Source organism: Capsicum annuum, chromosome 1 (genome assembly GCF_002878395.1).
Source record: "Capsicum annuum cultivar UCD-10X-F1 chromosome 1, UCD10Xv1.1, whole genome shotgun sequence".
NCBI lineage: Eukaryota > Viridiplantae > Streptophyta > Magnoliopsida > Solanales > Solanaceae > Capsicum > Capsicum annuum.
In genome coordinates, this window is record NC_061111.1 from 67,551,250 (window position 1) to 67,623,338 (window position 72,089).

The following is a 72,089-nucleotide window of genomic DNA, read 5'->3' on the forward strand; positions in this document are numbered from 1 at the left end:
TTTATTTTTATTTTCTTTTTTGTACATATTTTCTTTATCATTTTTTTGTTCTATTTTATATTTTTTGTATTTTTAAAAAATATAACTACTCGAGCACAAGTCATTGATGATAACGTAATACCATAATTGTTTATCTATTTGTAGTAACGCCGTCCTTTATATTTTTGTATTCATTGATACAATTGTATTTGTATTTGTATCTTAAAGTTCACACTTATATTTGTATTTTGTAGTTCGTACTTATATTTATATTTGTTAGTTCGCACCATCATTTATATTTTATATAATTCACACTTGTATTTTAAAAAACTATTTTGTATTTGTATTTTATAATTGACTGTATATTATATTGGATTATATTTTTATTATGATTTTATTGTGTTTATATATTTAGATTATATTTGTATTTGTATTCTATTTTCTTCATTACCTTTTTATTTTTAAAAAATTATTTTGTATTTGTATTTGTAAGTTGATTGCATATTGTATTTAGTCGTGACTATGTACAATTATCATTTGTATTTGTATACAAACAAGTAAGTGCATCAATTGTATTTTCGTGATTCTAAAATATATAAATATGTAATGTATCATTTGATACAAATGTACCATTTTGTAATTGTATATCAAAATTATTATTTATATTTGTAAATAAATAAATATCACTTGATACAAATGCAATGACAAACAAATGAAACAAATGATTTTACAAATACAAATACAATATGTATTTGTATTTATTGTATTTGTATAAAAATTTTAGTTGTATCTATTTGTATAAATAAATAAAACTAGTATCAATAAATACAAACAAGTATTCCTAGAAAGAAAATCATTCGTTCCTTTTCAATAATTAAAAAATACAAATGATAGTTCACACTTGTATTTATATGTTATAGTTCGCATTTGTATTTGTATTTTGTAGTTCACACTTGTATTTATATGGTATAGTTTGCATTTGAATTTGTATTTTATAGTTCACACTTGTATTTGTATGTTATAGTTCGCATTTGTATTTAAATTTTATGGTTCGCACTTGTATTTGTGTTTGCTAGTTTGCACAAATGAAAAGGAGAGAAATTGAAAACAAAAAAAAAAAGAGGAGAAAAATGCGAGAAAAAAAAGGAGAAAAAAATGAAAAAGAAAAAGAAAAAGAAAAAATTACCCAAATTAGTCACTATTGGGCTTTTATTACCACTTAGAGCCTAATTTTGCCATAATTACATTTTGTAGCCAAAAATGTGAATAAGTTTTAAGATAATTACAGATCATGACACACGCTTGTTTTTAAAGCAATAAACCAATGATACTTTTTTCACTTTACTCAAACTCTCCTTTTACCCCCAAATCACTCTTTCTTTACCTCTAAATTCTCAAACTTAGAAGCGGTTTCTTCTTCAATCCATATCTCTCTCACGATAACAATCAATAAATCCTCATAATCTATCAATAGACATTCATATTTTAGGTTAGTTTTGACCTACTTGTGTGTATTTGATTAATTTATAATTTGAATAGCTAATTTTTTTTTTGCGCAGATTCTTTATTTTGATTTAGCAATGGTGGATAATACTCCAACGAAGATGGTTACTAGAAGTATATCGCGTAGTGACCGTGATGCACATACGGTTCCAGCATTTGACTTAGGAATTTCTTAATCCGAAGAAGAAGATGCATTGCCTTCGGAAGAAGCTATAGGTATTGGGCATGAAAGAAAAGTTAGAGATGATGTTTCGACTCCGGACAATGATGATGATGATGATGATGTTTTGGTGAAAAAGGTATTTTGTTTTTCAATTTTTTACTTTGTTTTTCAATCTCTTACTTTGTACTGAATGATTGTTATTTGTAGTGTATGCATGTATTTATGTATGTGTATTTGTACTATTAATGTGTATTGAATGAGGGTTATTTTTTGTATGCATATTTGGTACGGTATGCATGTATTTATGTATGTGTATTTGTCCCATTAATGTGTACTGAATGAGGGTTATTTGTTGTATGCATATTTGGTACTATATGAATGATTTATGTATGTGTATTGGTTTCATTAATGTGTTCTGAATGATGGTTATCTGTTGTATGCATATGTGGTATTGTATGCATGTATTTATGTATGTGTATTTGTTCCATTAATGTGTACTTAATGATGGTTATCTCTACTGTATGCATATTCCTTGTATTCATATACCGTATTTGTATTTATATTCATTGTATGATATCCATATGCTACTGTATGTTTATATATGCAGAATGTGCGATATTATGTTAAGGAACTTCCTTCAGAATCACCACATATGTGTTGTTATTCCAACAATAACGTAATAGTAGATTTGAAGGAAAAAAATTTTGTTATGCAGTTTCAGATGTTTACCAAGACTTGTTTTGGGGTGTATATGCAAATGCATGATTGTTCTGTTCAAGCATAGCTAGTTAGGTGCTTTATGTCTTTGGAGTTGGAAGAAAATTCAAAAGATGCTCTGGATATATGTAAATAGATCGACACTTCGATTTTCGCTTAGGGAATTTGTAATCATAACAGGATTAAATTGTGTTGCTAATGAAGATGATTTTGTGAATGAAAATAAAGAGCCTAATCGAATTATTTCCCAATATTTTGGAGGTCAAAGACAGTAAAAAAATTAGCTTTGATTAAATATTTTGAAAATCAAAAATGGGGTGAAGGTAATTATGATGATGTTGTTAAGATTGCTATATTGTATTTCATTAATATCTTCATTTTTTCTGGCGAGAAGCATTGTGTATCTGTCCCTAAGATTCACTTTCATTTGGTTGAGAATGGTAAATACAAAGATTATCCATGGGGTAAAAAAGCTTTTAAGGACTTAGTGAAATCTATTTTCAAAAATATGAATGCGCAGAAACAGTACTATAGAATTCATGGTATGCCACTTGCTATGCAAGTTTGGCTTTATGAGTGTTGCTCTGCTGTTGATCCAAAAAATGTTGTCAAACATGGTAGTAGAATTTTAAGATTACTTAATTGGGAGACCACTGATAGACGTCCTCATTTTGAGGCTTTCATTGAAGGAATGTTAGCTGATGTTAACAATCCGGTAACTATGACATTATGAATACATTATTATATTTAGAATTGAATTATTTACATGTATTCAAAATAGTACACTAATGTATCTATTAGTTACAGGTTGTATATAGAAATTTAACAGCTACTTCAAGAGAAATGGCAATTTTACAATTGCCTTGTGTAAATGCTGTAGAAGATACAACCTCAGATGATGTTTCTTCTGATGATAATTTTCAAGATGCTCCACCAGCTACTGAAAAAACAAAGGAAAAGAAAAAGTTGATACTGCATCTTCTCCACCACATAAGAAACAGAAACAACTGAAGTCAGTACCTTCATCTTCAAACATTCCTAGCAGATCATCCTTGAGGAATACAACAAGCCCTTCCATTTCTATTTCAAAAGTATCGAAGAGATCGTTGTCTCCTATTGCAAAACATCAGACAATGAAAGTTGTGACTCAAAAGACTGTTCCTCAAAGGACACTTCCTAAGCAGTTGTCTATCCTAGAGAAAAGAAAATTTGTTGTCAAGCCTCCAGTTAAACCCAAACCATCCAATGTTCCTACTAATGTACCTTCCAACGGCAAGTCAGATGAAGAATCCATTTTGGCTAAATAATTTGTCATTTTTCAGGAATCGATAAATACAATTTTAATTTTCTTGAAATCTTCTGTATTTTTTTCACAAGTTTCTTCTTGATTATTTTTTGTTAAAAGGTGAAGGCTGAGATTGGTGATCAGCGCAAGTTGATAACTGACAATTTCAAAAGTTTTATGGAAGCTATCAAATCAATCAAAATTGCTGAAAAAATAGTTATAATACTATTTACTTTCATCATTCTATATATGTAAATATAGTTCATACACTAATAGTATTAGAAATTTCATTTACAGGGTCCTAATGTTGAAGCTGCAGCTGACATACCTACTTTTCCTCAAGCGTCACCCCAACATATTAATGCTGCTTATTTCAGAGTTCCAAATAAGTCTGATACATCTACGGTTGAGCTACAACGGGTATCAAATTAATAAATTTAATAATTGTATATATATGCAATGTATTAATTTTTCAAGTACGTTTGCATTCATGTTTTCTTACAATATAGAAGTATATGACCAATATATTAGTACATCATATTTATTCATCTTTTATAGGGTGATAATGTTGAAGCTGTGAAAGATATACCTGTTGTTTCTCAACCGTCATCTCAGCATATTGGCACTGACCGTTCTAGTACTCCAAAGTAGGGTGATACTTGTAGCGTTGAGCTACAATAGGTAGGAATAGATAAATGTATGATTATATATGTATGATATGTATTAAGATTTATGTATCTAAGGAAATGCGTGACGCATATATTAGTCCATCATATTTTGTTGTTGAGTCGGATGATGACATACAATTTAATGAGGTGCCAAAGAAAAAAGAGGTACATTTATATTTGTGCATAACTTTTATAGATAAATTGTGTTTGTATTTTTATTTGATACGGTGTATTTTGTATTTTTAGATTCTTGAAGAAAATCCACATCAAATGCATACAAGTGATGACCAAGTGATTGAGGATGATGGTGTTGCTACATTATGGCCAGAGACTGAATCATAGTATGAGATCCCTGATGAGCTCCTTCCAAGCTTAAACTTGGTGAAAAGTATCATCATACATCCAACTAGACGTATAACTGATACAACGCCTGTACCGGAACAAAGGAACAAAAAACTTAATCGCTGGAACTTTTCTCATTTTACAACAAAGTTTGGATCATCATCTGGTACTCTATAATATTTGTCTCATTGTATTTGTATTCATTATTTATCACATTATAAATACATCTTAAATAATTATGTGTAAAACTTTCAGGTACTTCTGCGAGTGCATCATGTGATTCACCTATATTGAACAAAAAACATCCATTTACACTTTTTATTGATTGTCCATATGATTCGTCTATTGAGAACAAGTATTTGAAATGGATTAAAGAATGACTCTTTACTACACATGAGCAAAAGTACGTTACTTTTACTATGTTTCAACTGATTAGCTTTTTATCATATTGAATCCGTTTTCATAAGACTTATGGCAGGAAGGACAGTGAAGATCATTTCAGGAAGCATAAATCAGACATTTCGATTCTGTTGCAGTTTGGTGTAGAAGTTGTCAGTGATAAGAATTGGTTCAACAAACTATATTTTTCAGCTCAATTATTGAATGATGTGGTACATAATACATTAACTTTATTTTATTATGTATTCGATTTTATGTATTAACACACAATTTAATGTTTGCGGCATATTAATGTCATATTCTATTACTTGCGCAAAAAAGAAAAGTACAATCCTCCAAGTAACTACTCTTAAATAATTGTTGATTGTGTATTCAAGATTAAAGTAGCAGAATTATGGGAGAAGTATGTGGACCCACAAAGTTGTACATCTTCTGTGCGTGAAGAATATGTTGTATGTGAATACATGAATGGATATAGGTTGATGGCTGGTGTCCCATGGCATACAGTGGATCATGTTCTAATTCTTTTGCATGTGAAAGAACGACTCCACTGGGTACTTATTGTAGTGTCATTCTTAGATCGGTGTTTATATGTTTACGACTCGTACAACTCTGCAATTCATGATGTGTATGTCAAAACAGGGGTGCAAAAGTTTGCAGAGGTTATACCTTCTTCCCTTTTGAACATCGACTTCTATAAGAAGAAAATAGACATTGATTGGCAGTGTCACCCCAAGTACAGAAATAAAGATTAATCTGATCCATTTGAGGTGATTTTTTTCAATGATAGACCTCAACAAAAATCTGGCAGCATGTATGTATATAGTGCATCAATATTTTACTTGTAGTGATTATGTTGGTAAATATAGTAACGTACTTTTGTATTTATTTTTTTTAGAAATTATGGTATTTATGTTGTTGCTTATGCGAAGTTTCTCACTGGTGGTCAAGGTGTGCCAAATCAGGAATTTGATATTGCGCTACTCCGCACCCGATATGCTACTTTGCTTTGGGATTATGATCGGAAAAAAAGTGACGCTACGAGTGACGATGAGGCAGCTGCAAAGATACATAGACCCTTCGCTGATTGGGACAGTAGCAAGGATGTTACTATATTGTAATGCTAGTTTATTTTCTAGAAAGTTTCTGAGATTATGTAGTTTCGATAAACATAACAACAGTGTATGTGTTTTAAGTGATACTAGTTTCCTTTCTTTTGAACCGTACTCTGTGTTTATGTTTTGAATACACTTTATCTTTTGTGGTTTTGGATGAACAAATCTGTGTATATGGTTTATATGATAGCAATTTCATTGTATTTGAACTATAGTATATGTGGTTCTGTTTTGATATATTACATTTTATTCGCATTTGTTTTTCTCTCGATCTTTCGTGTGTATTAAATAGTCTCAATGTAAAGGTATTGATATGTTCCGTACATGATTTACAATGTCAATTGACATGTATTCTATCTCAACCTAATGGGATTACATGTATTTAGCAAATGAAAAATCATATATATTTGATAGATCATTCTACTGCAAATACATTTGCCAATACATTTATGCATATTGTTGATTACCTGATATATGAAAAATCCTAGAATATTAACTACAAAGATCAACAGCTATCACTACATTCATGAATACAATAGTTGTATTCAGCAAATTCATTATGATCATTAAATTTGTTCAAACAAGAATATAGTAAAGAAGACTTAGATTGCAGTAACTAAAGCAGTAACACAAGACTTAGATTTGTTCAAACTAAAGCAGATTTTAATGCAGCAACAACTAATGCAGTTTTTAAACTATCCCAAATTGATTGTATAAAAGAAATTTAACTAGGTATTTATTACAGCAGCCTTTAGCTAATCCCAACTTCAATGTATCTCCTCACGTGGTACATTACCACATGAACGCCTGTTATGACCACGGAATCCACATGTACTACAGATTTTTTTCTTCTTTTTATACAGCTCAGTGAATGACTTTTTCCTCTTTTTCTTCGGTCTTCCAGGAGGCCTTTTAAACTTTGGTGGTAGTACCACTTCTTTTGCAAATTCTTCAGGTATCTACCAGTCAATCACATCCGGAAAAGGATACAATGGAATCTCATACGTTTTCAACACAGTTTCTGACTTGTAATAATCTGAGCAATATGGACTTGATTTGAATTTTTTCTTATTTAAAACAGCCAAAGCATGCGAGCATGGTATTTCATCATATTGAAACTGTTCATAACTGTATTTTTTTATTTTCAAGGCAGATAATAAAGGTTTTTCCTTTGTTATTTACTGCATATAGGTAGTCTGTAGATGGTGTTACCTGCAATGAATACATAAATACAGCTCAAATCTAAATCTGAAATACTATAGATTAAATATATATGTATCCTAACATACTGTCATACATGTTGATAGGGTATCATTCATTGTAAGAATCTCCTGAAATTTCATGCCAAGTGTTGTGGATGTGAAGGAAGTTTTTTGCCTATTAGTGCAATTCCATCACCCAAACATCTTTCTCACTTCTTCAAGAAAATTATAAATTGGCTTCTCCCTTGCTATTACCAGTGCTGAATCAATAGACTCTGCAATATCTGATGTCATTGTCCATTCTCTGTGAACAGGCGCATACACCCTTGACCACTTGTCATATCTTGCCAACTCCAAATATTCCTTAACTCTCTCATCTACATTTTGAACTATTTCCATCAAGCTGTTAAAATCAGAATGTTTGTATGCTTTAGCCATGGTATATTACACCTCGCTTAACTGGTCATGTGACTTCCTGTATCTTTTGTGTACATTTTTCATAAGTGCCATATGCATGCATAATGCGTTACATCATGGTACACTTTGAAAACAGCTTTTATGATACTTTCATTTCTATCAAAAACAATGCACATTTCTGGCCTCTTACCATAATCTTCCTTAAATTGCTCAAAAAAATAAGTCCATGAAGCATCATTTTCTGAATCAACCACTCTGTATGCTAATGGTAATATGTTACCTGTACAAAATATAAATACAAATACATGATAGATTTTAAAATAATCTCTAAGTTTTTATTTAAATAATATAGTATACTTACCTGCACTATCTAAAGTACTAGCACAGACAAATGTTCCTATGTATGTTGATTTGAGTTGGCTTCCATCAACTACAACGATTGGTCCACAATGCTCAAATCCCTTGATAAAAGCATAAAGAGATATAAACAGATACAAAAATCGATTTTCAAGCATTTTCTTCATTCGAATATGTGATCCAGGATAAGTTTTTTCCATGTTATGCAAGTATGTAGGTAACTTCTGGTAAGATCAAGTCGGTTTTCCCATTATAGAATCTACTGCCTTCTCCTTAGCACGCCAAGCCACCATGTATGTCACATCCAATCTAATGTCTTCCTTTATATAATCTCTAATATCAGTTGGTGTGTATTTTCTTTTTAAATTGGCTATTTTTGGTTTAATAATCTCTGCTATCAATTTGCTAGTAGTATGAGATTCTTTTTAGATCTTGACCTTTAATGAACATGTATGTTCGCTTACAAAAGTCCGAACTACATACTGATTAGAATCATTCATGCTTGATGACTTGAAAAAACACTTGCATTCTTTAGATTTACATTTGAGCCAATAGCTGCACACAACATATATAGTGAATGCACAAGCCATTACAAAATTGTATACATTATGATAGTAATAACATTCAGTAAAATCAAATGTATAAAGAATAAACATACTTGCTGGCATTAGACCTAGGTACTTTTGTAGCAAATCGGTGATTAATCGAATAGTTATGCATTAGCCTGAAGTGTAGCCTGGTCTTTGTATCTCTGGCCAACAACCACTTCTTTTTATTAGTAACAAAAATAAAATTTTGCATGTCATAGTCTGGAATCATCATTTGAAGTGTATCAATTGAAGCTGTTGTATCAAGTTCACAATCATTTGCAGACATAATTTTATTTCCAATAAGATTTTCTGCTAATACATCCTTGTTGAACTCATTATCAGAAAAATTAACACACAGAGGATACTTCGCAAACACATTATTTAATTTCTTCAATTGAACATACACCTTGACTCTCATGTCGTTGTGTATCTCCATTGGTTTATTGACACCCTCAACATTGTATTTAATCTTCACAGTTTTTACTCTCAAGTCTATCATCAGCTGGCTACCAATTAACTCAACCAAGTCTCTGTGAGAAGCATATTCATTTAAGACTATTCCTTCAGTCTCATAATCATTGTATTTATTGTCTTCAGTCCATTTTTTTGAATGCAAAATCATGATAATTATGCTTTCCATTTTGTTTCTGTTAGCGTTGATGCAACTGTTAAAAGTCAGAAATACAGTAGCACAAAGTGAATACAGTAGTATATTACAAAGTGAATACAGTAGTATATTACAAAGTTAATTCGATAATTCAGACATACAAAGTGAATACAGTAGTATATTTCAAATTTAATTCGATAATTCAGACATACAAAGTGAATACAGTCATTGAAATTAAAGTATCGATCAATTGAAAACTCTGCAAACAGTACAAACAATTATACATACGACTATAATTCACTGAATCATATCATTTAATCTAGTGTATTTGTTTCAAAGTCGAGGAATGGATTAAGAACTACATTACGACTTACCATATTTGTTTCCAAGGATCAATAAAAATTTTCAATATTTTGATGATTTTGAATTATTCTGTATTTGTTTCAAGCTCATATAACAGTGAATAAAACTACATTACATTTTTTATTTGCTTCGAAGGAGGATGAACCAGAATTTTGGGGATTTTGATGATTTTGAATTCTTCAGTATTTGTTTCAAACTCAAAGTACAGAACAGTGAAAAAACAACATTACGACATACAATACTTGTTCTAAAGAAGAAGGATGAATCAAAGTTTCAAAAATTTTGATGATTTTGAATTTCTCAGTATTTGTTTCAAACTCAAAATACAAAACAGTGAAAAATTACATTACGACATACAATATTTGTTTCGAAGAAGAAGGATCAATCAAAATTTTGAAAATTTTGAATTTCTCATTATTTATTTCAAATTCGAAGTACAAAACAGTAAAAAATTACATTATAACATACATTGCTTTGAAGAAGAAGGATCAATCAAAATTTTGGGGATTTTGATGATTTTGAATTCTTCGGTATGTGTTTCAAATTGAAAAAATAGAGAAAAAATAGATTATGACATACCTGTATACGTTTAGAAGAAGAAGGATCAATCAATTTTTTTTGAATTTGTTTTTTGTTTAGCTATGAATTTAGCTCTATTTATTCATAAAAATGGAGAATTGCTTTTGAGAGGTGTTTAGCTCTATTTGTTGATAAAATTGGAGAACTACCTTTGAGAGATTCGTATTTAATTAGGCAAGAGATAGTCAGTTAACGAAAAAAGTGTGATTGAAATTTTTTCTTTTTTGAAAAAATTTACTTCCATTTTTGGCGCGACTGTATTCATATTTTATATGAATAAATAGTATCGGTAAAACTGAATATAGAGGGTGTAAATCGAATACAACGGATATAAATGGTAATTATGTAAAATGTGGCTATGGAAGATGAATTTTATAGCAAAATAATGCTATTTTTGAAAGTTCCCAAAGAAAAAATACAGAAAAAGAAGAAGAAAAAAAGGAGAAAAAGGAAAAGGAAAAAAAGAAAAAAAATGAATAAAAAATAAAAAGAAAAAGGTGGAAAAAGAAAAAATAAAGAGAAAGCAACAAAAAAGGAAAAGAAAAATTGAAGAAGAAAATACTGAAAAAGAAAAAATAGAAGAGAATAATAGAAAATAGAAAAAGAGAGAAAATACATTAGAAAGACTATGAATTGTAATTAGGAATAATTAATAGGTAGGGAGGCTATGAATTGTAATTAATTGAAAATTAGGCTTTAAGTGGTAATAAAAGCTCAATAGTGACTAATCCGGGTAATTTTTCCTTTAAAAAATTATATCACATATATAGCGGAACGAAATTCTTTAATTACCTTGTCATTCACAATGTACGAAATCTTTCTCATTTTCATTCACACCAGTACAACGATATGATGGAACCCCTTGACGATTTTTCAATACATCTGATAGTAATACGACATGTGTCTGGGTGAGCTCGTCCTATATAATATTCTAAATTGAGAGAATTACGTTGGCTATCAGTCTATCACAATCATTTATTTTTATTTGAGTTTGAGATCGACAATATACACATATATATATATTATAAACAAGTTTACTAATGCAGAATTAAGAAAAAAGTTGTATAAAATTCGGAAACATTATAGTAGTATACATGATTTATTAAAGTTATCTTCACTGTTGATCTTTGATTTCGTAGAAAGGAGTAATTATTTTTATGAGATAATAGCCATTTTGATCCCTAAGTTATTAATAAATTCTATTTTTAGTACAAATACTTGTGATATATGATTCATTATTTTTTAAATTTAAGTAATTGAAATGTGTATTCTTGGTTCTTCACGTAAAAAAATATGTTATATTTTACTATTTATAGAACAATATATGTTACCACTAAATATGCAGTAATTGTACAAATTTAACATATGACGTGTAATTAAGTGGTGGAACTGATTACAATTAGGATAAATTTGTAAATATTCACATGCAAAGAGATTAAAAATGAATAATTCAATTGATTGAAGGTTCAATATGCCTAGTCAAATATTATAGGAATTTATTGAATTAGGAAATTATATGAAAATTTGGAAAATAGAAATATTATGCCAATGAGAGATCTTCACTTACTACTTATTTTCCTTCTATTTTGCGTGATGAGAATCACTTTGCTTTAACGATAGCATAGTATCCTTGTAGTATCTCTTTCCGTTTGAAATGATCTATGGTGATTTTTAAAATTAGTTACATTTCAAATATTTTTATTTTTAGTAGTAATTATTCTTGAAAATTATAAACACATCAATAAAAGAAAATATTTAATAAAGAGATATTAAAGAGAAACATAACAGATAGTTTAAGACAAATGAAAAAACTTCCTTTGTTCATTTTTACTTGTCACGATTTTGCTTCTCGAGGTCAGTTTGTATAAATTTTAATCAATATTTTAATATGTATTGTTGTTTCATCAAATTAATATGAGAAGGATTATAACTTATAGCATTTTTCGTATAATTTTTAATCATTTAAATATTAAATTATATATTTTAATGTTGATAAATTTCATGCAAATTGACCTCAATATGCTAAATAATGATAAGTAAAACCAAAGGAGAAAGTAAAAAAAAATGTAGTGAAAAAACGAGACCGTAGGTTATGGAAATGGAGCATAACTGCATAAGATTCCGTCAGTTGTGTCAATTTATATGCTCCAGCTTTGATTGCACAAACTCACCAACTCAATTAAAATTGTCTTGGTCTGTGATTCCCCACTTGCACTCAAGACTAGAAAATGCATAATTAGATTATCCACTCTCCGTTATATTTTACTTGATCTTTATAATAAAATAATTGATTCTATTTATTTGTTTATTTTGACAAATTAAGAGAATTTTATAGCTTTTTTCTATATTAATAATTAAGAACTACATTAATATGTATAGTAGTGTCAAATTTAGAATTCCATAACATTATTAATAAAGTTAGTTTAATAAAATTAAAATATAATTTTAATTAAATTTTTCTTAAGAGATGTGTCAAGTTTATAGGTATCAAGTAAAATAAAATGAAGGAGTATTAGTGATCCTATTACCTTCCCGACAGAGCTGCCATTTCGCTTACACATTCATAAACTTTAGCGCAAATTTTATAGTAATCTATAATCTATAATATATTAAAAGTGTGAAGACCTTAGAAAAGTGATTTGAACTTTTTGCTATTCATCAAAAGTCTTTACTTTAGACAAAATCGTCTTTGTCCTAATTTTTTTTAATGGATAAAACTTAAAATTCATTAAAATTTGATTATCAAACCTTTCCTTATTTGAATTATATACCTTAAATAAATCTAAAAAAAATATTAATTGAAAGTTTTTTTGACGTTAGTACTTCGAAAGTACTATAAATGTTATATTTACTTTTGAATTGATTTCTTATGAAAATTGTTAAGTAACATCCAATTGCATTCTTAATAGACAAATTATTTTTCAAAAAAAAAAATGATTTTAACTTTTTAAAAATTCAATGTTACATATACTTAATATTTTCTCAAATTAATATTTAATTATCTTTATAATATTTAAAATTATGAAATTCTAAAATATATAGTAAAAGACAAAATATATATATAATTTTTTTAGAAGAACTATAATTAATGATCCCTAAAAAATGTAGTAAGAAAAAAATATTTTAAAACTTAAGAAATTCTAAATTTATGGTAAGATTTCTAAGTTTTCTCCGTAAGAAAGACATTAATGGAGGAGATATTAATATTTATTTAATGCCAACCATAGGAAGAGTGATAAACCAAATACAATGGTACCCAATTTTCAATTATGAGGTTAGTACGTGATACATCAAAATTCAAAAGATAATATATGTGTAATTAATGAATTTATGGTTATAAAATTTGATTTAGAATTCCTCAACTTTTTAATTTTTTTTTCTAAGTTTAGAAGTCTTTTATTCTAAGATTTCTAGCGTAATTAGAATTCAAGCAACATAAAATTAATATTTCATGTTTAACTTAAGGTTGCATTATTAAACCTATTCTCCATCCATAAGAATACTTGGAACTATATATATTCATTATATAATGGTTGCGTGCTTACATATATCTTAGTTATTTTGATCACAAAGCACTCATTCAGAATCCCCCTTTCCAAGTCATAAATCTACAATTATTCCATGTTATATGTCGTCTTTACATTTAATTTATGCACCTAATCTTTATTTCTTTACTTTTTACTGCTGAAATTTTATTTTTTTTTGCATGTGATTGGATTTTGTTTTGTAATGTATTTTTTTTTTTCATTTTGTTTGAATGGTTGTTACATATTGTTTCATAATGCAATGTATTGTATCTTATTATAGTGTATCATATTGTATTGTTTTAATAAATACAATATTTGTATAGATTATATCATTTTCTGTTATGACTAATGTCATACATTAACAATTTTTGAAAGCAATTGGAAGCAACTCAAGCTTTCAATGCAGAGATGAAAGCAGGACTAAGAAAGTTAAAGATTCAATACGACCAATTGAAAGCACGACTAGCTCACCTTATTTTGAAGACATGAATGATGATTTTATGAGTACGAAAGATCCAGATGTGCTTACAATAATTGCAAGATCATACATTATGGTTATATATCAAAGGGTGAGAGGTATCTTAACAAATAATTTTAAGTTGGAGTAGAGCTAATCAAATCTGTCTCACTTCAGTGTCTTGAGATTATACAATAATTGACTTTATCTCTCCTTTTTTTTCTCATTGTTTAATGATAACTTAGTTTTGATTAGGTTATTTAACTATATACACTAAGTTTTCTCTTTTTGATAATTTCTTGTGTATTTCTTTTAATTGATAACATGGATGAAGTAAGCTTGTTGCCACCGAATGAAGTAGCCAGAAAAATCAAAGGTTTTATCTCTTTCATTCTTTTTTCTTATTTTAATTATGTTATTTATCTATGTATATTTTAGTATATTATCCGTTAGTATTATAGTTGAATTTTTAATTCAACTTATTTGGTGAATTTGAAATATAACGATTTAGTTTAGCTTTGAATCTTGATATGTAGAGTTTTTATTTAGATGATGAAGTTTAGAGTTATAATCGACTCTTTTAATTTGGGACTTACTAATTTATTGGGTACGTTATTTATGTAATATGCTTAGCAATTGATTAAAGGGAAAATTTATCATTTCCACCTTAAACTATATTTAAAAAGTCAAAGACACACTTAAACTATTGGAGTGGCCTAATACACACCTATAATATTTAAAAGTGAATTTATTTACCCCTTGAAATGTCATAACCAGATTTTATCTTGAATGTGTATACACGCGGTGACACGTGTCGAACATATATTTTTTTCACCTTTTTTTTTTCCCTAAATTAAGCACCAGCACACACCCCATTTCCATCTCCACCCCCTCTATCCATCAACATATATATATATGTAACTCCAAAATATCATCTCCTTCGATCCTTCTTCTTTTAGTTAAAATCTGGGCAAAGTCCGTTTACTGATAAACAAACGGATTCAATCGGATCAAAGAAATTCGAATCTGACAAACAAAATCACTTCAATCCTTTCACTGTTTCACAATCTTCCGCCATTTTTTGTGAAATTCTAGAAACCCACAACCCAATTCGATAAAATTTGAGCAAATCATAACCCAGACCGTAAAATGCAAACACAGAACTCAATTCTTGAAAATTCAAGAAACCCACAACTCAGTTCAATAAAATTCAACTAATTTACTATTCAATTCGTAAATGCAAGAAACGCATAACTGAACTTCATAAAATTCGATAATTTAGAATTCAATTTGCAAAATTCGAGAAACCCACAACACAATTCAGTAAAATGCAAGAAACACAGAATCCAACTCGTGAGATTCAAGATACCCACATTTCAATTTTGTAAAATCCGAACAACCCACAATCCAACTCATGAAATTCAAGATATCCATAATCCAATTTTGTAAAATTCAAAAAACCCACAATCTAATTAAATTAAAATTGAGTAAATTTCGTCTAAATAATACCCAGATTCACAGAAAAATATCAAGTATAAATTGGACAGAACACATCAATATCAAATTATATTCATACTATTTTTCTAACAAAATCAAAAGGGCATAACAATAATAACAAAGTTTTTCCTACTTGTAATAATAAAGAACAAAAATAAAAGGGTAAGTGTATTTGTGAATTCATTGATAAATTAACGGAGGTTGGGAGGAGGTAACGAATAAGAAATAGAGTTAAGGAAGAAATGAGAAAACATGAAAGAAGACAGAGATAAAAGAGAAAAAAAAAAAAGGAAAAACAAATTAAAAGGGAAAGAAAGAAAATAAAATTATAAATATAAATCAAAAACTAATTAAATGTAATTGCTTGATAAAATGCAATTGAATAATGACACGTGTATGTTTTAATAAGATTTTAATTTCTTTTTCTGCTTTTCACGCGCGTGTGGGAATGTGATATCACATTCCTTGCCAGATCAGTTTGGAGGGGTAAATAAATTCACTTTTAAATAGTATAGGTGTGTATTAGGTCACTCCAATAGTTTAGGTGTGTCTTCAACTTTTCGAGTATTAGTTTAAGGTGAAAATGATGACTTTTCCCATTGATTAAACTTATTTATTTTGTAACTCAAATATATTTCTTAGCAATATTTACATTTTTTTTTTAAGTTATGTACTCAATGATATAAATCACATATGTAATAATTTTCTCATTTTATATATATAATTTTATTATTAACGTGGCATACACGCGTAACGCGCATATTTTAAACTAGTATTAAAAAATATATTTAACTAAATATTTTTTTTAAGGAAATAAGTGTCAAGTGGATAAGGAAGGAAGGTTGGCCCAAGTGAGTTGGTCATATGCTTTGGATTTTTTGGTAATATTCTTGGTATTTGGAACTAGGTTCTTTGGTTTTATGTCTATATTCTGTTTTTATTTTTTTATTTTGAAGTTTCACTATAATTTGATTTGCCACTCCAATAAAATATCTGCTATTTTCAAGTTCCTAGAATTGAATTATCGTAGTGCTAGCTTGTCATCCCAAAGAGAGCCAGTAGTTGGATTGCTTATTGCAATATGACCAAAAAAATATCAAATACTCTCTTAGATTTATTTTATTTATCATAGTTATTAAAAATAAATATTTTCAATTTTGAGAAAAAAATTATTGTCAGTTTTTACTTTTCTTTTTAGACAATTTTAAGCAAATAGAATATATATTTCATTCATTTCTTGACAACTCTTCAATTTGAAGTTTTCACAAAACATATTTAAAACTACAAGAAATATACTCTTCTACAGTATATTGTTGATTTCGTTTGAATGTGTAATTACTAATCAGCTAGTACTAAAAGTGTTGAAGGAGCTAGGGATGGAGAATCAGCTCCTTTTTATAGTGAGATTTTTTTTTCTTATTTTACACTTTGAACATTTCATTTGTTGCATGAAATTCTGTTCTTCTTATGATGGAATATTACTTTCTTTAAAATAAATTCTGGGTCTGACTAACCTTGTCATTGTCCATTAATCATCTACGTCTCTCCGTCCATTTTTACTTATTCATATTTTTATTTTAAGATATTTAATAATACTTGTCTAGTTTTTAAAATCACTGAATAATTTTCTATTTTTATCCATTTTGCCCTTGGTATTAGATACAATAGATTATTCGTTGCATTTTTCAAAGCAAAAGATATATTATATTCAAAAAGTGATATAGTGAAATCACTCTCTATTTATTGTCTCTTAAAGTATATGTCAAACTAAATGCAATAAGTATTTATGGACGGAAGGAGTAATTATATTAACATACAAAAAGGAAAGGGACATTGACTGAACCTCCAAGACATCACAATGACTGTTACATACAGTCTACAATAAGCTATAAGGATATACAGGGTGAGCAAAAGTCCTTCGTAGCATTGAATCTAAAACCTCTGATTAAAATGGAGGAATAATTACGACTACTGCACAACTTTTGGTGGTAATGTTTCTCTTCTTGTGATATGCACATGAGCTTTGTCTATTATTAAAAGTCTACAAGTACCTCATTTTGTCAAAGAAGGTGAACTACTAGTGTTTCACGTCTATTCTTTGATTAAAAGTCTTGAATTTGAGTCTTAGATATGAAAAATATCTTATTATAGAGGGTGTTTTTTCTCTTGCATGAGTCATATATATCAATTTAGGTTAGGGTTTTCGTTCTGATTTTCTTATCAAAATTAAGTCTTTTACTTTTCCTAAAAGAAAAATGTAAAAAAAATTTCATATTTGGCTAACCTCTTTCTTGGAGGAAAGGTTTTGAAAGTTTATAAATAAATAGAATACCCCTCTTCTTATATCATAACACAATAGCATCCACAATGTAGTCTTTATTTAAGGAAAATTTTCTCTCAATAGTTTTTAGATTTCTTTAATATTAGCTTCTTGTGTATGTCAGTTGGTCAAACTATATTCAATAATATGTTCTTTAGTATGTTTTTATTTGTCATTCTAATTATCACCGTCTTGATTTACAAACTTTAACCTTCCGCATGACGTCCTCTCAATTTCGAACCCAATAGTTTACATTAATCGAGACTCTAATATGAATATCAATTACTGAATGGATAAAAAAAACTTTTCACATGAAAAATTATTTCGAGACTAAATTTAAAGTTGATGTCCAATTCTGAACTTGTCCTTCCATATTCCCTATGCTAAAAGAGAAAATGTAATTTCCACACCAATTGAATCAATTCAACGTACATAGAACAGACGATAAGAAAATACATGTAAATATAATGTAATATAGATGACATCACATTGTAATAAAAAAGAAACATGTAGACAGTATTGCTACTGGATACATACATGGTTGCTAGTTGGAAAGTTATCCAATATCCTAAACCTTAGCTCTGACCAAACAATTCATATTAACATGACATGTTTTGACAACCAAAATATCTCAAAGATCTAGTGGATATATATTAACTCAGTATTTCAGTTCATCAAGAATTGGATTTGAATAGATGGTCGAGATCCTTTGAATTTAAATAAAAATTTGAATTTGAGCCATGAAAATAAAGAATTTTTCAATTAGGAGTATTTTACTTCTTTTAATTATTAAATTTATCTGTGACGAATCTAAGTTAATTGAATCAGTAAATTTTAAATATCTGCGGGTAATTAAAATGAAAATAAAAAAATTATTGTATCCATCTAAATTCTTTCTGCTATCTAGGAAATGTCTTGCGAAAGGAAAAATAAAACAGAATAAATAAATATATAAATAGCAATTCAATCTTCTTTTTGAATATAATCAACTAAATGATGACATACCTTTTTGTGTGACCATGTCATTAACCCTTTGAGGCCATGCATGTTACAATTGGCCTTCTAAATAATGTACCACTAAATATTGATTTTTTAGCTGTAATTATTTTGTTATTTTTATGAAAAAATTCATGTTCATAGATCCTCATGAAATGTACTGAGTTGTTGAATCAAAGGACGTTACATTTGTCCTTTTGGAGTTTGTGTAATGCAAATTAGAATGTGTGTGTTGTGTTTGTGAATCATAGAAAAAGTTAAAGATATATTATTACTCTCCAACAACACTTGCTTTTATTGATACTTTTAGAAGAGCTTTTGATTGATGCAACTAGTTAAGCAAATCGTATAAAATCATCTTTATTAGGAAGCACTTCATCTTTAATGTAAGATTTTTTGATGCAAACTTAAATTTAACTTGGCTCCAATATAAATGTTTGGATGGGAAACCAAAAGAATGTATGCAATTGTACCTAATATATTTTCTTAAGAATAAATGCAGAAGTTAAATGCTAAGGCAATATCAATGAGACATAAATTTTGTTTTTGTGGATGGAATCCCTTGAGAAGAATTAGAATGCAAGTTCTCTCCCCTTTAATGATACCAATAATGACTATTTAAATCAAGGTTTTAATCATAAAAGTTATATTAAATCGACCTAACCCTTGAAAATATAAATTATTTCACTAAACATCTAAATGAACTCCCCTGACTTTTTTTGATACATAAATAGAAATATCGACTAAAATATTTTGTCCAAGACAATGAAGTTATACTAAATACTATATAATCTAAGTGCCGAAAAGAGTAAAATACAAATATTTTGAAACAGAAGGAGTAATTTGGATTCACTGTAATCATCAAATTATCACCTTTGTTATTCTTATGCATAGATAAGGAGAACAATTTCTTTAGGCAATTATTAGAAAGAAAGTGAAGAAAAAAAATGTCAGAATATTTGAAGAAATCATATATATTCCTCTTTCCTTTTCTCCTTTGTACAAATAGTTATTACGAGAATGCATATAAGCCAGAAATAGGGAATTAGGTTCTAAGGCTACGTTTGCAAATTCATAATAGAGGACACGTTATTTATGAACATTATGGGCAACCTGAGCTTGAATTATAGGGCCTTAATTTGTCTTTTATTTGTCGTGTTTGAGTCGCGGAATCAAAAATTGTAATTGAAAAAAATAATATAACGTAATTCAGATTTGAACACAAAAAATATTTTATTTTACTTTACACGGTATAATTTTTAATGACGGAGATTTAATTAAACCCTACCTCTTAAGCATACGCAGACCAACATGTTACCTGATTGAATACTATAAATGGTATCGGACTTAGATGTTCTATTTCTGCAGTACCTCAATGTGATATGATTCTTAAAAGGGCTAAAATCACTTATTTTGACTTTTGTAAGGTAGATCTCGAAAGATATGAAAGATCTCCCTCCAAATAGTACATACGACTTTCATCTCATAAGACTATCCGTAGTATTCTATATGCATCTATGAGATCGAATATGAAATTCTGTTTACTCATGTTAAACTGTATTCGAAATATGTTTCTTATTATACAATTTAATTCATAAATTATGGTCAACAAACAACACGAGAAATCCAATAAATTGACCAAGGTTTTATGATTACCTATCCCACGCAAAATACCTTTGAAAAATTAATCACTTCAGAACGCTTTCGAGACAGAACAAAGACATGCTATAATAGTAGGGATGGCAATGGGGCAACAGGTGTGGGGCGATACGGATTTTAGGCTATGCAGGATGGTGCGAATTTTAGACTATGTAGGAGCGGGACGGATACGAAGCGGGTTGGAGTAAGTTTTTTCTTAAATGATGCAGGGCGGGACGGGTTGCGAGTATATGCGGGATTTAAATGAAAAAAAGCTAAAATTTAATATTATTATCGTGAATCTACCTAAAATTATATGTGTTCTTTACTTAATTTTATCATACTTAAAACAACATGTATAACACTAAAAGTAAACAATTTCATAATTTTCTTTTGAAACCGGTAAAATAATTTTATAACTCAAAATATCATACAAAAGTTTGAAGATTTTTCCGTGTTAAATCACTTTGTAGTGCATAGCTTATTTAATTTATATACAACAAGGAGTTAAATAATCAAATAAACTTATTGATCTCTAAATTTACTTTCTTGATTCATTTTATTAATAAAAATTTGATATTTGATCATTGTTTGTACACATGATACTTCTCTGACAATTTCTTAGTAAAAAATAATATAATAAAAGTAATTGTTACTACTACATTGAAAATATTACGATTTTCAATAAAGTTGCAAATTTTTCAAAAAAAAATGAAAATCATGGGGCTGTGATGGAGGTATGCGCGGATTGAGTATGAGGCAGGTTTATGCAGGTTTAAAGGTAATGGAGGGCGGAGCGATTATTAAATTCGCGAATTTAGAAAAAACCCGCATTACACCAGCACACACACACACACACACACACACACACCCCCCCCGATATAATAGCCCAAAACTTTGTTCAATCAAATACGAGAAAATTGAAAAAATATTTTCCTCAACACAATCTGAGCATCTAAATTCTGGAATTACTTTTCCTACCAAACAATGATAGCAACTGGAAAGAATATAAATTCTGGAATTACTTTTCCTACCAAACAATGATAGCAACTGGAAAGAATATTGCAGCTTAGAAGTGATCTTTAATGCAGGTTCCCACTCTAGCACAAAGTAATTCTGGTCCAAAGGAGCTGAATGCAACCAAAAATTCAAAAGTGATCTTTCATGAAAAGTGTAAATTTCCAAGTTTCTTCAAGGTAATACGTAACATGGAAAATAAAAGAGAAGAATCAGTCATTCCTTATTTTCTTGTCAGTGAAAACTTTTCTTCTTCAATATAGTAACATTGTACAAGAGTGTCATCACAAATTACACAAATTAACATCCTCTATGATACAAGAACTCCCACCAGAGATTCCAAGATTTTGTATAGGGGACCTCAAAAGTCCTATTTTATCATAAACAAAAATAATACACCAAAACAAGGAAAATATATTTATCAACAACGACGAAAAAGTACAATAAACAAAACAAAACCCAGCACTATGAACCCTTGATAACCAGGAAGACTCTAATTCCTTCTACCTGCCTGTGGCTTAATTTACAAAGGGCAACTCTAAACCCCGACAGCTTCCATCAAGCTATCCACGTGTGCTTGCAACCTGTTTAGTCCAATCTTGCTCTGTCTGAAGCCCGTCCATTCTGTCGAAGATCCCTAGGGCCTCAAAGCATCATCTCTACAAGAAGATATATTAACTGCCATTTTCCAAATGGCATCATACTGTACATACAACTGGAATTCTCAGACATTAGCATGAGGCTGAAGTGCAGGAAACAATCTTCACTACTATCTAAATCCAAGCAAGAGAACCTCTATCATTGGCAGCAGTTTGAGGACGACCTCTAGTTGGCGTAGGTGGTCTGTTAGCATTTAACTCCTACTCGAACAAATCAATGCAAGCAAGATTAACATAGATCAAAGTAAAAAGTAAATAGTTGACGTAAAACGTCGGGAAATATTAAACCTGCATCCAAGTGTCTTCCATACGCTCAGGTGAATTTTCTGGTGATGCAAGTGCTGGTGGCAATGGATGAATAAGTTTTGGAACCACTACAAGATCTCTACCCAACACCAAGATTGCACCAGCATTATTAGCAGTACCTACAACCAATAAAAAAATTATATGAGAAAAAACCAGAGAAATATTTGCATAAAAGATAAAATCGCTATCTAGAGTAGAATTCTTCCCAATTTTCAAATATCTAAAATTAGAACATACCACAATAATTGGTGGCTGAAAATAGTGTAATTAAATGTCCCTGAGCAAATCGCTCAAAGCCATCCATCACACATTCGTGCGCTCGCACTATCAGTTGAAGATCATTGTTGTTGCAAAATTCCATCACACGATCAGGCTGCATATTCACAAAGTCGTACATGAGGATACATGAAATGCTAGAGCAACAGCACTCAACTAAACACCTTTTAGAAACAAGATTTGAAGAAAAACCTACGGTTTTCCCAGACCAAAACGAGAATTGAGCAGACAGCAAAATGATGTCCCTGATAATTACAAAAACCAAGGACACCCAATTGACTGAAGTCTGAACCAAATAACCATTAAAGGACTCTGAAGTGCAAATATCTAGAAAGAGAGAAATTGCACAAAGAAAATTAAAATTGCCCAAGTCATTGTAGTTAAAACGTAGAATTACTGCAAATGTCAGGACTACAGCTGATTCCAAAAAGGTTGTACTGAAAATTTGGAAAAAGCCATAGCCTATAAATGAAAAGTAGAGTAATAGAGCGCATTTGGAGGCTGACATTTTGGGCTCAAATGCCAGTTCCTCCTATAATGGGACCTTTGTAAGTAAATACAATTGATACAACTGAGAAAGAATGTGGCAGCGACCAAAGAGTTAGTCTAAAAGCACTCAAGTGAAAATCAATTTCATCACCCTGAAAGAAGAGACTGAGAATTACTCACCCCAAAAGTAACCAACCCTGGACCTCTTGCATTTGGTCTTAACCCTTCAACGCTATCATTTTCCGTTGGGTCAGACCTAGATGCAGAGAGTAATGTGAGAAAGTGGGAGATCATTAAAAATAATGGCATAACAAAAAGACAAGACAGACACTAACCATAACAAATCCATCAGAATAATCGACCCTGCTTCCATGGTGATAGGACGCTGGATATTCTCTATCTGTTCCACATGATTAATCGACCTTCCAATGCCACCGTGCATACAGATTATTTTTTTCTCGATTAATGCTGCGAGAGGAAGCCAGTTGAACAACCTATTAATCCGATGCCAAGCCCAGATTCCATCTCTTTCCCCCTGTTCCAGATATGAACATCAGTAGCTATTTTGGAAACTGAAGTTCTTTTCCAGTAAATGATATCATACCATGCGCTCAATGCACTCGATTCGAAAACCAAAAAGTGCATTAATATCTGCCGCTTCATGATTCCCTCGAATTAAATGAACGTTGTGGGGATACTCCACCTAAATCAACCATTTTATTGGCATTAAAAATAATTCATTTACTGCAAAAAGTAAAAGCAGAACTAACATCAAGACAAAACAAGTACCTTTAAAGCAAGGAGAAGTGTCATGGTTTCCAAGCTGTGCTGGCCCCTATCGACATAATCTCCTAAGAAGAGATAATCGATGTATCTGATGATGATGCACAACGAAAAAATTTGTAAGAATCATTGAGACAATCTGTGAATGGCAATTAAAGGATCACCTAATGTGCGCTTAAACCCTAAAGCTTTGTTTAGCCTGGTTTATTCGCTTCGCCTGGTTTAGTTGGTGCTCTAGAGTCTAGTGTAGGCATAAAGGCAAAAAGGCGCGCAATTTTTTTTATTAGTTATATCGCTAAGAGAACCGTGCTTGACAATATGTATTGTTGAGATGGATACATTAGTAGTTCAGAAGCCGTCATAACTAAATCTTTCAGTTACTACTATAAGAAACTAGAAATTTAGTATAAGAAAATTAGCCAGTTAAAAGATTAAAATACATCATCTCATCTAATTCAGAAATTTAAATGATTTTTAATTTGACGACATGATTTTAACTAAATAAGTATATATATACACATATACACACACAGACACATAGACACACAGACACAGAGACACACACACATCGTGATCGAGAGAGAGAGAGAGCTTAACTAAATCTTTTCCATTCGTCTGTCTGAATAATTATTTTCATCTTTTATATAATGGAAAGTCCTGGGGATTGGGGGCGCACGGTTCAAAACTCAGATAATGGACAAGCCCTCTACTTTTCTCCACTTAAATAACCAAGTTTTTGATTTCGGCAAGTCTCAACCCCTCGACGTGCGTGTAACCCACATATCACTCGCTACACTACTACCACTAGACCAAAGCCCTGGTGGGGCATCCAAATAATTATTTATAGTGTTTATAGTAGCATTTTCTAGCATAACATTTCTATTTCTTTATTTCTCGTTATTGGTTCTTTTCTTGCTAAAACCCACACTTGAATTGTGTTAACGCTCAGCAGACTTCGGCTCTTTTTTGCACTTTTCGCCTTTTGACTACTTTGGAGGGCAGGGGTACCTGAGACCTAATACTTGCGAGATTAAAAAAGAAAAATTGAATGATCAAATTGTTTGCCCAAAATCTGAAATGAGGTTTGTATATATTGATATGTTTAAAAGAAGTGGGCCATTAATGAATGTATCAACCAATAAAAGTTCAAAAAAGATGAGCAAACCTTATGAGATAAACAATTTGATCATTTAATTTACAGATGGTAAACTTCATTGCTTATACTTCAATTTGCTTCCTTCATATAACAAAACTATATTCCTGTATTTCATTGGATATGAATTTAAGCATATCACACTCATTCTAGTTATTCAAGTAATTTTTGGTTGATAAAAAAATAAAGAAATTTATATCATACAACACTAAAAAAATATAAAATAAAACAGAGACAAGCTTAAAGTGAGTAAAGAACTTTTAGAATTTATTATTTTTATTTTTATTTTTATTTTCTTAAACAAAACCACCTAACCATGTGTTGGGAGCAGGTGAAGTATTTTATTAACTATTGAAACATTACAAATAAGGGTCCAAGTCTCATATGCATACATATATAACATTCACTTTTGCTACTATAAAAATTAAAAAGAACAAAAATAAAAATAAAAAAGCAAATCCGATCATCCTTAACAATCATCACGAGGAATTCTCACCAAATCTATTTCAGAAAATATACATCTGAGCCTAGAAACTTTTATATCATTATATGAAGTGTTTTGTTCGGCATTAGCCATTTCGTCGACAACCATGTTCACTTTCTCACAGTAATGGAAGAAATCCAAATATATTTGCAGCTATGTCCAATTAATTATTTCATCATTTTTATGCAAGGATAAAACTTTAATAAATGAATGCCGTGAAAGTATCATATATTATTGCATCAAGTGATAAAAAGAAATGGTTAGTTATGTCACACAAATTGAATAAAGTAAAATTACCACCTTAGGGGGAAACTTGTCATGTTTTAGGCCACAAATAGTTTCATTACAACAAATATGTAAGAATAGGAGGGTTATGTGATATTTTAAACTACAAGGGAGGTATGTGTTAACAGTCCAAGCCTCAGGGAAGGTTTTGTGAACTTATCTCAAAGGAGAAATATTACTTCTAAGATCTCCAAGAAATAACCTAAGCTGGTTATCTCAAAAAAAAAAAAGACAAAGAAATAACCTAAGTTGAACGAGGATGATATAACTACAAGAATTAGCACCTCCGCTAGTTTCTTCTTTTTTGCAACTACAGATTATGGCAGATGGAAAGCTCGTGTACGTGCAAAAAGTGGCTAAGCACATTTGCTAACCATATCCTTTTAGCTATTTCCTTGACCTCGAAACGTTCTTGTTTGATCTAGCGCATTTTTGTCCATAATGCTTTGCCAGATTATTTTAGACTAATTTTAAATGTACTTCAAATTCACTTACTTGATTATTTTTTTTGAAAAAAAAAAAGAGAGAGAGAGAGAGGGTGTGGTCTAATGGTCGATGAAGTGAGTAGAGATCCATAAAATCTCAGGTTCAAATTCCAGCAGAGGAAAAAATACTAGGTGATTCTTTCTCATTTGTCCAAGCCTTGATGAAAAACAGAGTTGCACAATACTTGTGTTGATGGGAGCTGGCAAGTACCCCGTAGAATTAGTAGAGGTGTGGATAGTGTACAAGTTATAAAAGAGTATACATCATTGGGTTTGTCACTCCTCATGACACTCTTCCCTTTTATCTGTGTGTTTGAGGGAGTTTCCATATATCTTTGGGTAGCTACTAGCAGGCGTTCTTCAATAAGGTATACAGTTTATTAATGCACAGGGAAATTCCTACATACAGATGTAGACATACAGATGTAGACAAAGAATAGGATCTCAGATTCTCTAGAAAGAGCAACCAACGCATGTGCTCACTAATTTCTATCAAGAGCTTTTACATGACGGTCTCATATATTTTAAATATCGAGTCAAGATATGATGAGACTTCTTAAGCAAGTACTTTATGAATATAAGAGTACAGAAAATTCACGGATACAGAACTGAGGCAACCTAAGCTGCCTAAAGGACACCGTTGGTTAGAACAAGAAACACGAAGGAAGATTTAATCCAGGCACTTACGCTATGTCCCCAGCAGTTGATGGGGAACCATACTCGTCAAAAAGACGCATGAGATCCCCAAATTGCCCATGCAAGTCACCAAATATCTTAATAGGAGCCCTTAGCTGTAAAACACTAGGTTCACTGGAAAATATTCTTTCTGCACTATCACAAAGATCAGCTATCTCATTACAATCCAAGAAAAATTGCCGTCTGACAGGCGGCTTCCAACCTCGAGGTTTCAGAAGATGCGCAATCACCTGAAACAGTAAGGGGGAAAAAGATAATAAAACCAAAAGCAGGTGTTTTATAATAGAAGATATATCAGCCAAAGCTAACAACAAATGCTCATTCTAACAAACGGGGTGTTTTCTTTCCCAGGAATGTAACAGTAAAACTAGCCAAATTACATTGTGGAACTAGGGTGATGAAAACTGGCGTGCATAAATTTGTCGGTCCGGCCCAGTAAAAGTGTCAAGTTAATGCCACAATTCTCATTGCTAATCAGTATTAGTCGACGCACATACACAAAGTTACCATACCTTTTTAGGAACACTGCTGACGGACATTTGTCTATCTAAAAGTTTTCTTGCTGCTGTTGCATTTTCTGGGGTTCCATAACTTACTCGCCTACCTTCATTTTCAAATTGATCAATTGAAAGTTGTCGCACCATGCCACCTAGGGCGCCCCCAGTCTCTGCAGCTATAACTACCTACAGATGCATCAAATATATTTAATCAGTTTATGTACAAATTTGATCTAATACAGAAACATATCATTAGGCATAGGACTAACAGCACGGTGATGCAGCCTAACTCCAGTTGGGGTAGAATTATTTGAATCAGGTTTGATCAAGATAGGTCGCTCTTCACCACTAGGTGTTGCCTCCGCTCCCCGATCCCTATCCGGAAGTTCAACTTCTCCATTACCTTGTTGTCGAGCTTTGGCAGCTGCTAGTGCAGCAGTAATGGCCTCTGCTTCTGCTGCAGAAGCCTCCACAAGGTATTCAACACCTTTGCCAAGTTTCCTGCAAACGAAACCATGAGAGAAGGAATTCAAAAGAAAAAAAAAAGATGCAATATATGAAAACCAGCAAATACTGTCATTCTTATGCAATTGCGAACTCACCGACATCCTTGAAGCACAGCATTTTCAGTGCTTATATCAGTAAACATATCACCATTTACAGGAGGGGCAACAGGACTTGCCAATATAACTGAACCATCATTTACTTCCTCTGGAACAGTTTGCCTTGTTCTTTCATCACCAAATCCATACCTTCCCGTCATCCTTCCGTCTTGTATATTAGATGCTGCAGCTGCAGCGGCTGCATGTGAAGCTGCACTAGTTGTTTCAGCAGCAGCCAAGTCCTCGGCGACAAGCAAGTCATCTAGCAGTACCCCTGCGGCAAAAATACCAACTTAGATACTGCCTTAGTATTACGAAAATATCACCTTCCTACAAATGGAGATTCCAAAACATCAGCCATTTCTCAACACCAGAAGTAAGATTGCAGCATAAACCAGGAAATTACCTGAATAACGGCAACCAGGAACATAATTCACTAGCATACTTTGTTATGAGATTATATTTTTTTCATAATAATAGTTTTAAATGAGTAGAGACAATCCTATTTGCAAGACTACGTTGCTCGGGCTTTTCAAAATTCTTGCCTCACCCGTGTTGACACGACATGGGTGGGTGTGGAATCCACGCCAAAATTTGGTCAACTTACTTGGGTGATTTGCCTAAATCTATGACCAAGACGAATAGATTGATTAGGAATTTGGTTTTTTAAATTAATCGAGATATATACTCTATATGTCAAAATACACATTTACTGGTAGTGACCCAGTACCCGTATCCACATTCAGATCCACACGCTGGAATCCCAAAGTATGTAATGATGAATCAAACCTTTAGATGTGCAATACCTGCACCCAATCCGAGCAACTTAGTCGAAAAATATAAGTAGATGCCACTACGTTACTCGAAAAGACGTAAGAGCTAGGAGATCTGCTAAGATTCACGCACCTGGCAGTATTTTATTACATATAGTTTTGGAAAGTCAATAATTACATAATTTGAACTGAGAAACTAACGATCTTAATCTGAGATCGGTTAATTTATTGCCTCAGCTTCAACAATTACATATCCAAGATTCCAATTCTCCATTTGAAATAAGTTCAATGAAGGTTTTGAAGGCATGAGTCCATAATAATTTCTCCTAGGCACATATTTTATGACAGAACTCTTTTACGCAGTTATATTCAATAATAATACTTTCATATAAGTAGATGTCATTACAGTACTGGGAAAGAGGTAAGATCTACGAGATCAACTTAGATTTAGGAATCTGGCAGTATTTTGGTACCTATGGTTTGGAAAACCAACCATTTCATGATTTAGAGAATTGCAGGAATCCGACAAAGACCTTCATCTGAGATCAGCTCATTATTATTTTAATTATTGATCGCAGCTTCTATTTCATTTGTAACACCTCTATTTGGAGGAAGTTCAATCAAATATTCAAAGGCTCCACTGAAGACCAAGAGTGGAGTTCGATCTCATTCTTATCATTGCGGGAGTTTCCAGGCAAGCTTGCACACACCTCGAATGTTCCACCGGCTAACGGCTACCTCCGATGAATTAATTCCCTATATTGTCACTCAAGAATTGAGAAGATCCCACTAAATCACTTTTGAATTTCTCTTCCCTATATAATCACTCAAGCATGAGAAGATCCCATTAAAGTCACTTTATGTATTTTTCTTCCCTCATATGGGTGTTCAAGTATTGAGAAGATTCCACTAAAGTCATTTTTGAATTTTTCTTCCCTATATGGTCATTTAAATATTGAGAAGATCCCAATAATATTATTTTAAGTAACGAGAAGATCCCAATAATATTATTTTGAATTTTTTTTTCCTATCAAGCCACCCAACTATAATTTTATATTCTAAAAACAAATCGTAATTGTCTCAATAGATTTCTTAGTTGGCATGCCATGTCATATTAGTTTCTTATTTTTCATGCAATGTAGGATAAAAAGTACACTAATTTTGGATACAAAAATATTGAATCTAGCAATTTATTTTTAAGCATATATCAATTTAAATCCTAAATCATTTTGAAATGAAGTCTAATTATCCTAACGAGAATGATTTCCTGTGCAATTACTAATTAATTTGAATATAGAAAATAAATGTCCGTGTCAATTTGAGAGTGGGCTTCTGTATCCCTAAAAGTCAAGTATTCATCTATTAGATACGTGAATAACAACTATCACAAATGAAATCATGTTTTTTTTTTAAAATAAATAATTAGCTGACAGGAATCCTTAAACCTCATATATATATACACAAAAATGTAAGTTACTTCTTTGTAAGAAAGGCAATCCAGTGTACTAAAGCTCCCGCTAGGCGAAGGGTTCGGGGAAGGGTCCCACCACAAGGGTGTATTGTATGCAGTCTTACCTTGCGTTTCTGTGAAAGGTTGTTTCCAAGGCTTGAACCTGTCACCTCCTAGAGCAACTTTACTAGTTACTCTATGGCTCCCCTTCTTTGTAGTACTTCAACATTTGGATCCACTTCATATTGGGTCGGAGTAATGAGTGAGTCAGGTATTTTTTTACAATTTAACATCTTCGATTGACACATTACATTAGATAGCTCAATTTTATTTTTGTAGTCAAATTAATTAGTAACTGAACCGGAAATCATCCTCGTTAGGATAATAAAATTTAATTTCAAAATGATTTAGGACTTAAATTGACATATTTAAAACTAAATGGCTAGATTTAATATTTTTGTATCCAAAATTAGTACAGGTTATCCTACCGGGCATGAAAAATAAGAAATTAATATAACAAGGCATACCATGTAAGAAATCTATTGAGAGAAATAAGATTTTTTTTAGAATATAAAATTATACTTTGGATAAATTTATAGAAAAAAAATTCAAAATGATTTTAGTGGAATCTTCTCAATACTTGAATAATCATATGGGGAAGTATAGAAAAATTCAAAAATGACTTCAATGGGATATTCTCAATACTTGGATAACCATATAAAGGGAAGAAGAATTCAAAAGTGACTTTAGTGGGATCTTTTCAATACTTGAGTGACAATATAGTAAAGAAAAATTCAAAAGTGACTTTAGCGGGATCTTCTCAATACTTAGTGACAAAATAAGGAATCAACTCACCTCCCAACAGCACGGGTACCGAGTACAGCTACCCAACAAGGCAGGTAGGGAATAGATTTTGCTATTTTTAACCAGGGAAGCCTTCAATAGCTTGCATATAGAGCAATCAGTTATCAATATAACCAGATTCATATTTGAGACAGTGTATGATGTGAACAAAAGGAGGTGCTCCAAATTGCAGCTCAATTTACTGCACAAACCTGCCTTTTTGAACCATTTCCAGCAGCATAGTTATGAACATACCTTGGTATGATTTATTCACATGGAATAAATAACAAGCAAAGTAGAAGACAAAGCATGTATTAAGAGGCACGTCTTTCGCTCCTGGTATGGAAAGGAAATACACTCGACTTCCTTGAGCAAAGTATCTATTGGAAACAGCCCCTCTACCTACTCGAGGTAGGTTAAGGTCAACGTACACCCTACCCTCTCTAGACCCCAGTTGTGGGATTACATTGGGTTTGTTGTTATTGTTGTCATTCACTAGGACAGATGAAGAGTCCATCCCATTTCTCTAAAACAATAAGAAGACTCTTTTTGGCTTACAGCACCAATTCAGAATCCCTCAATGGGGAGCTAACTACTAGGTGCAAAACAAATAGCATTTTGTTCAAGTTGCAACTTCACCAGGCAAAAGCTGGCCAACCAAGACCACACCTTTTACATTGACAAGAGACATACCTTCTTAATATTTCAGAACTTATAAGACAGGCAAGTTAAAACATTAGTATCCGTTGCAGATAATATATGAGACAGTCACACAATTCTATGTGGTATGATGTTCTGAGTAAGAACCTCATGGCTACACATCATCAAAGAGAATTTCAGAGTGCTTTGCCAAAGGAAAAGATTCACGCCATAGGCAGCAGCCGGCATACAAGGGGCGATATTGCAAACCAATATAAAACAATTTTTCCTCCTCTTTAACAGTTTAAGCTTTAGACAAGGTGGACACATGTTTCATCAGTATTCATCGTCAGCCTTTAGTATTAGTTATATAAGCATCACTTGGTGGAGTGAAAACACAAGGTTAGCTCTGGCTACAAGATCTTGAATCAGATTGAGCCCACAACTCAATTACTGGCCTTGGAAACATATCTGGAAAATCAAGATACCCTACAAAGTATCTTGTTCCACCTGGCTTCTTGCTAAAGAAGCAATCTTAACACATGAAAATCTGATAAAAAGGAGTATTGCTATTTGCTCTAGATGTTTCCACTGTGAGGAGTCAGAGACAGTTAACCATTTGTATCCTACACTGCAGCATAACAGACCAACTATGGAAGATTTTCATCAATCTCAGAGGCATAGCATGGACAATGCCAAGCAAGATTGCTGACACTCTTTTTAACTTTTAGCTAGGAGAAGGCAGGAAGTGATGCAGGGAATAGAGAGAGATGGAGGATTATTCCATCATGTATATGGTGGCCATGTGGAAGGAAAGAAATGATAGCTGCTTTGAAGATAGATGAAATTCAGTCTAAAATATTAAGCTTAACTGTATTTTGCTGTTCTGTTTTTGGTGAACAAAATTGTATACAGGTGACGCTGAATCAATCCTAGATGCCTTAAGAACCATTTAGGTTTGTTCTCTTTTGGTAGATTTTGTAACTATTTCCTTGTAAATATGGTTTTTCAGCACTACCTAAGTACTGGCTTCAATACAAATGTTTCCTTGTTCAAAAAAAAAGTTATATAAGCATCACTTAGACTTGCAGTCTAGGCACAACAACAAAATACAGAATGAACCTATGAAAGAAGAATCCACCTATTACAAAACCATAAAAAAAGTGTGCCCATGGATAACTAGTTATGTCTCGTTAGCATGTGTATCCGTTCATCAAGAAGATTTCTATTCATAAGGTATATAACTATTTCATTACCTCATCCAGCTACTCAATTCGTATTAGTGTAAAGTAGACACTTTTTACTAGTTTAACATAAGAAAAGTAGACAGTTACCTTATAAATGGTATCCATAATCAGTGGAACAGGAAAAATTTTAAAAAAATGTACCGAGAAATACACAAGAGACGTTGCTTACTCATTCCAAAAACTTCCATTTTTTTATCTTATATTAAACAAGCAACTAAGATCAGGATTTAGATGGGCTACTTATAAGACACATACATCAAACAGCACATGCTCAACAGCCCCAGGGATGAAGTAAGAATATAGAATTGAATATGTCCTCAGTTATCCTTTTTTTCAAAACTGGTAACCTATATGTCTTCAATTATAATTTATTTATTTTTTTTAAAGATACGTAATGTCTTCGGATCATTCTCAAAAAAGGTGAAAATAGTTGTCATCTAAATATCAAATTAGCAAGCAATCAAGATGTCCCTCTTCTAGCATTACCTCCACGCAAACCACCATAGATAAATACCAAGTCACCAACAGCGGCAGCCGCATGCCTACAACGCCTGGTCAATTCAACTGCGGCATCCCCCCCAGCTGCATCTGCACTGTATCTACCTGTCCTAGGACTGGTGACAACAGATTTTGTGTCACACCACACTCCAGCAGCAGTATCAAGAACTGTTACCAGACAAAAGTTAAAGGAAAGAAAGCAAAAAATATGCATATTTATTAGGGATTAACATTGAATAAACATAATAACAACAGATCAAAAACTCGAGCAAAATCAGTTGTGCGTAAGCAATTGATGAGAACAGCATCAAAAATTACCAGCTATACTGGAAGAGTCCTCTACCATGCGTCCACCACCAAGAGCCCCCCCAGAAACATGGAGCCGCGCATTAACAAAAACCTAAATACCAGAATACAACTGATAAATACCAGACAATTTGCAAGAATTAATTGAGTCATTAAAACCACTTACTGCCGCATGCTGATATCTCGGAGATGGTGACACACCAGGAGCAATGGCCCATTCCCAACGCCCATCTCTATGTTTGGCCAGTCCATATGCACTTGCTAGTGGCTGTAAATCACCAACATAAAAGAAAATGATGAGCACAACCAGCACACTAGAACCCATATACTTAAATCCAAGTCCCAACATCCACGATACAAATTAACTGCAAACAGATCCAAATCTCTCAAGAAGCTTCTTAATGTTTACGTTATGCTTAATCAAACTCAAACTTAGACAACAAATCTTTTATGATCTGGTGCTGCAAGTTGGTAAGACGGGCTTGGTGGTTATCAGGAGAGAGACGCTGGGAGAGTGAGAAGGCAAGACGAGGGAACACAAGGGATAAATGGAGATCAGACAAGAAAATAGAACATGAGAAAGTGTGGGCATTCGTAATTGTTGATGACCTACAACAATAAATAAAAGGCCCCTAAGCTTAAACTTCTCTGTAGTTTACACAATTGAAAATGTTATTAAAGCATGCAAGAGGTCCTGGTTTCAGGTCTGACTTCCAATCATTAACAGAAATATTTTTCACGAGCTTGACCCATGCAAAAAAAAAATCATACCTGCACGTGAATGAGTCGGAAAAACTTAACACATGCAATATATTGTCCACACATATGTAAAGGGAGAATACTTGAAAACTACAGTGCGTAAACAACTCCACTTCAGTATTTATCCATGACGGTGACTGGCAACAACTTACTAACTTAGCAACAAATGGGATTCATGTACCATCAAGCAAATGGGCCACATGTGTGCATGAAGGAAAAAAGAAAATCTTTATGAGAAATGACGAATATAGAAGAGGCAGCGGAGGTGGTGGAAGAAAGGCAAAGAGGAATTTTATTCCTTTTCAAGAAAAGGTGAACTTCATGGTAGCATAGCCTTCCAAAGTGAATGGCAGTTATAAGACATTAAGGAACAATTATCAACATAAGAAAAAAAAATGTTTACAGGAAAACGTTGATTCACTCACCACACTATTGGCATCTCTCCCTCCACAAAGCAGAAGAAGACCATCAGAGCGTGCACTTGCAGTTGCATACCTAGCCAATTAACACAAGCTGATAAGCATTTCCTTACGTTTTCCATTGGTTGGTGCAGATCAGGGTTGCAAATTTTCATTTTAGCAGCGATCTTATGGAAGGAGACTCGTGATAATCCACAAAGAAACTTCAAATGGAAATGCCAAACATTTTTAACCAAACACTCAAGGGTATTCCTCATTGAATGGCCACATATCTGGTAGTATGTCACCAGACCCTACTTGTTCATCAAAGCCCATTTTCCAAATAAGGAAAGAATTCATTTCCAATTTTTTCTATCCCGTCTAACATAACCCATCTTTAAACTGATCTCCAATTTTATCTCAATAACTAGCCCAATTCTAATACACTTTCCAAATTTACTTAAATTCGGTTTATTCTTCAAGATTTACATTGATTTTTTCTATGTATTCACTTTTCTTTACCATGTATAAGTTTGATTTGTACAGTTTTCAATGCATTAGATTAACAAACCACAGCAATAACAACATACCCAATGTATTCCCACAAAGTGGAGTCTCTGTGTGGGTGGGTGGGTTTGGGGTGTGGGGTGTGTAAAGTATACGCAATCCATACCACTACCTCAGTTGAAGTAGAGAGGTTGTTTCCGATAAACCCTCGGCTCAGGACAGATAACAATATAACAAACAAAAAAACATAAAAGCGAACAACAAAAAGGGATATCACACCACTTGATAATAGAGGAAACACGACACCCACAAGGAAATACTATAAACTAGCTATTCGAAATCATAAAAATCATTGAAACACCACGAACAAGAGAGTACAAGAAACTACAGGCACAGATACAAATAATGCACTCTTCCTTGATGCATTAGATTAACACGTTTGTCCAATAGTACAAACAATAACCATGATTTAATTAGACAATAACTTTTCAATACTTTCAAAAGCTTCTAAAAGAAAAAAAAAATTGAGTGAAACGTAGCGGAGGATAATTGGGTGGATGGAATAGCATCAAGGCTCTATTCACTGACATGTATAATCTAAGCCCAAAACAAAGGGCCACAGCCAGTTATGTATGGTTATGATCTGCTCAGGGTTGGAACCTAACCTTCAGAAGAACACTACAGGATTGGGAAATACCAAGGATAGTAGAGGTGCTAAAGCTTATGGAATAGTTCAGGGGGCTTCAAGAGGGACCTGGTAATCTTAGATGGGAAAAACAAGCCAGTGGGATGTTTCTATGTTTCTCCGTCAGATGACTGCATACAAAGATCTAAATCAAGAGAGATTTCAAGTAGGCCTTTGGCCTTGACAACAAGACTCCTTATAAAGTCAAGATTCCTAATAAAGTGGTGGTCACTTGGCTGGTATCCAGAGGAACTGTCCTGACTCAGGAAAACTTTAGAAAAAGGAAAATTCAACTATGCTCAAGATGTAATCTATGTGAAAAGGAGGAAGAGACAGTTAACCATCTGTTTTTACATTGTAAATTCACAAACCAGTTATGGGATATGGTCATAAATCTGAAGGGTATCAGGTGGGCAATGTCAAGCAACAACAAACTTGATCTTCTAGCAAGCTGGAATGAGAGAAACAATGACAGAGACAGATAGAAAAATGTTCCGGCAAGCATTTGGTGGACAATTTGGAAGGAGAGGAACTTTAGATGCTTCGAAGACACAAGCTGCTCTTTACAGAAGAACAAATCCAACTGTGTTCTTTTTTGGGTGTTGGTGCGAACCTGAACATAGATAGTCATGATGTAATTTTAGAAGTATTAGGATCCTTGAAAGAAAGAACAAAGATGTTGTAAATATCTTTTTGGATTCCAGCAATTTTATGCTGATGATTACTTATATATAAAAAAACATGTTACCTTGATCAAAAAAAAAATATAAGCGCATGCATAAATCTAGATCTCTTTCTGAAATATTTCGACTTGGAAATTCATGGTGCTAACATATTGATCAAGCGGATAGCTCCCGATTTTTATGCTGGAGCTTTGCCAAAATTAAGGACTAATCGAGACGATATGCTAATAACAAGAATATTAGTAACCCGAAAATATAGATGGGGTGTAACTTTAAATTGCTTCAAATAGATTTAGGTAAATTTTGACATTTTCTTGTGATAAAAGTACTCATATTTGTCATAATGCTTTATCTAACATGATATCATAAAAATTTAAGATGCAACAACAACATCATACCCAGTATATTCCCACCAAGTGGGGCTTGGGGAGCGTACGCGTACGCAATCCATACCACTACCTCAGAGATGAGATAGAGAGGTTGTTTCCGATAGACCCCCGGCTCAAGATAAGACAATCTAGACAAGGAATAGTAAAAGGACAAGACACAATATGTTAGAATGTGAGTAGGAATAGGAATAGCATATAGAATCCACCTTGAAAAAGGATTGTAATGTCGTGTCCTATTTGGAAAAGGATTGAAATGCAATGTCTATACATAGGGTCTCCGTATAATCATGCAACTACAACAATTCAATAATATTTTTGTCTTATATTTCTCACATGATATCAGAGCCTCTACGATCTTAGTAAAGAATCAAAGAGCTTTCGTTGTCGGCGAGCAGCTATAACCCATATATATGCCGCCCGTCTGGCCAATGATTATGTTAGCAAAAGTTGGTCACCGTGCTTCTTTCCAGTGGCTTCCTATATCCAATTTGTGTTGAACCGTGCATGATTCTAGTGACTACTTTTTCATATATATTTTCATAGCATTGTGCATCTTTTCGGTGACCACTTTCTCATATTTGATTTGTGTAGCACTGTGCATCTCTCCGGACTACTCATATGTAATTTGCGTAGTTCTGTGCATCTTTCTGGTGTCTCCTTAAATCTGATTTGCGTAGAGTCGTGCCATTATTCTAACCTTACCCATATGATTTCTATTTCTCGGTAAGGTTGTGCCATCATTTTGACCCTACATATAATTTCTCTTTTTCATTAGGATCGTGCCATCATTCCAAGCCTACCCATATAATTTCTATTTTTCAGTAGGGTTATGCCATCATTCCAACCCTACCTATATAATTTTTCTTTCTCAATAAGGTCGTGTCATCATTCCGGCCCTACCCATATAATTTTTCCTCAGATCGTGAACACTTTTCAGCCACCAAATCTAACAATTTGGCGCGTGAGCATGTTCCAGTTAGTTTTTTCGATGACTTTCTTGTCAAGATCTACTCAGCTCCTGATTTTAAGATGACTCATATATTTTATACCAGTTTCCGACAATTTTTCAACTATAGATCGATTTTTCCACGATTTTTACAACTTTTCAAACCACTTTATCATAAGTATCCCAGATGACCAGAGCAGTCCTTACCAATTTACCAATTTTTTTGCAGATATATTCACCAAGCCACAATGATCCTCGTATTAGTTACATCCATAACAAGCTTGATACATATGTCTTGTATGCACCAACTTGAGGGGGAGCGTTAGAATATGAGTAGGAATAGAAATAGCATATAGAATCCTACTTCAAAAAGGATTGTAATGTAGAGTGTCTTACTTGGAATAGGATTGGAATGTAGCGTCTATACATAGGGTCTCAATGTAATCATGTAGATACAATAATTCAATAATATTCTTCTCTTATATTTCTCACACAATAGAAATTACTACACCCAATAGTACCATAGACAAGATTCACCAAGTAATACAACAAACGATACAACTTTCTAAAATGACTAACACTATAGCAACTAACACGGATAACAAAGTCCTCCTACCTACTAGCACCGACGCACTCGTTCCTACTATCCTTCTACCCTAATCCGCCTCCCTCCACACCTTCCTTATCTAGAAGTGAAAAACATTTTTTAACTCGTGAATTCTTTTTAATTAGCTTTCAAACACCATTAAAAAGAATTGGATCAAGTTGGGCTGGTCATGAACCAACCCATTTTTCATCCATTTTGATACAAGCATAAAGAGCACAAAAGAGTACAAGGCATTATCAAAGGTTCAAGCTTCGGAATTGGCAAGTGTTTGGAGCCTTTTAAAGCCTTGTCAAGTTGAAGGAGAAGAAGGGAACCACTGCACTCAAGAAGCGCCTCAAGTGAAGGGTATTGAAGACATTTTACATCCCAAAGTGACATCTAAGAGGTGCCTACTTTCCCTTATTCATTAAGGGCAATTTTGACATTTGTTATGTAATAGCATAAATAGACACTTTAGTGGGTATTTTCAGGAGACTTTGATGAATATGGAGAGAATACTCTTTTAGATTATAACTTTAGTCTTCTTTAGCTTAGTATAGCAAAAATTTGAGGGATTAATACATTTGATGGATTTCACTTGTGTTGATCAATTGGCAAGAAAGGTGTGGTTGAGGAGTGTGAATTCCTTTGGTCCACCTAAGAGTGAGGTTTAATCTAATGTTGATGAGGTGTGTTTGAATGTTTGATACACATTCTTATGCTAATCATTGGTGTTAGTGAGGGTCTCATTACCTATCCTTTTCATTTCATGCATTTCTTCTTCATCTCCTTTCTTCTATGTGTTGTTTTCCTTATCTTGTTCAAGTTTAGTTGCTGATTTTTGCATTTCCTAGTTAGATTTCGTATCATTTGGTATCAAAGCCTTGTTTAGAGTTGTTCCTACAACCCTAAGTCTTGGTTTTAGTGTCTTTATCAAGAAAATCCCCACAAAAAGAGTCAAAATCCAAAGAAAAATCACAAAAAAATGATGTCTAGTAGTGTCTTGTTGTAAATCCGAAACTTAAACCCTAGATCTACACATTTTTGTTTTGTTTTGGAAGTTTCTTGTGCTAGAACCTTGCTCTCTAGCACCTAGGGAGTCTAGATCTACTCTTGGAACAAGATTTGGTAGAGTTTGAGCTAAGACCTCCATGGATATGGCATTTTGAAGCTTCTAAGCTCTAGATCCGTGTGGGTTTTGTATTTTGGACATTGGTTGAGCTTGGTTTGTTGATATTTGAGTTCATCTTGGCCTAAGGAACATAGATCTATAAAAAAAATTGAAGGTTAGGGTTCATTTGAGTGAAGGTCAAACTTTGGTCAACTCCTAAATATTCGTTTTGTTCTTCTACTTTCATCAAGTCTTGTTAAAGAAGAATATTCAAAGAGTGTGTTGATCCAAAAAGGGGTGGAAAGAGAGTGTACTTGGTGTTTATGAAAGAATATTCCTTGGCATATTCATTGTCATCCAAAAGAAAGAAGAGACAAAGGAATAATCAAAGTACAAAATCAAGTACAATCCAAGTACCGGGGGGGGGGGGGGGGGGGGGGGGGGGGGGTGTGACCATTTCTTTTTGAATTTAAATTGGAGCTTGAAAAGGGCTCTAGACTAAACTTGTTGCTTTTCCCTCCCAAAGCATTTTCTCTTCTTCCCTAAGGAGTTAGGCCAAGAGTGACATTTTTGGGATTAAAAAAATTTTGAAGCTCAACGTCCAATCCAATAGTGCCCACGTCATCAAGTGTAAACAGCCAAATCAAGTTCTAAGTAGATTTTCCTAGTTTCTAATTTTTTATTCCAGTTTCTTGTAAGTTAATTCTATCACTAATTAGCAAGCTAGTAAGTTCCTACTAGGTTGGCAATTAGTCTAGAGTTCGTTTATTTCGTGTCTTCGATTTTTGTGTGCTTTTCTCGTTTTTAATTTGTAGTAGTTTGTTGGTTCAAGTCCGTACATCGTTTTTATTTGAATCATATCAAACAAAAATCGATTCCGGGCCAAAGCATATTCACCACTCATTCACTTGCCAAGTATTGCCAAGTTTTCAACACTTGTGAGACCAAGTGTGAGGTGAGATCCGAGTGTGTGTAGTAAGGTTTATTGAACTAACGTGTTTGTTTGTTTTGTAGGTTTTTTTATTCTTTGTTAGGCACAAAGAGCATGGAACCCAAGAGTTCAAGTGCTCCCTCACTTAGGGAATGATGTTTTGGGAGTCTTGATGACTCGGTTTGATGCACTAACCCAACACTTGAAGGGTGATTTGGACATTGTGAAAGGAGATTTGAATTCTTTGAAGGGTGAGGTGACCGAGGCTTGATTGTGTTGTAAGTAGAAGGAACTCACGACCTTCTACTCCTAACCCTTACCATGCATCTTCAAGTGTCCAAGCCAACAACTCCTCAATGACCATGACACCCGAAACTCTCTACCAAATGCTTTATCCTCCGAGAGATCCACAAAACCAGCCACTGAACCAAGCCCAAAACTCTCCTAACCGAAACCTACAAAGGCCATTACATCCCCAAATAAGCCAAGTCCAACAAAGACTTGGAACTCAAACTCCACCACCAAATCCGAATCTACAAGTGACAAATCCCTTTGACCAAAGATCAATTCCTCCACATAACCAAACACCTCCACAAAATGCTAACTACCAAATGCCAAATCCCATGAATCAAAGACCTTACCCTCCACCACATCCAATGCCACAAGTCCAAGCTCCAAATAACCAAAGGCCTTATAACCCTCCACAAAGACCCCAAAACCGACACCAACCCCTTCCTTTTGAAGACTATGGTAGAGGGGAGCAAGAAGGTTATGATGCTCCTAATGATGGCTATTGGTTTGAGGAAGAAATGAGGGCAAGACATGATCAAAGAGGGCATTGTGAAAGAAACCGAGGGCAAGAAGGAAGACAAGGAAACCGAGAGGTGGGCATCAATTCAATCAAGGTTGGCATTCCAATTTTCAAAGGTGAGAGTGGTCCGGAAGTGTACTTAGCTTGGGAGTCTTCTTGTGAAAAGCTTTTCCAAGTGAATGACCTTTCCTAAGAGAAGAAAAGTTGCTATGCTATTGCTCACTTTGAAGGTTATGCAAACATTTGGTAGGATTACACCAACAGATTTGGTGATGTGTTGATTGGTAGCCCACCACCTCCTTGGGAGATGTTGAAGAGACTAATGAGAGAGAGATATGTCCCAAAGCATTATAGACATGAGCTCCTTGCCAAGCTCTACAACCTAAGGCAAGGAAGCAAGAGTGTCATGGCCCTATTATGATGAGTTCCAACAACTTGTCTTGAAGCTTGACCATAGAGGTGAACAAGTGCAACATGATGTCATTCGCTTCAAGGTTGGGTTGAATAAGGACATATCTTCCCGATTGACTCTCCATAAGTTTGAAACAATTGATAGTATCTTCCAAGCGTGGAGATTGAAAGAGAGAACAAAGAGAAGTCGGCCTACAAGCTCAAAATCCAACAAGGTTTCGGGTTTGTCAAAGAACAATGAGGTAATTCAATCTTCTTCTAGTTGGAACAAGGACAAATTCCCTTTATCTCAAGCTCCACAAACCGTGACCAAGGCTGCCCAACTGAATCCTCCAAGAAATGAAGGTAAACCTACTTCTACTTCTCATTCCAAGGGTTTACAATGCTTCAAGTGTCAAGGTTGGGGCCATAGGGCAAGTGAGTGCCCTAACCGACATAATGTGATTCTAAAAGAGGGAAAGTTGTATTATCTTGGAGGAGAAGTGGAGTTGGAACCCGAGGAGAGTGATGACAACTCTCAAGATGGAGAGTGTAGAATCCGAGACTAAAGGGGAAGGAAGTGAGGAAGATGTCTTGCCTTGTGAGGGTGAATGTGATGTTCCTAATTATGTGGTGAGAAGGACCATGTTTAGTAAGGCCTTGGATGATTCAAATCAAAGAGAATCTTTTTCACACCAAGTGCCTTATTAAAGGAAGTGTGACTTCAATGATCATAGATAGTGGGAGTTGTGTGAATATTGCTAGTGTCACCTTGGTTGACCACTTGAAACTATCCACTACCCCTCACCCGAATCCATACAAGCTTCAATGGTTAAACAAGTGTAGTGAATTGAAGGTCAAACGACAATGTGTGATTAGATTCAAAGTAGGGAATTATCATGATGAAGTGTTATGTGATGTAATCCCTATGCAAGCATGTCACATATAGTTGGGAAGACCTTGGCAATTTGATAGGCATACTATACATGATGGAAGGTCTAATAGGTACACCTTTGAGCATGGTGGCCGAAAGTTCACTCTTCTCCCTCTTCCACCTTCTAGTGTGAATGAAATCCAAGAGAAAACCAAGAAGTTGGGTGAGAAAAGAAAGAAGGAAAGGGAAGGGGAAGTCTCAAAGTTAGGTGAGAAAAGGAAGAAGGAAAGGGGAGGGGAGGTCTTGGATTGTGAGCTTGGAAAGGGAAAAGCAAATTTGATTGTGGGACTTGCCACAAATGTGCCTTGTTACTTCCTAACCCAAAAGCTAGCATTTTGCCTAGCTTTGATTCTTCTTATGTGCAGGTACAAGATAAAATGATATCCAAGAAGGATCCAAAAGGAGTTCCACACGAAAGCATGAGAAATAAACTAGTGACTCCCTTGACCGAAAGCTCCAAAAAGGTGGACTGGCCAAGCCTAACCCGAGGTAAATTTGCTACTCTCAACACTTCCTTGAACATAAAATGTTGTGATTTAGTGTCTTGTGAAGTGGTTTTGGGTTTACAAGTGCATAACTCCTTCCTTAGTAACTCTTTTGTTGTGAATAATGATCAACTTGCAATTAAAACTAGTTCACTACTTGAATATGTGAATTGTGGAATTGAAGGCCCTCAAGTTAGTGGTGATGCTTGTAATGTTGATCTTGTCAATGAGTGTGGTCCTTTGAGCTTGTGTGATGAAGGCCATGAAGTTAATATTGTTCAAAGTGACCATGTGTATGTCAAAATTGTGTGTGGTGTTTTGGGAAGTCATGACTTTAATCTTCAAGTACAAAGGGTGGGTAGTTTCGGCCAAGACCCATGCCTACTACTTCCCTTTGACCCCGGGGTACTTGTGAGATGTTGGAAGTGTAGTTTTGGTTCATGCTCATTATCTTTTAATATTGATGCTATTCACTTCTTTGGTATCCTTTATGCTAAGCTTTTCATGTTGAATACCAAGGATATGTGGGTGGGTGGGTGGGTGTTAAGTGTGAACAACCATGGATTAATGATATGAGTGTGGTACAAATACTAACCCTCCTACCAAGAGGATTGTGTGCTTGTTTTGCTCTCTCTTTGGTTTTGCAAGATCTGAATTTGAGGACAAATTCCTTTCAAGATGGAGAGGATGATACAAGCATAAAGACCACAAAAGAGTACAACGCATTATCAAAGGTTCAAGCTTCAGAATTGGCAAGTGTTTGGAGCCTTGTCAAGTTAAAGGAGGAGAAGGGAATCACTACACTCAAGAGGCGCCTCAAGTGAAGGGTATTGAAGATATTTTACATCCCAAAGTGACATCCAAGAGGAGCCTACTTTCCCTTATTCATTGAGGGCAACTTTGACATTTGTTATGTAATAGTATAAATAGACACTTTAGTGGGTATTTTCAGGAGACTTTGATGAATATGGAGAGAATACTCTTTTAGATTGTAATTTTAGTCTTCTTTAGCTTAGTATAGCAAAAATTTGAGGGATTAATACATTTGATGGATTTCACTTGTGTTGATCAATTGGCAAGACAGGTGTGGTTGAGGAGTGTGAATTCCTTTGGTCCACCTAAGAGTGAGGTTTAATCTAATGTTGATGAGGTGTGTTTGAATGTTTGATACACATACTTGTGTTAATCATTGGTGTTAGTGAGGGTCTCATTACCTATCCTTTTCATTTCATGCATTTCTTCTTCATCTCCTTTCTTCTATGTGTTGTTTTCCTTATCTTGTTCAAGTTTAGTTGCGGATTTTTGCATTTCCTAGTTAGATTTCGTATCACATTTCAGCCCAAGTAACTTTTGGGTCAATTTTAACCCAATCATTTATTAACTCAGACTATTTTGACCGGCGCAAATCCAGCCCAACCAGCCCATATGATACCACTAGCTAAAACAAGTTACTTTTGCATGTCAGCTCTTTGTAGGTGCAATACAGGAACTACATAACACATTAAATTTCACTTGCAATTGCTGGAAGCCCAGCGTTAGACTTGGAACTTCTTTCTAGCATGACGCAGCATGATTCTCCCACACTTGGAAGTGCATTCAGTTCATTTATATCACATCAACGGCCATCAATAGCGCTACATTCTGGTTCAGATAGTTCATAGATTAAAAGCCACTTATACACAAACTAATCCATAAAAACTATAATTGGTCAGCAAGGACGGCTGTGCATAATGGAAAAGAAACAAAACAGAAAAAGGAGGAAGCTGGAAACACCAGATGATTAAGAAAACAATCAGCCCATTGCAGGTGCAGTATTAAACTACATCACACAACACTAAATATTCTTGCAAATTCGGAAAGCCAGCGTCGGACTTGGACTCCTTACTGTTCTAACACTATGTCACAAAATTGACCAGAATGAGAAAAGCATTCAGTTCAATTAAAGTACACTAACTACCAGTGGCACTGCATGCAAGCGTAGAAGGTTCATAGACTAGAAAAGTGGATACCCACAAAGGAAATAGAGTAATACATTCTTAAAATCAACAATCATATAGATGCACTTCATAAGTTAATCAAACCGTTAACGACGTTTGCCACCATGTGGTGCATATACTACATTTTCACATCACTTCATTATTTGTGAGTTAAGTTACAGTTTCAAATAGACATGTACACTGATATTGAGATTTTCCACCATCTAAAGCACAGTAGAAATCATGAAATGCTTGCAATGAGGCAGCAAGTGAAATAAAGTGCAGTCCTAGAGAGAGAGAGAGAGAGAGAGAGAGAATCTCATGAAATTTACATGCAAGGAGGAGGAACTTCACCCTCTGGTTCCAATTTTCGCCATTCGTATGGCTTTGCAGCAGTGTCTAAAGCCCAAACATCTGCTAGAGGTCGTTTTCCTGGAAAAAAAATGGACCATGTTACGATTTTCTGTCCAAAATAATTGCTTACAAATGGAAAGCCTCTTTAGACTAACCGTCGTTTCCACCAATTGCCATGAGATATCTCTGCCCTACCAAAGCCATGACATGTCCATAGCGAGGCCCTGGACCAGGTCCTTGGACCACAACCCTAAAATGATAAAATTATTTCAGTAGTTGTACTGCAAGTTTGTCAGCACTTGAATACATTTTCACAAGTCAACAGTACACAAGTTCAATGACAACTACAGTTATTTCAAGTGATAACCTGTGCCATCGTGGTCGTTGCTGTTGTGTAAGGTCCAGGACATGAAGATCCTCAGCTGACAAACCGGCTGGACCAATTCCACCCTGGGATGGATCAGAATAGGCATCTTAAACTTGATGAGACAGATGATCAAGCACAAGGAAAACAACATACTGTCGGTTAATACAAACCTGAATGACAACCATAGTTCCAACAGCTGTAGCAACATGAGCAGCCCTCGGTGTCGGTGGCTCTCCAATTGGAGTGATCCTGTAATTTCATCAAGTAACAGAACAACATTTCAATCTTTCTATGGAAAGCACGAAAGTGGATTTAGCATATAACGGACTCAGAATCACGACTTACCTAGACCATTTATTTGTCAAAACATCATAACTGTGTACATCAGCAGTAGCTCCTGCTAAGCCTGAAATCAGATGGAAAGCTAAATTGTTACTATAATTTAAAGATGTGCATATTTCATACTATCAATCAAGGGATGCGTCTCTACTTTAAGAGTGAAAGACCCCTCTATCAACCTATTCTAGATTAACCAGATTTCCCTCTTTATCATGTTAAACAGAACTAACTCCAGTGAAGCCTTCTCTTCTAGTGTTCCATGAAGGTTCCTTGAGATAACAGCCAGTAAGATTATTTGTCTTCGATATGACCAAATGCTCTTCAGGAAAAGCAGGGAAAACGTTCTTTGATGAAGTCATTTTCAATTCTTTGATTACTTTGAATTGTAAAAAATGACTTCTCAAATAAACTTCTGTCACTTATGACAGAAGTCACTTCTTTTACAAATATCCCAACTCTTACCTATCATGTTTTAGTCAACACTAAGACACCGTCATCAACCTTTACTAAACAAAGATATTATTGAAACACTATACTTACATTGTATCAAGTATCAACCTTTTGATAATCCAAAAAACTCCTTAAACCTTATATTGTTTCATGTATTTCGAGCCAAAAAAAAAACAGAAAAATGACCCAAAATGATTCCATTCTGATTTCCTAAATCCTAGGTAAAACATTGTCTGCGGAAAACTCATTCATGTATATCTATATCTATATGTAAGAAACGTGCACTTAATGCATCTACAGCCTCAAATGGGAAACACAGTAAGTTGTGATAAGTGATAACAGACTTAAATGAGCTTGCGCAAAAGCAACAATACACATGCCATCAGATAAACGCAGCCTTATTTAATATTATCTAACTTTTTAATAGAAAACCATAAACCATCTATAATTTTGTGTAGGGATTTTCTCGGGTCAAAGCTGAATATGCAGCTCAATACAAAACAAACGAATTTAATAAGCATTTCAATCAAAGAGAAACAGTATAAGTCACTAAGCAGATGAAGACCATCTGTCTTAACGTCCTACTTTACCCTCTAAGACAGAGAGAATGTTGAATGGTGAGACCATCTCCAGGCCAGAGCCAGAAAGTGCCGAGTGGGTTCATCCTAACCCCTCTTGGATGAAAAATTACTCTATTTATATATAATTATTAAAATTACTTTTTTTTGTATATACAGTAATTTAAACCCCCTTGGCTTATTCAAATGTATACTTATTTATATTTTAGACCCCCTAAGTGAAAAAATCTTTCCTTGTTACCTCTTTAGTTGCCATTCCTACTTGCTCATTCGCAATTTCTACCACAAGAAAGTCGCTCCAATCTCTAAAATGGGGCTTATGCCCCAAGTCTAAATTAACTCAAAAAACACAGCATCTCAAGTTCAGAAAGGATACTTATACTACTTTTTTTATACTACTTTTTTTAATACTACACAAACCATCTAGTAAAAACTCTAGGATAGAGTATTATTAAAACGAACAGATCCAGTAGGTAATGAAATATTGGTTCTTACCCATCTCAAACGATTAATCAACAATTCACAGCATCATGTAAGAAGACCCAATCAACTCAAAAACCCAGCATTTCAAATTCAACAAGAAATCAAGAGAATTAAGCCAGTATTCAATGAGGAAACAAAAAACGTACAAATTCCAGGAGAAAGAGTTGTTGCTGCAGAAGCAGCAGGATTCCCTTCAACCCCCTGGACGGAAAATTACACAATTTATACATAGCTAAAATTACTTTTTTTAATGTGTATATAGTTATATTACTTCTTTATATTTTAGACCCCCTTAGTAAAAATCTTGACTCGCCACCTCTTTAATTGTCACCCCTACCTGGTCATTCGCAATTACTACCACAAAAAGTCTCTCTTATCTCTAAAAAGGCTTACGCACCAAGTCCCAATCAATTCAAAACCCCAAGCATCTCAAATTCAATAATAAACAATCAAGAGAATTCATCCAGTATTCAATGAGGAAATGAAACACGTACAAATTCCAGCACTTCCAGAAAAATTTTAAAGTTAAATTGTTTCTAATTATAGTAAAGTGAGTTTCTCTTTTTCAGATGAACTAGAAAGGAAAGGATGCCACAAAAAATGTGGACGGAGGGAGTAACTCAAATAGAATAACAAGAATCTCCTAAAGTAATACTACGAGTACTAGTATTAAAACCCAGCACCTAAAATTCAATAAGGAAGGGTCAAAGGGGTCATCCTAACGCCCTTGGACAGAAAATTACACTACTTATATAACAACGTACCAAGTGTATTCCCCCAAAGTGTGTCTGGGGACGTAGAATGTACGCAGACTTATTAACATAAGGTTAAGAATTTATCTTTTTATATATATATTGTAATGGTGAACTCCCTTGGCTAATTCGTGTGTTTGCTTCTTTATATTTAGACCCCCTATGTGAAAATCTTGGTTCCACTACTAACCACCTCATCTATAAGTCTCAATCAACTCTATAATAGCATCTCATATTCAATAAGGAATCGATGAAAAAACGAAAAACGTACGAATTCCAGCACTTCCAGGAGAAGAAGGAGCTGGTGCAGCAGCAGAAGCAGCAGAATTCCCTTCAAGAGCAGTAGCACCACCAAAAAGTATCAACCTAGGACCAACATAATTCTCACTACCCTCCTCTCCAACAGCCGGAACCGCCGTCAACGTATGCCCACACCTCGGCCCCGGTCCATCTTCCTTCTTCTCTATAACACACTGCACCACCGTATACGTCGGTGCACACCTCGGCCCCACCACCGGACCACCACTAGTCGCCGACGCCTCCGACGCCGTCGTCTCAGCCGGAGACGTTGATTCTCCGGCGCCGGTCAATGACTGGTCGTCGCCGTTATTGTGAATTGGATCCGAATCGGAATCTAAATCCATATTGGTAAATCCCAAACCCCGAACCCTAGATTATTAAGAATTTGCATTTTCAATCAACATATTTTCCCTAATTCAATTCAATATGATTGCAAATTGCTAACCCTAGTTTCGAGATCCTTCGATTCAAAATGCGTGAAATTACAGTTGAACCCCTGGGATTTTCTCGAGAAGATACACAATAATTGTAATGGAAAAAGAGAGAAGTGGCTTTATATTTTCTCGGAAAAAGCTTTGGTATGCTTTACTCGAGAAAATGCTTTGTTTCTTTCTCTCTCTACCTATACACACAGTTTCTCTCTCTAAAATTGGCAAATCTATGTTTCTCTCTCTTCTTTGTGTGTACTGAGTGCAAGGTTGAGAATCCGATGATTATTTGATGAAAAATGACGGCGGTCAGTGAGTACTAATTTTACTTTTTCAGGGTATTGTTGGGATATTTATTGATATTTTAAAATAAGTATTGAATTTTTAAAAAAATTTATTTTTATAATTTAATAATCAATTAACTTTTAAAAAGGTATTACAAGATCAATTTTATCTTTTTTAGGATAAAAATAAAAAGTTATGTTAAATTTATGTCTTTAAAATTTTTTTCTTAATATGTGTATTAAAATTCAACAATTCATTTATTATGAAACGGAGTGAGTATGCTATTAAGGAATCGGTTTGGTGTTTACAAATAGAGTAGTAATTTTATTACTGGATCACTCGTTAAATTGATAAATTTACTGATTTGACAAATTCATTAGATAATAGATACTCTCTTTTTAAAAATTAATTGATTAGTTTTCGTTTAGAGTTTAAGAAAATAAAAACTATATTTAAGTTTATAATTTTAAAATAATGATATGTCAAATATATCATGTAAAAAGTCGAAATTAGATGATTGCTCAAAAGATAAATAGACATAACAAAAAAAAGTAGATCAAATAAATTGAAATAAAGAGGAGAAAATTAAGTGTAGGGTGATAAATAAATCTTTAAATTAAAATTGGTAACAAGTTTGACCAATTTAAGTCAATTTCTTTTTATTTTGTGATTAAGTTAAATTAGGATGAAGAATATAATTTTTAAAACTCTTAAACTTTACAAAAATACAAAATAAAGTCAATCAAAAGACATGAGTCACTTTACCAATTTTTTCAAAATTAGTTTCACAAATTTTCTCTCTCTCTCTCTAAAACAAAAAGAAAAGGATGACTATCTCTCATGTTTCTCTCAAACATCATATTTAAACTAACCTCAAGTTGTCGTTTTCTTGTATTGTCATTGTCATCTCCGATCTAAGTCAGGATTTTGATTCTTCAAGGTAAAGTTATTTTCTTTACTTTCACAATTAAGGTTTTATCCATCTATAAGAATTTGTTGATTTTGAAAAAATGAATTTAGATTTTTGAGATTTGTGATGTTCTCTTTTGGGTTTGTTCTTTTTAAAATAGTGAACATTTTATTGCAATTGTTGACAATGTAATCAACTAAAATTGAGTTAAATAATCACTAATTGATTTAATCAATCATATTTAATGATAAATAGGGTGATATTAGTCTAATTTAAGTCTAAAAGTTATATTTTATAGTTATCAAATACAATGAGATAGTAATTTGAGATATACTAGACGATTAATTAAACGGTTGCACATGTAATTAACTAAAATTGAGTTAAATGATGATTAATTGATTGGATCAATCATATTTAATGATATATAGGGTGATATTAGTCTAATTTAAGAGTAAAATTTAGATTTTATAGCAATCAAATACAATAAGATAGTAATTTGAAATATACAAGGTGATCAATTAAACAACTACAAATATAATCAACTAAAATTAAGTTAAATAACCGCTAATTGAATGGATCAATCATATTTAATGATAAAGAAAGTGATATTAGTTGAGTTTAAGAGTAAAATTTAGATTTGGTCATGATCTTAATTGAATTTGCTACAACAAGTATGTTAGTTGTTGAATGTTTCATAGCAATTGCTTCAAATGTAATCAACTATAATTGAGTTAAATGACCACTAATTGATTGAATCAATCATATTTAATGATAAATAGGGTGATATTAATCTAATTTAAGCCTAAAATTTTGATTTTATACTTATCAAATACAATGAGATAGTAATTTGAGATATACTAGATTATCAATTAAACGATTGCAAATGTAATCAACTAAAGTTGAGTTAAATGACAGCTAATTAATTGGATCAATCATATTTAATGATAAATAGAGTAATATTAGTCTAATTTAAGACTATAATTCAGATTTTATAGTTATCAGATACAATGAGATAGTAATTTGAGATATTCTAGACGATCAATTAAACGATTGCAAAAAAAAAAATTGATTTACACGATGATTAATTGATTAGATCATTCATTTTTAATGATAAATAGGGTGATATTAGTCTAATTTAAGCCTAAAAGTTATATTTTATAGTTATCAAATATAATGAGATAGTAATTTGAGATATACTAGACGATCAATTAAACGATTGCAAATGTAATCAACTAAAATTAAGTTTAAATGACTGACAATTGATTGGATCAATCATATTTAATGATAAATAGAGTAATATCAGTCTAGTTTAAGAGTGTAATTTAGATTTGATTGTGATCTTAATTGAATTTGCTACAAGAAGTAACTTGCTAAAAATTTTATAACAATTGCTGAAATATACCACAATAAGTACGTTAGTTGCTAAATGTTTCATAGTAATTGCTGAAATGTGTTACAACAAGTACATTAGTTGTTGAATAATTCATAGCAATTGATAACAAAAAAAATTTAACTTTAAGCTTAAATTAGACTAATATCATCATATTTATCACTAAATATGATTGATTCAATCAATTAGTAATCTTTTAACTCAATTTTAGTTGATTACATTTGCAAAAATTGCTATGAAACATTCAACAACTAACGTATTTGTTATAGCATAATGCAACAATTGCTATGAGATAGTAATTTGAGATATACTAGACGATCAATTAAACTATTGCAAATGTAATCAATTAAAATTTAGTTAAAGGACCACTAATTGATTTAATCAATCATATTTAATGATAAAAAGGATGATATTAGTCTAACTTATGAGTAAAATTTAGATTTGACTATGATTTTAATTGAATTTGCTATAGTAAGTTAGTTGCTAGAATTTTCCAACAATTGTTGAAATTTGCTGCAACAAGTACGTTAGTTGTTGAACATTTCATAACAGTTACTGAATTATGCTACAACAAGTATGTTAGTTGTTAAACGTTTCATAGCAGTTGCTGAATTATCTTACAACAAGTATGTTAGTTGCTTAACATTTCATAGCAATTGTTGTAAATTGTTGAATTTCCTAGACAGTATAATATGCCTTTTTAAAAAAAAACTGAATAACAAGAACAACAATAAGATAAAAACTTATTCACAAATGATAATAACAACAATAAGATGTGTTCACAAATAACAAAAATAATAAAATCAAATGTGTTTTAATGGAGCATTTCGCTCGAAGCATGTAGTCATTTTGTGTCCAACCTTTTGTATATATATGAAACATTTATTTTTTTGGTTGAAAATAATTCTATGACTCATTTTCTTCTTTTTAATAGTCCTTTTTCAATCTTGTCTAGCTCAACAAATGGAGGAGATATTTCTCTCTCTAAAATCTCAACCCTTTTATATATTTTTAGTAGTTGTCGCGATTGATGAAGCATTTGCTGAATAAATTATTCAGCAGCTGCTGCATATTTTTCAGTAGTTGTTGCATCTGTTTCACTATCTGTTGTAGTTGCTGAAACATATATTGCAATGGCAAGACCAACAATATAAAACTCGAACTCAGATGAATAATACACACCAGGCCACATACTTTATTTATTAAGATGATCAAAAATTATTTTAAAGAAATTTTCAATGTTACACAAATAAAATTTAGTCCAAAATTAAGAATTTTTTTTACTCTCAAGCTCTTCGCAGAAGAAATTCAAAACAATAGCAGCAACGACAATACCAAGAACAAAGCAACAAATAGAAGAGAAGAAGAAGAAGAAGAAGAAGAAGAAGAAGAAAAATGAAGAAGAAGGGGAAGAAGAAAACATCTGGAGAAATCGGTGGGAGAGAAAAGAGGAAAAAGTTTTATTTCTTCCCTTTTAGGAATTAGGATTTTAATTAAAATTTGGGTTAAAGTGTAAGAAGCAAAACTTGAGGACTTATTTAAAAGAAAGTCAATTATGGTTAAGCTCTAATTATAAACATGTCACCTACACCTAATATTTAAGATTTGAGTCACTTTTTTATATTTCAACTCTCTTTTGTCACCCTTAATTAATTCACCCAACAAAGAGAGTATAGTATTAATAGCAAAGGCAAAATAAATAAATTATTGATTAATTTTTTAAACTAGACAATTATTATTAAACATCTATTTTTAGTATAATATGAATTACTTATAAAATATGTCTATTAAAATTAGGGGTGTGCATCAATCCGTTCGCTTTGATTTAGTGTACATACAAAATCGATAATCAAATTAATAAGACATTCGTTATCGATTTTTGTCCTTCACGGCTCGTTTTTCAATTTAACCGATAAGAAATACTCCAATAATTTTTTTCCCATTCACTTATTTGCATCCACTACTTTTTGCATAAAAATATTCACAAATTACAAGCTTAAGCAAATTCAATTATGTTATTACTAAAACAAACTTATTTTTTCAAGTGAAGTAGTAAACTTAAATGTAGTAGCAACGATAACAATCTCTCAGAAAGAAAAATAAGGTCAGTCCATAGTTCGCATTGATGGGTATAACCCCACCAAGATTACGACTTTAGAAAGAAAACAACAGCACTATGACAATAACTATAAAATGCAAAAAATAATAGGGTATATATTTAAAATCTAAAGACACTATTTATAATCGGGATAATAATATAATTTTAGTATAATCTTATTGGATTATCGGTTTAACTATTAACCAAAATTTTAAAATCAATATCAGTTTGATACCCCAATAAAAAATTTACAAAATCAATTAAAAATCATTAACTCAATAACCCAGAGCTTTGAGCTAAAAGTGACAAAAGAGTTTGAAAATGAGATGTAGATGACTCAAGTCTTAATAATTGAGTGGGGGTGACAATTACTTTATTATGGATTAAGAAAGTTGGAGGATTTCAAAATAACCCACAAGTTTTTAAATTTACAATTTGATCTAAATGTTTGTTAATATAACAAGAAACAGAGGGGAAATGGCGTGTTTCTCTCTCTTCTCATCTGTTGTTGTTTGCTCTCTCTTCGCGATTTTTATTGTTCATTATTGTTGCTACTTTATTCAACATCTTCTGCTTCATTATCATCATCTTCATCTTCTTCTTATCAACCATTGTTGTTGTTTTTACTACTACTGCTGCTACTTGACCAATTTTTAGGTGAAATTTTGTTTTGTATATCACTTTTCACTTTGTCATTACTCCATAGGTGACTTTGGAAAGTAAACTTATGATTTTTAGATGACACTGCTACTGTTATTTTTTCAACAATGGATAGAACCCGTTCATGAATATACAACATAAGAGCCCACAATTTAAACAGATCACTCAGTCCGTTGCAACAGATAAATATTCTGTTGTAATAGAAGACTCATATGTTGGATTCATGTTTATGGTCCTATAGTGCCCGTAACATGATTCGAACAGATGGGTAATATGTTGCAACAAAATAATTATCAGTTGCAACAAACTAGTTATCTGTTGCAATATATACTTATCTGTTACAACAGACTAGTTATCTGTTACAACAAAATATTTATCTGTTGCAACAGATATTTATTTTGTTGTAACAGATGAGTAATTTGTGTGGAACATCACAATACAACTCCTGCCACAATCTCAACAGATGAGTAATCTTGCTATTGCTACTGGATTCAAATTATTCCTTAATCGTCGACATGTTTGATGAGAAGAAGAAAAACTTAATGAAAATTAAATAAGAATTAAAACGTCAAAGTCGATCAAACATAAGTTTTTTTATTAAACAAAAACAAATAAAAATACATAGGCTAAAAGAAAAAAAATAATCTAATTATTATTATTATTACTATTATTATTATTATTATTATTATTATTATTATTATTGTCAGTCGGCCAATCTTCAGCCGGCAGCAGCAGGGCCCTCCTCAGTCTGCGGATCTCCCGAAGCACTCTAGCTCTTATGACTCCCAACTCCAATTGCAGGTCATGAACCTGCCTCCGAAGTTCATGAACGTCGTCTTGCAGAAAAACAACGTCCCACACTGGATCGGCCATAGCTAGAACACACATGAATTGACAAAAAATATAAAAATAAAAGTAAAGAAAAGAATTCAAATATAATACAACGTATACTATAAATTGGGTATATTTACACAAAAAGCAAGAAAAAACTTATCTGAGTCAGGGAAGAGAAAGTGGTTGAAAGCGTAATATGAAAGACAAGATGTAAAAAATAAATAGAGTGTAGTAAAATGAACGAATGAGTAAGGAGAGACCTATTTATAAAGGATTGAATTTGAACGAGTTAGACAAAAAGGCATGACTGTTTACCTCCATTTATTATTACATCTTTTATTATTGTGAAAAGTTATGACTTAATTAAATCAAGTTGTTGACTGACTGACTTTTGAATATTGTGATAAGTCATGACTTTTCAGCTTATTATTATTAATTAGTTATTTGAAATAACTGTTTTTATTGAGTTGTGACAATAGATTCAACATCTGTTGCATCAGATAACCCATCTGTGACAACAGATATATCATTTGTTGTAACAAATGGACAACCTGTTACATCAGATAATCTATCTGTTGCAACATATAATCTATTTTTTTTAATAATCATCATATCATTAATCCAAATTTGGTAAAAATTTTATTATATAAATTAAAAAAATGGATTTAAAAATAAAAATGGCAAAAAGTCACACTAGTTGTTGCCTATTTAATATTATCATCAATTATTCAAATTAAATAACTATTTTTTACGGTTATAAATTGTGTTTATCATTTATTTCCTTATTATGTTCTATGAAAAAAAATGACTTAATTAAATCAAGCTGGTGAGTTTTTTATTATTGTGACAAGTCATGACTTTTCAGTTTATTATTATTAATAAGTTATTAAATTTAAATAACCTTTTTCTCAATTAAAAAATCGAAGACACCTTTTCAATAAACATTTTTTAATAAAATAATAACCAATTTTATTGAGTTGTGACAACAGATTGTATATCTGTTGCATCAGATAACCCATCTGTAGCAACATATATACTATCTGTTGCAACAAATCGACCATTTATTTTAGGAGCTTTTTTTATTTCTTCTAACAACTAATCCATCAGTCACAACAGATGTGGAATTTGATACATCAACAATATTGAATGTGTTAGACAAAAAGTCATGACTGTTCACCTTTTTTTTAACAATCATCATATACCCTAATTAATTCAATGTTGTGACTTTTTATTATATAATAAATAAATAATTTTAAAAAATAGATTTAAAAACAAAAATAGTGAAAAGTCACGATCAGTTATTAAAATTAAATAACTGTTCTTTTACGGTTATAAATTGTGTTTATCATTTATTTCTTTATTATTTTTTTATGAACTGTTTTTCATATTGAATAATTAAAAAGTCATGACTTTTCACCCTCTCAATAACAATAACCCTTTTTTTATTAATAGTCATCTGTTGCAACATATGATCCATCTGTCGCAACAGATTAACCATCTGTTGCAACATATGGTTCACTGGTTGCCACAAACGCGCAATCCCTACCTTCACCCATCGACATGTTAAAAATAAAGAATAGAAAAAATAAAAATTAAATATTAAATAAGAATTAAAAATCCAAAGTCGATCAAACATAGATATTGAATCCATTATATACAAATATATACAACAAAAAAAACACCCTTGGGTAGATCCGATATAAAAAAAAATACATACGCTAAATAAAAAAACATAACCTAACTATTATTACTACTACTACTATTATTATTATTATTAGCAGCAGCAGCAGCAGGAGTACTTTGGATATCCCTCCTTAGTTGTTCATTCTACTCCACTTCTAGATATGGCTGATCCATATTTGTACAAGGTGATTCATCTCGAGTCCTTGCGGGAACTTGAAAGGCAGATTCATGAACTCCGAAGGGAATTGGGCAAATTTAGAGCAAGGCTGAGGAGGCCCTGCAACATGTTAGTCATTTGTTTATTCAAATTAAGTCATAGATAGGATAGAAAGAATAAGGTGCGTGCAGATGGATGGATCCACTTTTATATGTGGAAGTTATGTATTACTGATAAGGTCATTGGGATAACACACATAAAGTACAATATTTTTGTGAATGCAGTTTTTAACCGACTAGACACTGATCATTCAAACAAGATTCTGCATTGTACAGTTAAGTTTGATAGGTTCGAATTGATAAGGCCGAGGGTCCCATGAAGATGGTGTTAATACCCTGTTACGAATTACTGATGGTTGTTGCTCATGTTTATGCGTGTCAAGTTTTAAGAAGGGATCAATATTTGGTGTCATTACAGAGTTCCAATAGCGATTGGACTTAAGTTTAAGTGTGCATTAAAATCTGAGAAGGCCTTCGAAGCCTCGCACTGCATCAAACAAGAATGAAAAAATAATAGAAATTCCCCTGGCCCAAATTTATATAGAAGGGTTGTTTGAGAAGATTATTTTACGCCAGAAAGAGCCAAAGCAGAATGTTTACGAGGGAAAGAGGAGTTAATGAAAGACTATATCATTTGAGAGCTAATTAAAGAGGAAGCATAGGGTAACAAAGAACTTTTAGCGAATCTGGTAGATGAAACTGAATTAAACCATAAGAAATCTGAATCAAGTGCAAATATGAAAGTGTATCCGGTAATGTAAATTCGTCTGTTGTCTCTCTCAAAGAAAAATAATGCAAATGAAAACTTTACTAGGAAGCTGCGACTAGGCAGTGTGATCAGAATGATTGCCTATATAGAAAATAACAAAACACCAAGAAAGCAGCTTTGCGGGCACTGAGGGTTGAAATGATGTATAGTAAGTCGAGAAAACTTACGCCAAGAGCAACTGAATTAAAATAAGGAATCTGAGCGAAGGCGGCAGTTTTTAAATTTTAAATTGCATCCCATGCATTCTTATTTGTGGTTCCGATAAGGTCCACTGCTATTGATCTGATCAAAACCATAAACAAGATTGAAAAACAGATTGAATATCATTACTTCCTTAGTAATATGCAAAATCGATATAATTGATTGTGTTTTCTTGCCTTAGCATGCTTTCAAGCTTGCCTTCAGCTTACTGATTCAGTACTCAAGCTTCCCTTCAGCTTACTAATTTGGTATTCAAGCTTGTCATTCCCGTCATTGAGGTTAGTATAGAGTTCTTGGTCTTTTGTGAGTTTGTAAATGAGGAACACTTCCTTCAAAGTTGTGAAATTATAAAAGGCCTTCAGAAGGCTTCCAAAAAATTTCTTCAGAAGGCTCAAATGATACATGGAGGGTCGTTATGTTTGTTTTAGGTCAACGTGTTAATGCACACTCAAGCAGTGTCCCCAACGGTTAAGTGTGCATCAACACATTGACCTAAAACAAACATAGCGACCCACCATGTATCATTCAGCCTTCTGAAGAAAGTGTTCTGAAAGCCTTCTGAAGGTCTTTTACAATGCCACAACTTTGAAGAAGTGTTCCTCGTTGACGAGCTCACAAAAGATCAAGAACTCTATACTAACCTCAATGACAGCAACGACAAGATTGAATACCGAGTCAACAAGCTTGAAAATTATCGAGATTCATATACTTCAAGAAATATCTAATCTTCTCCAAGATATGTTGAAAGCATGCTACGGCAAGAAAATATAATCAATTATATCCATATTGCATATTGTTAAGGAAATAACGATACTCAATCTGTCTTTCAATCTTGTTTGTGGTTCCAATCAAGTCAATAGTAGTGAACCTAATTGGAACCACAAACAAGATAGAATGAGATGCAAATTAAAATTCAAAAACTTCCGCCTTCACTTAGATTTTTTATTTTAACTTCAGTTGTTCTATGAGCAAGTTTTCTCGACTTACTGTACATCATTTCAACCCTCGGTACCCGTAAAGCTACTCTATTGGTGTTCTGTTATTTTCTATGTAGGTGATCATTCCGACCATGCTACCTAGTCGCAGCTCTCTAGCAAAGTGCCCATCTGCACTATTTTTCTTTTAGATAGACAACATATGGATTTTTCATTACTGGATACACTTTAATATTTGCACTTGATTCAGATTTCTCATGTTCTAAGTCAGTTTCATCAGCTAGATTCGCTAGAAGTTCCTTGCTACCCTATGTTTCCTCTTCAATTAGCTCTCAGATGATATAATCTTTCATCAACCCTTTATTTTCCCTCGCAGGTATTCTCCTACCTCATATTCTGGCGTAGAATCATCACCTTAAGCAACCTAACCATATAAATTTAGGCTAGGGTAATAACTATATTAATTTTCATTCTTGGTTAAAGTAGTGGGAGGCTTTGAAAACCCTCTCAGAGTCTAATGCATTCTAAAAGTTAGTCCAATCGCTATTGAATCTTTTTACAATGCCACCAAAACTTGATCCCTTCTAATGCTTAACATATAAACATGAGCAAAAATTGACATTAAATGTTAACAGTGTATCAAAACCATATTCATGGTCCCTCAGCCTTATTAGTTTGGGCCTATCAAACATAACTTTAAAATTGCAGATATCTCATTTGAATGATCAGTGACTAATCTATAAAAAATAATATTCACAAAATCAGTGTACTCTATATGTGTTTTCACGATAACATTATCAGTAATACATACCTCCCACATATGAAGTGGTTCCACCTGCAAGCAACTTATTCCTCTCAACCCATCTTTACTGTAGCCTCTTGTGTTGGTCGGGCAAAAGTTGATCAACTTTCAGTTTCTTATATCTACAAAGAAGAGAAAAAAAATTAATGTCAAATAAGAGAAAAATAAAAATAACATTATCCATCTGTTGCAACAGATTACTTATCCGTTGTAACAACTTCCCATCCATTCAACAGATTGTCAATATGTTGCAATAGTTGTAGAGTCTATTGCAATAGATGTGGAGTTTGTTGCAACAGATGTTGAGTCTGTAGAGTCTATTAAAATAAATCAAACCAGCCTTGCTAGTGGTTCGATTTGTTCCAATAGTTGGTCTGTCTGTTGCAACATCCATAACAACATCAACAACAAAGAAACAACATCAACAATAACATCAATAACAAAGAAACATCATTTGTTCCAACACCATCAACAACAGCATCAACAATAAAGAAGCAATATCTTTTATTCCAACACCATCAACAATAACACACCACAAGTTCCAACAACACCAACCCCACCAATAACATCAATAACATCATCAACAACAAAAAAACAAATAAAATACATACAAAAAAATGATACTGCCAACAAGGCTTTTAAACTTCTCCCAACAAATAATTTTTTTTGCATATTTTAATAAAAACAACGGTTCGTTCATTCAAGACTTAAAAGTAACCTTTTATTCAAATTTTAAAAATAAATATAACATGAGTAAAGGGTAATTCGATTAAAAACAGATGTAAATAACTTGCAAAGAAGAAGACGAGAATGAAAGAACAATAGTGAACCATACCTGCAATGTCAAAAGCAAGGGGATTAAAATGACAATTTCAGTCGAGAAAAGTATAGATCAATTTAGATCTGAAAGGATCTTTATGAGAAATAGGAGAGAAAAGAGAGAAAAAAAGGAGATGATTATGATAACCCTAAAGAGGAGAGAAATAAAAAGATGAGAGATAAATAAATTTAGGGCTGAAGGAGAGATAATTTTAGACATGGGTTTAAATATTCATTAATATTTATTAATAACTAGAGGGGCACGAGGAAGATGGGTGATATTGAAAACACAAGATAAGACTACTCAACGATGATATTTTTGAGTTATCCAAGGATCATTTTTTACCGCCTTTAGTAGTAATATTTTATCCATCTTTCTTCTTATGGACAGAAGATTACTTTAAAATTAAAAAAAAAAAAAGATTTTCAAATATATATGTTATCTGTTGCAACAGATATCAATATCTGTTTGAAAATTTCCAGCAGCTCAGTCATCTATCACAACATATGTAAATGTCTATTTGATAATTAAATCAGATTGGTACTCTGTTGTAACATATCTCAATATTTGTTTGAAAATTTCCAACAACTCAGTCATCTGTCACAATGGATGCAAATATCTATTTGATAATTAAATCAGATATGTCATCTGTTGCAACAAATATAAATATCTATTTAAAAATTTTCAACAGCTCAGTCGTCTACTGCAACAAATTTTTTTACAATTGATTTAGATAGAACTAGGGATGAGTATATAGGGTCAACTACAACTTCATTTGAGTCTTTGCAATTTCATGATGTTGGTATTGCATTTCTTCCGAACTGAGTCGCCGATCGATCACTTTGAGTGGAAATATTTCGTATTAAATTATTATTGAGCTAATTCCTAAATTGATTTAGGTAGAATTAGGGATGAGTACATAAGATCAACTACAACTTCAATTGAGTTTTTTTAATTGCATGATGTTGGTATTGTGTTTCTCCCGATCCGAGTCGCCAATCGATCACTCTGAGTCAAAATATTTGGTATTAACTTATTATTGATCTAATACCTAAGTTGATTTAGTTAGAACTAGGGATGATTACTTAGGGTCAACTACAACTTCAATTGAGTCTTTGGAATTATATGATGTTGGTATTGCGTTCCTCCCGACCCGAGTCAACAATGGATCAATCTGAGTCGAAAAATTTTGTATTAACTTATTATTGAGCTAATATCTAAATTAATTTAGGTAGAACTAGGGATGAGTATATAGGGTCAACTACAACTTCAATTGAGTCTTTGCAATTGCATGATATTGGTATTGCATTTCTCCTGACTCGAGTTGCCAATCGATCACTCTGAATCAAAACATTTTGTATTAACTTATTATTGAGATAATACCTAAGTTGATTTAGGTATAACTAAGGATGAGTACATATGGTAAACTACAACTTCAATTAAGTCTTTGTAATTGGATGATGTTGGTATTGCATTTCTCATAACCTGAGTTGCCAATCGATCACTCTGAGTCAAAATATTTCGTATTAACTTATTATTGAGCGAATACCTAATTTGATTTAGGTAGAACTAGGGATTAGTACATAGGTTCAACTACAACTTCAATTGAGTCTTTGCAATTACATGATGTTGGTATTGCATTTCTGCCGACCCGAGTCACCAATCGATCACTTTAATTCAAAAATATTTTGTATTAACTTATTATTGAGCTAATACCTAAGTTGATTTAGGTATAACTAGGGATGAGTACATAGGATCAACTACAACTTTAATTGAGACTTTGCAATTGCATGATGTTGGTATTGCGTTTCTCCTCACCCGAGTTGATGATCGATCACTCTGACTCAAAATGTTTTGTATTAACTTATTATTAAGATAATACCTAAGTTGATTTAGGTAGAACTAGGTATGAGTACATAGGGTCGACTATAACTTCAATTAAGTCCTTGCAATTGCATGATGCTAGTATTGCGTTCCTCCCGACCCGAGTCACCAATCGATCACTGTGAGTCAAAACATTTCGTATTTACTTATTATTGAGCTAATACCTAAATTGATTTAGGTATAACTAGGGATGAGTAAATAGGGTCAACTACAACTTTAATTGAGTCTTTGCAATTGAATGATATTGGTATTGCATTTCTTCCGACCCGAGCGACGATCGATCACTTTGAGTCAAAATGTTTCGTATTAACTTATTATTGATCTAATACCTAAGTTTATTTAGGTAGAACTAGGGATGAGTACATAGGGTCAACTGCAACTTCAATTGAGTCTTTGCAATTATATGATGTTGGTATTACATTTCTCCCGTCTCGAGTCGTCGATCGATCACTCTGAGTTGAAATATTTCATGTTAACTTATTATTAAGATAATACCTAAATTAATTTAGGTAGAACTAGGGATGAGTACATAGGATCAACTACAGCTTCAATTGAGTCTTTGCAATTGCATGATGTTGGTATTGCCTTTCTCCCAACTCGAGTCGCCGATCGATCACTCTGAGTCAAAATGTTTCGTGTTTTTTAAAATTTTAAAAAATAATTAAGATCGATTCGTACCAAATTAACAATTTTAAAACTTGTCTTTCTTTTCTAAAAATACAAATCAACCCATACAAATCATCCATTTGCAGAAAAAAGTCTCATCATTTCAAATCTTGAGTTCTCACTTTTTTATTTCTCTCTCAACAATACTGATAAAAACTTCTCAATATATTGATCAACCTTTCAAAATAGATTGATTTTCTTCCCCTTTCTGATCATATAGTTGTTATTTTTGACTTCATTCTCACTCGTATCCATCGTTTTCCCTGTCTTTGCAGGTAATAAAGTTTGAGAAGATTTCTACATTTGTTGTTTATTCTTAAAATTAGGAATTTTTAGTCAATGATAAAAAATAAGAATTTTAGTATTATTGTCTTCCAGAATGGGTTAACTATTTTGAGTTTTGATGCTTAAATCCTTAGAAGAACTCGAGAAAACCCTAGTTTTTATCACAGTATTTTATTGACTGTCGTGGTATTGTTGTATGGTATTTGTGGTATTGTTGGTGGTTGTTGGTGGTGGTGTCAGTATTGGTGGTCTTGTTTGTGGTGTAGGTGGTCTTGGTGTTGGTATTAGTGGCATTGGTGGTGGTGGTGGCAGTCTTGGTGGCCTTGGTGAGAGTATCGGTAGCATTAGTAGTGGTGTTGGTATTGGTATTGGTATTGGTGGCATTGGTGTTGGTGGTCCATTTATTGCAACAGGTGGAACAACTGTTGAGAGATATTAAATAGGTCTTCAAACAGATTCTCTTTTTGTTCCAACTGATGGGTTATCCATTGGAGTATTTATTTGTAATGTGACGTATGATAATTTATTGAAATTTGTCTTAGTTTTTTTTTTAAATTATGCAAACATCAAATATAATGTATTTTTTATTTTTCTGTTGTTTGTAGTTAAAAGATGTCTCCCAAAAGAAAAGAAACTGAAAGTAGATCAACTTCTGACCACCCAACAAAAAAGGCTAGAGTACAGATGGATTAAGAGGAACTTCCTCGACAATTTCAGTCAGGAAAAAATGAGGCTGAGAAAATTTATGAAAAGGGAGGTGGAGAAGGGTATATAAAGGTTAGTGAGGAAAATAAAAGTAAGGAGGAAGAAGAACATAAACAAGATGATAATGCCTCACCAACGGGGCGTGAAATAAGATCGAAATCATAGCATGAGGCTGTCAAAACTATTAGTATTGTTAGGTTTCCAGTTGTGATGCCGATAGATGACCCTGTAGAACTAAATGGTATTCTTGTACTTAAATGTCAGTTGGGGAAACCTTTTGATGAATTCAGGAATATTATGAAGAATAAAAACATAGATAGTCTTTTTAAGAAGAGCTGCTTTGGACACTTACTTGAGCTGCTTGAGGACTATACTGCCTGTTTCCAAATAAGCATGGTATATGGTCTTCTCAAGCGTAGGATCAAATACGCGGGGGATGATAAAGATTCAAAAGAGGACGAAAAAAAGATGGATGAAATCTGGATCAACTACTATGGCATGCCGGTTTGTTTTTGCTTAAAAGAGTTTGTCATAATGATGGGCTTGAGATGCGATCGTCCAGAAGAATCTCTCATCAAGAAAAGACTCTCCAAAAGGTCTAAGGCAAGCAGGACAGCCAAACCACCACCATCAAATAGACAAAAGGCGTTGTCCAAAGCAACCACCCACCAAAACAAACAAATGCAAGGAAAAAATAGATAGGTTGTTGGACATTGCTGGACGTAGCTACAAAGCAGCGAATTTGATAGAAGATCTCAAGCATAAAACCATACCAAAGCAGTACAGGGAGCAATTGTGCTTAGTTTGATTTCCCCATTACGTAATATTGGCAAAAGACGCCAAGAAAGTCATAAAAAATGATTTTTTGGTGCTTGCTGAGGATTTTGAGAAATTCAACGACTATCCCTGGGGATATGACAGCTACTACTCGATTGTTAAATATTTACCGATGCAACTATCCCTAAAGACGATCAGATTATACGACTTGGGCTTTCTTGGTAAATTTAATCATTATTTGTTTACTCATCCATTATTTTATATTGAATAATTATTATGACTTTTTTTGCTTGCTTCCTGTTTACATATCTTAGCCTTGGGCATTTGAAGTCAGTCCTCCCAACGAAAGTAGGTCAAGGATTACTCAGACGAGGTTTCCCATCCAAAGATCCCTAGATGGTTGGCTGCAAAAAACAGCATAAGAATTAAGGAGGCTGATCTCTTTAACCCTCTGGATGATGCAATACGTCTTCTTTCAAGTAAAATAATTTGACTTAAAGAAAGATATTGAAACAGATGTGCCATCTGTTGCGACAGATGGGCCGTCTGTTGCAATAATTACCCATCTACTGCAACTGGTGCAACAGATGGGTAATCTGTTACAACAGACGATCCATATTTTGTAATAGATTATCCATCTACTACAAATTATACAACAAATGAGTAATCTGATATAATACATTATTAATTTGTTGCGATATATTAGCTGTTGCGACAGATAGATCATCTGGTGCATAAGTTGACTGTGTTAACATGTAACCCAATTGACTTTAAATTATTATTATACAATTTAAATATATTTGTCTTTTTTTAATAGGTTGTGCATCCTTGGATCGTGCCACTGAGCAGGAGTTGGGGATGACTTCTTTTATTACTCTAGGTCTTGTTGATATAATAGCAAACTCAATGGTGGAGTTAATAAAGAAGGAATTGGCTGGAGCAACAACCATAAGAAGAGTAGTTAGGCAAGGTCAGCTTAATGTTGAAGCTCTTCATGACCAACCTACTACAATAAATTCGGGTGCTTCTTCTAGGGGTGTTGCTGGTGGAGTTGTTGATGTTGGTGGCAACCATCCTGATGTTGATGCTGATGCCAGTCGTGATGATAAGTATGTTAATGCTCTAGAAAAAATAAATACATTTGAAATCACCCCTTACACAAGTTTATTTCACCCATACATCAGTCCCTTCCACCTTTACAGTGGTCCCTCTCACCTCTCTTCACCCTCATGTTCTCATTGCAAATGCAAAGTGTGCAAGGAAAAATAGGATAAACTTCTTGAAAAACTAGAGGCTATTACTGAAGCTGCCGAGGAATTGAAATCCAAGAGGAGTGTCATACCATCCAAGAATGTGAGGGAGCCATATACTCCTACAGTGGCAGTTAGGAGGAAGAAAAGAAAAATTATCCAAATACTTTCCAGTCTAAAAACAATAACGATTGCAACTCCTCTCTCTCTAAAAGTTGTTGAAGTTCTGGGGCCACTGAAGAAGGTGGACATATACGCAAAACTTGGCGATGAAGAGAGGACGGAACTGCGAAATTCCAAGTATCCCAAGAAGAAGGAACTTGCAGAAGAATACATTATGCATATGTTTGACTACCAAGACTTCAAGAGTATGACAACTATGCGTAAGTGGTACGTGGATAGGTTAAGTTTACTTTTCCTAACCTAGCCTTCTAATCTACTCCATGAAGAAGAAGCTACGCAACAGATGTGTCATCTGTTGCAACAACTGGGTATTCTGGTGCTACTGGTGATTGTTCTATTACAACAGATTAAACATTGGTTGCATAAGTTGAGCTAGCTGGGTAATCTGTGATCAGATTTAAAGAACTCTCTGCAACAGATGGACTATCTATTGCATCTTTCCACTATGTTTTTCTTCTTTACAATTACTAACCTATTTAAAAATTATCTTCTTATATCATAGTATGTTGATAAAACTCTCTGCCTCATGAGGGGCAGGCAATTAGCATACCCGGATGCTTATAATGCTGCCGATAGGATAATAGACCTCAAGTTCAACAACAATTTCAAGAATAGGTACAATCATCTCAGTAAGCTAGCTAAACTCATGGTGGCCTGGTATTTGATTGGTTAGTTTCTACGTATGAATGATAGGTAGATATGATTAATTATGTTGGAGAGAAGAGGCCATATCCATACGACAAGAGCTGGACCAAGGCAAAGAGAATTTTTACAGTCATGAACGTGGAAATCAAATATTTTCTCGCTGTTGAGATACTTCTCGAGGAGGTACATATTATGGTTTATTACTGCAACTTACCTATCTTCAACGATGAAGCATTTTTTATCCACATGCAATCACTGTTGGAGTTGCTCCCCAACTTTTTGAGGCAGAGTAAACTGATGGATCATTTGCCAGTGGAAATCTTGATGAAGAAAACATGGGATTTTGAAGGTCGAAACAAGGGCATGCACCTTGAAAAAAATAAAACCGGTGCCGCTTGTGGGCGTACTCGCTTGCATACATTGAATGTTTACTGACCGACACAAAAATGTTCGGTCTGTGCGATGCTGTTGTGGAAAAAATGCAAAAGGTCTGGGCTTATGGGGCACTAACTAAATGCTTAAAGCCTGTGTATAAAGAAGAAGATGTACAAAGACAAACACCATAACAATGTTTTATGTTTGACGAAAGTTGATTTTTTTATAATGCAATAAATTGTCTATCTGTTGTAACAGATAATATATCTCTTGTGATAGATTGATTATCTGTTGCAATAGGTTGGTCATCTATTGCATTATGCAGATGTCTCTCAGTCTCTATCACAACAGATATACAATTTGTTATAATATATAGTCTATCTGTTGCAACTGATAGGTAATCTATTGGAACAAATCAAAAAAGTAGGAAGACCTATTTGATAATTTCCAATAGATGACCTACATGTTGCAATATATGTCTAAATCTATTTGATAATTTCCAATAGATATGTCGTTTGTTGCAACATATGTATTATTTGTTTCAATATTTAAATAGTATTCCATTTCAATTAATATGTTCAAAACTAAGGATTAAATTATATTCACTAATAATATTAAATAAATTGAAGCCTTCAAAACATGTCTAAATCTGTTTGATAATTTTCAACAGATATGTCGTCTGCTATAACATATGTATTATCTGATGTGATATTTGAATCTAGTATTCCATTTTAATTAATAAGTTCAAAAATAAGGATTAAATTATATTCATAGACAACATTAAATAAATCAAAGCCTTCAAAAATTACATGAAATAACTCAACAAATAAATGAAATGTAAAAAAAATCATTACGGGTACAAATGATCTACTCTACAAATAAATCAACAATTTAACCTTAGGTGCCAACAATGACCAAGGAGAGGTTATTACTTTGACAGACTCAACTATAAGGATCTACTTAATATAGACAAGTTGTTCTTCATCCGATGCTATGGAATTCGGCTTTGGTCTTCATGGATCTTTAATGTCGCTTGCATTCAGTTTCTGAGCTTTTGCTTCTCCGCGTTTTCATAAAAGAGCAACATATCTTTTGCAGAGTAATCTGGTATCAAGTCCATCATTTGGTACTTGTAATCCATCGCTCAAATACTCGGCGTAAGCTGTAACAAAAGAACTGCAATTCCTGCATTTAAAAAAAAATAGATAATTCATATGTTGCAGTTCATGTAAGCGTTGTGAAATTTATGAAATGAAACTAAATCATGATACTTATAGGCTACCAATGGGTTGTTCAGCAATCCCTTCAACAAATTCTACATCAAATGGATTACCCATTTTATCCCGGTATACTTCAATCACCGACCAATTAGTACGGACCTTTAGGTCCAAAAAGCCACTTATATCAGGGTAAGTAGGCAATATTTTGGCCATCTTTTGTATATCCGACGATAGTGCGAAACGTCTCCTTCCCTTCCCGACATCGAGTCATAAACTCGGATGCGCCTCTATTTTAGAACGACGACGGGTAACACTCAATGAAATTTATCACCACAATTGATTGGGATGTACACTTCATCGACCAAATGCCAAGGTAAGCCAACTGAAATGCTAAAACCTTTGATGATTTTGATTAAGCATTCCTCAGTTCGGGAAACTTTCGACTGTTGTTGACAAAACCTATCGTAGGTATTATTGTTGTAAACTTTGTACAAATAATTGTCTGTCGTGTATCTGTATTGTTCTTGTGTTTGCAACTCTGCCTTCTTTCAGAGGTAGTAAAAAATGACATCGATGTGCTACACATATTATCAAATATTTTTGATTACGTGACAATAAAATTAATACACAGATGTAATTAAATAAAGTATTAATTAATAGTAATATGCATGACATTTAAACCTCATCATTCTTGGAAGTTTGGGGTTGTGACATCAAATAGAACCAATCTTTTATTCCGAGATATGCAATAACAAAGTCGAACATATCAAAACCAAGACTTGATTCGTTCACTTTGTAGTATTTGTCATTTTGTTTTCTATATGATTTATATGTATTAGTGTCATATTTTTACAACAAGAATTGTATAGATCAATATCTTAAAAAAGATTTATGTACCTGCCGGCGTGATGCTTTAACAGCTCATCGACAATCTATTCTGAATAGTCGTTGATCAACATTGTTAGTTTTTTTAGAGCCTCGTCTAAGATATTGAACCCTTCAAACGGATAATTCTTCCATTCTCCTGAACTGACAGGCTTAACTTTTTCTTCTTCCATGGAAGTAGTTGATGATTTATCAACTGTGATATTATGTTGTTCAGCAGTATCTTCTACTGTGACATTCACCTGGAAAGCCAGAATTGTCAATGCTAATAATCACAGATATACAATAGATTATCTATCTGTTGAATTGGATGGATCATTTGTTGGGATAAACTCGAATAGGTAAAATAGAGTTGTAAGGTAATTTTGAACAGATGACCCATCTGTTGCAACATATAACTCATTTGTTCGTATAAATTAAAATAATACTAAGACCTGTTTGATTTGCTGAAGCAGATAGACATATGTTGCAGCAGATAACATATCTGATGCAATAGGTTATACGACAATTGCAACATATGTATATATTTGTTTGATAATGTTCAGCAGATATATAATTTGTTGAAACGGATATGTGTCTGTTTGTTTTTTGAAATAGATCACTCATCTATTTCCAAATGAGTTATCTATTGGATCAATATTGTTTAGATTTCTTCCAAACAGAAGAGTCGTCTGTCGCAACAGATGAATTATCAGTTAGATTGTTCATCTGTTACATCAGATTTTTATGTGTTGCATCATATTTGCATCTGTTACAACAGATGTTTAATTTATTTCATCTGTTGCAACAGATGACATCTGTTGCATCAGGTGGTTCATCTATTGCATCAGATGGCTCATTTATTACATCAGATGGCTCATTTGTTACATCAGATGGTTCATCTGTTGCAACGCCATTTTTACCTAAAAAAATAACAAATCAACCCATCAACATCAACACAACACACACTAAGAACATCAATGGTGACCAATACTAGAACTACAATAATAACAAAAAATTATATTTCACACCAGAAAGAGTAGAGAAGAAATGCCAAAAATTAGGATTTTATTCAGTCCATATTTCAAACTTAAGCAAGAAATATTGAAATTGTTAACCAATACTAGTAGAGAAGTTGGCCCAAGTTCCTCTGTTTCTTCATAACTAAAAAGACATAATTTTTTACCTGTGAAAGAAGAAATGGGATGACAAAGAACTCGAAGTTGTTGTCGTCGGAGAATATTTCTTGCCACGTCGATTGGAGGTTGAAAGTCGAAAAGGAACTTGCCCAACTATTTGTCGTCGGAGCTTAAAGTCGCCGGGGATTGAAGGAACAAATTTTGCAAAATATTGGTTAGGAGAGAGTTGAGAGAGACTGTGGAGAAAGAGAGAGGAGAGAGACGGTTGATTTGAAAAGGAGAGAGTGTGGGTTGATTTGTATTTTTGAAAAGATTAGAAAGTTTTAAAAATATCAATCAAGTTCACAATTAACTTAATCAAATTTTCTAATTATGTTTGACCCTTTAAGTTGGTCAATGTCACAAATCTTTCATTCAAGACTTAAATGACACTTTTCCTTCAATTTACTCCAATAACTCGATATCGATAGATCTATAACATTTATATTGGTTCAATTTACTGGTTAAATCAATTTTTACACATGTCTAATTAAAACTCACTTTACCATATCTATTTATCAATTAGTATCTTTCATCAATGGGTGTTTTGTTACTCTATTTATCAAAATAACTATTAAATATATAATTGTATTAGTCTTTTTA

The 72,089-nt window shown here is 33.1% G+C and overlaps 1 protein-coding gene across 1 annotated transcript; it reads right to left on the bottom strand.

Moving 5' to 3' along the window:
* Positions 1 to 21,964: 21,964 nt before the first annotated feature.
* LOC107875971 (serine/threonine-protein phosphatase BSL3) lies at positions 21,965 to 50,123 on the bottom strand. Its single transcript, XM_016722893.2, has 21 exons — positions 49,395 to 50,123; positions 46,867 to 46,927; positions 46,692 to 46,770; positions 46,522 to 46,604; positions 46,310 to 46,404; positions 46,133 to 46,232; positions 35,394 to 35,463; positions 34,376 to 34,477; positions 34,222 to 34,303; positions 33,892 to 34,071; positions 28,454 to 28,727; positions 28,121 to 28,352; positions 27,867 to 28,037; positions 27,346 to 27,584; positions 24,258 to 24,342; positions 24,073 to 24,171; positions 23,804 to 24,003; positions 23,649 to 23,724; positions 22,941 to 23,076; positions 22,686 to 22,822; positions 21,965 to 22,598 (listed from the first exon to the last, which is right to left on the bottom strand). The coding sequence occupies exons 1-21, from the start codon at positions 49,765 to 49,767 to the stop codon at positions 22,512 to 22,514; spliced, it is 2,961 nt and encodes a 986-aa protein (XP_016578379.1). The 5' UTR covers positions 49,768 to 50,123; the 3' UTR covers positions 21,965 to 22,511.
* Positions 50,124 to 72,089: the final 21,966 nt, after the last annotated feature.

Excerpts from the sequence above, each read along its gene's own strand:
- LOC107875971 (XM_016722893.2), bottom strand. The coding sequence starts at position 49,767 with ATGGATTTAGATTCCGATTCGGATCCAATTCACAATAACGGCGACGAC. Across the intron at positions 46,928-49,394 it reads TCCTGGAAGTGCTGGAATTC|GCTTAGCAGGAGCTACTGCT; the intron begins GTACGTTTTTCG and ends ATCTGATTTCAG. Across the intron at positions 22,599-22,685 it reads TGGAAGACACTTGGATGCAG|GAGTTAAATGCTAACAGACC; the intron begins GTTTAATATTTC and ends TTGTTCGAGTAG.